Source organism: Arvicanthis niloticus, chromosome 1 (genome assembly GCF_011762505.2).
Source record: "Arvicanthis niloticus isolate mArvNil1 chromosome 1, mArvNil1.pat.X, whole genome shotgun sequence".
Classification (NCBI taxonomy): Eukaryota; Metazoa; Chordata; class Mammalia; order Rodentia; family Muridae; genus Arvicanthis; species Arvicanthis niloticus.
Window position 1 is genome coordinate 121,119,672 of NC_047658.1, and position 72,089 is coordinate 121,191,760.

Sequence of the window (72,089 nt, forward strand, 5' to 3'; positions counted from 1 at the left end):
TAATTAGGTTATTTTTGCTTATTTCCTTTGGTCCCTGGGCCTTAAATAGGCTGACTTACTTTGTGAAACAACAGATAGATAATCTGATAGCAAAATCTATTCAGATACATTATCATAAGTTAGCTATGGAGGAGCATGAGACTCTAGATGAGGATATTACTCTATCCAGGGTGCTCCCAAGTCTCATCTCCACCCAACCTAAAAGAGGGTACTTCCGCCCCTAGACCAAGCAAAGAGGGACCACCTAGAACCCTCTCTGTCTGTCGATCTGAATTCTTAGGCTGCGAGGCTAAGCACTGCAAGGGAATATAAATAAAAGTTAAAAATATGTTTCTGGGTTCCCTGAGGGACAAGCCTGATGTCATAGGGGTTGATGTCAAAAGTATCCCCTCTCTAAGAAAAAGACATTGGGATGGGTATGGCCCTCATGCCTCACTAGACAATGACAGGAGGACTGGAGCCAATACAAGGTCCCTTTTAACTACTGGAGGTCAGGCCTCTATCCCCACCTTGGCAAGATTAGAATCGCTACAGCCCTTCTATACTTGGAGAAGGGAGGAGATGTCAGGGGCAGCCCTGCTTATACACTGAAGGCCTAAAATCAGCCATAAACCTAAAATCAGCAATAGACCTGATATACATAGCTGCTAACACAAAATCTTAAGTCTTTGGAAAAACACTGAAACAGATGGCTATAAACTATTGTAAACAGGCAGCTTTTGTGGAAATCTACCAGCCTGAGTAGTCATAGATCTTGTAAATAGGCAGCCTTTGTGGATAGTGCCAAAATAGATAAGGACAAGTGAATCATAGGCAGAGTCATAGTGACCTGACCCCTGAACCTTTACCCAGCTGATACCCTGTTATGAAAGATATCTGTACTTCCCCTGAACACCTATGCTCCTGTATCATCCCCTTTCCCACATCCTGCATTTTCATGTTTATAACCCCTTTGTTAAAAAGTAAAAATTATGATTTGATAATAAAAAAAGAAAGAAAGAAAAAACCACATATCATTGTAAACCTTGATGTTTACAGTAATTTGTTAGAACAATTATAGAAGGTGAACACACACTCTCACTTGGCTTCTTCTCTGCAATAAAAACTCATAAATATTATGTATTAATTTCAGAAAATTTCCAAGTGAGTTTCCATCTGTTTCTTGGCTTTCATAGGTGAAAGTTTTGTTTACTATTAATTCAAGATATGTTGCTTTATATAATATTACATTTATTTTCTTGCTAGAGTCAACACTAGAAAGTGAAATATTTCTGTATACAAATAATGCATCAATTAGTAGATAAAAATGAAATGTAATAAAAAATTGTGCATAATAAAAATAACCAACTGATTCTCTACAGACAACTTAATTGCTTCTGCCCTATAGGATTAGGATGTTTAGATAATCTCACACAATCACTCTCCCGAGGTCTCATGTCTTTAGAATTTTCCCTGCAGATATCCCTGCATTGGCCTCTAATTGTAATCTAATTCAAATTGATGGCGATTTAGGTGAAACAGACTGTATGCTATGCTTCATTGGCCATTTGATGTTGACAGTCACTCTTAGCACCTACAGCCTTCTTGACCCTAGGATTTGCTAAGAGCCTTCAATCATAATCTAGGGAAAAATAAAATCACAATGATTGACTTTTTAATAATAATCACTTCATGACAAGTTTTGGAGGACTGTATTAGGTACAGGCCCAGTTTGTGATTGACACCAGAGATGTGGTGTTATGTTTCTAAAGTAAATTAAGAGGAAATGGGAGGTTTTTCTAGGCAACTAAGACTCAACGGAGATTTGAACTTTTATCTGTGAAAATGCTCTTTCCTTTCTCATTCTCTGCATTAGAGAATTTGGAGCCTTTTGAAAACTGCCTGAGAGGAAGCTTTGCTCATAGCTCTTGTACAGTATTCCATGGCTGATTTGTGGAGGTTGGTATATTATTCAAGTTTGGCTGTTCTCTCCTATGGAACTGGTAAGCTTCTTCTTTCTATGAAACTTTTGTGATTTTTGTATGGAAAACCAGCAAGACAACTACATTCATTATGAGATATTTTAAAGAAAAATGTGTGATTTCAGCATGCACCTGAGGTAAATGTGAAAAATTTCATCATATGAAATGTAGAAATTTGTACAACACATCATGCTTATTTCTCGATAAGACTGAAAAAAAAGCCTCCAAAAATGTATGATGTCCTATCTGATTAGGTTATAATCTTACATTAACTATGTATTTGCTTCTTATTGAAGGAAAGAAACAAGATAGCAGCTAATCCTTAAAGTGAAAAAACATTTCTTTCATGATGATTGCCTTTCTTCCATGATATCATGCTAATTAACATTAATATACCTGTACATGCTGACAATGATAGAGATAAAAATCATAGATTTAAAAAATTAGGTTGAAGATGAATTCAACTTTTGAATCTTGACTCCTTTTAAAAACTACATATATGATTTTCAGGTTATTCTGTATGTTTTAATTTTCAATTTTCTAAAAGGGAAGAATAAAAATGCTACTTGCTTCTTCCTCCAGACATAGATACAGAGACATACAGATATATATTTACATATACAGTCTTTATTACTGATCGTAGAGATAAGTGTATTCTAAGGATTTTATATATTTGTTAAAGGAGAAAGCAATGCTAAAGTCAGGCTTATAAATTCACATTTGGAGAATATGAGGTGACTGCAAAGGTGAGCAATAATAGAATTGGATGGATATTCTTCAAAAGCTTAAACTGTAATCAACATACATATTGAAATGTATGTAACATACTATTATTACATGAGAAGAGGCATAGATTTAATAGCATTCAGGATTGAACTTACCATCAGAGTAAATTTGTGAGCTGAAGACATTCCATGTATTGGTGACACTCCAATCTATGGACTCTGGTTTGGTTAAAGTATCCCATTGATGATGGATGAGATGATTATTATAAGTTAACTCTTCATATCAAAAGTAGAATACAGATTTATCTACAATTATTAAACTGTTTGCACTTTAGAAAATATAGCTATACAGTTGAAATTAGGCAGAATACTACTAGAGATGCCACAGATTCAATGGCTTGCAACCTTGTATATAATTCACAATCATTTCTTTCAACCTTATGCTTCTCTATAGAAAAACAAATTATATGTTCTTTGACAATTTGAAATTCAATTCCACTTCTTTATTTTTTTTGTAACTTTGACACTTTGATACAGATCACCCATTAATTCTCTGATAACCTTGATGGAGAACAGGACAGTAGTGGCACAATTCTTCCTGCAGGGACTTACCGATCTCCCAGGCCTACAGCTTCTACTCTTTACCATCTTTCTCCTCATCTACACCATTACCCTTGTGGGGAACCTGGCAATGATCCTGCTGATTGTTCTTGATGCTCACCTTCACAGTCCCATGTACATTTTTCTTGGTAATCTATCACTGGTGGACGTTTGTTAGTCTTCAGGTGTCACTCCAAAAGTCATGGCTGGTTTTCTAGTAGGAGATAAAGTCATGTCCTATAATGACTGTGCTGCTCAGATGTTCTTTGTTACAGGCTTTGCTACTGTGGAAAATTACTTGTTGGCCTCAATGGCTTATGATCGCTATGCAGCAGTCTGTAAGCCCCTACACTATGCTAGCACCATGACTACAAGTATGTGTGCATGGATGATTGCAGGCTGCTATGCCTGTGGCTTCCTGAGTGCCTGTATCTATACTGGGGATGCATTTAGTCTTTCCTTTTGTAAGGCTAATGTGGTCCATCATTTTTTCTGTGATATTCCAGCAGTCATGATACTCTCTTGCTCTGACAAACGTGTAAATGAACTGGTTCTTGTTTATGTAGCAAGCTTCAATATCTTTTTTGCTCTCACAATCATTTTAATATCCTACCTAATGATTTTTATCATGATTCTAAAGATGCACTCATCTGCAGGACATCAGAAGGCCATGTCCACTTGTGCATCTCATTTCACTGCTGTTTTTATTTTCTATGGGACAGTAATTTTCATGTACTTGCAGCCTAGTTCCAGTCATGCTATGGACACTGACAAAACTGTGTCTGTGTTCTATACCATGGTGATCCCTCTGCTGAACCCTTTGGTCTACAGCCTGAGGAATAAGGAAGTTAAGAGTGCATTCAGAAAGATTATTTTCAGGCCAAAATGATATTATATTGATTTTATCTGCGACATACAATACCTGGATTCATTTTTCTCACATTCTTTTCAGTGAACCAGACTTGATTTGTTATCTCTATGACCATCAACCTGTTGGTCTGTCTTTCTGTCTGTCTATCTATCTATCTATCTATCTATCTATCTATCTATCTATCTACCTATCTATTATCATCTGTCATCTATCTATTAATCCAAGCTGCATCCATTTATCAGCTGTGTATGTGTGAGTGTGTGTGTGTGTGTGAGAGAGAGACAGAGATAGAGAGAGAGAGACACAGAGAGATTTCATATCACTCATTTAATGGTTATAGGACAGCTTGTAGAGGACAATTCATTTTCTCTTTACCACATAAGTTCTAAGGATCAAACTAAGGTTCTCAACACTGAAAAACAGCACCTTTACTAACTGAGCCACCTTGTTAATCTTGCATCATATTTGAAAACTGTCAGGTTGAAAAGAACCTCCAATATTCCAAACTCCAAGGATCAGTGCATGTCTATAAATAACAGTCTAGGCTCAACCGAAGCTGCAATATAGAAGAAATTATGGCAGATGGATAAAAGTTTAATGTCAGCATTTGCCAGGAACATGAAAAAAATCGGTTTCTGTTTGACAAAAAGACACTTTCCTTGCCTATACATGTGGTTGTATACCAAAGCCCACCCTTTCCTCTAGACTTTCTTAGTCCCTACTTACACACATTTGTTATGCGTTTCAAAGTCCATTCTTGCTTCCAGGCCCTTCTTACCTGTATCATTCCTCCTCCAATATTATAGCTCCCAGGCTGTTGCAGGTCACAGGGTTTCCACTTCTCGCATTCCAGTTGCTTCTTTATAAAAGGTGAAGTTATTCCCCGTCTCCACTATTGTCCCTTTCCTCTCTTTTGTTATTCTTACAAATAGCCCTGGCTACATATAGTCTGCTTCTTTTTTTCTCTGCTGTGGACTTTTCTAGTTTCCCCTGGCTATTCTCTCTTATCTACAATAAAGCCCTTCCCCTAATCATTGAGCAGCCATTTTGGTGGTTCCTCTGCTGAACCTATCTTATAAACACCAACCCTAAATTCAGTTTTCTGAAATTATACCTTATAGTAAAAGAGATATTCAGAGTTATAATATATGAGTGATATTAATGGTGTTGGTTTTTAATCAAATAAAAATAAAAATATAGGTCTATTAAATGCATCATCTTTTATCAATTTACTTTTAACTTGTGTCAATGCAGATCTTTATAAAACAGGAATATAATACAGACTAGTCATAGAAGTTCACAGTGAGGACGCACTGAATTATATGAAGCCCAGTTTTTAGGATGAAATGCATTTTGGCTTTGTGTGGTAGTTTTATGGTTTAGTTTAGCTATATTACATATTTTTTAGTGTGAATGTATTCTTATGAAATATGGTGGTAAACCCATGGAGTCTCAGCACTTAAGAGGCTGATATTCATAGATTAATAACATTTTGATACTAATTTAAGTTCTATATCAAGACACTGTCAAAATAAAAAGATAAAGAAAAGAAAAAACAGTGGAAAAAGACAAAAAATGGCTCAACTGATGTCTTTCTGGGGGCTAGTAACAGTGATTTTGAAAGTAAATGCTCTTGGAAGCCATGGGTTCTGTAATGATTTCCCTGATTAACGTGGTGGCCATCATCCATTCTGAGAGGAGCTGGATAAAATGAGGTAGAAAATTAATCTGTTTATTTCTTTTTCTCTATCTCTCATTCCTTCCTTCCCACCGTTCTGTGTCTTTCTTTGTATGAGAGAGATATCTATCTTCTGTCACATTCAGAGCCCGAAACTACTGGATCTCAAATCCTTGATTTCGCCTTTCCCTTCTCCATTCTCACATGTGTGAACTGTGTTTTAATTAACCCACAAACCTGCCTGGTTGATCAGCTTTCACAGAAAACACAACGAATATTTTTGGCATCTATAATCACATGAACTGATGGTAAAATTTCCATACATGGGGTTTGGCACTTACTGACTGTGGAGTACTCATCCTTAAAGAGGTCATCTGTATCACCCTTTCTACCACTAAGAATCATGAAACAATATAGAAGGTGGGGGAGCAAAAAGGCTGTTAAGTGCCTGTGGTTGAGAGGACTTCTGTGAAACAATGTCTTTTGGACATGACATGGCTGTTGCACCCATGAACTTTAGTTGTGGTTATCTGCATAGAGTATGCATAAGATTGGGTGCATTAACATTTTATCTTGTAAGGGGGAAAGGCTCATGAGGGCTGACCCATCCCTGAGGACTACTGACAGTAAATGATGGATGGTGCATTACATTTTTCATTAGTAAGTTGCTTATGCTTTAAGAAATAATTTCTTCATAACATATAAATAAACTTATTTTCACTCAGTGGGCCATACATAAAAAATATGAAAGTTGGAAGGAAAGTTGTTGAAAAGAAGGGTTTTACTGGGAGAAGAAAGGGGCGAATAAGAGTACCAAGGGGTAAGAAGGACTACACTTCCTTATATACATGTATAAAATTCCTGAATAATAAATTTTGTAAATTAAGTTGTCACTTGATATTTAATTTTATAATTTAGATTTAAGCCTAATATATTCTGTTACTTCTACAACTTTAGACTTTTTCTCTGCTCATTTATATACTAGTTGTCATTCACCACATAGACTATCTCCTCACATGATCTATTCTTTTCAAAACTTTATTAACATTTACTTCATTGGCTTACTAATAGTGTTTATATTCTCTCTAATTAAACTATTAATCACACAATAGAAGTGACTCTAACTTTTAAAGAAGCCAAAAACATACAATGGAAAAAAGAAAGCATCTTCAGTAAATGGTGCTGGTCTAATTGGCAGTCTGTATGTAGAAAAATGAAAATAGATCTATGTTTGTCACCTTGCACAAAGCTCAAGTCAAAGTGGATCAAGAACTTCAACATATAACTATAAACACTGGATTTAATAAAAGAGAAAGTGGGAAAGACTTTCAAATTCATTGCCGCAGGGGAAAATTTTCTAAACAGAACCCCAATGGCTCAGGCTCTAAGATTGAGGATTAATAAATGGGACCTCATGAAATTGGAAAGCTTCTGTAAGGCAAAGGATATAGTCAATAGGACAAATCAGCAACCTACAGTTTGAGAAAAAAATCTTAACTATCTCCACATCCAAAACATATAAGGGATTCAAAAAGCTAGAGACCAAGAAACCAAACAACTGAAACAAAATGCAAATAAAGAAAATATTCAATAAAAAATGGGGTATAGAAGTAAACAGAGAATTCACAACAGAGGAATATCAAATGGCTGAGAAGCATTTAAAGAACTGTTAAAAGTCCTTAGTCATCAGTGAAATGGAAATCAAAATGACCCCTGAGATGTGGGTCCATTTTACACCAATCAGAATGGCTAAGATCAAAAAACTCAGGTGACAGCATATATTGGCAAGGATATGGAGAAAAAGGAACACTCCTCTATTGTTCGTAGGACTGTAAACTGGTACAACCACGCTGGAATTCAATCTGGAGGTTCCTCAGAAATTTGGACCAGATCTACCTATACAGCTATATACACAGCTGTATCACTCTTGGGCACATACACAAAAGATGCCCCACCATACCACAGGGGCACATATTCTACTATGTTCACAGCAGCCTTATTTGTGATAATCAGAATCTGGAAACACCCCAAATGTCCCACAACAAAAGAATGGATACTGAATGGCTCATTTACACAATGGACTACTACTCAGCTGTTAAGAATGAGGACATCCTGAGTTTTGCAGGCATATAGGTAAAACTAGAAAGTATCATCCTGAGTGAGGTAACTCAGACCTAAAAGTACATGCATGGTATGTAGTTACTTACTTAATTGGATATTAGCCAAAAAATAAAAAGTACAGAATACCCAAGATAATCCACAGAACTAAAGAATGTTAACAAGCTGAAGGGCCCAAATGAGGATGCCTCAATCCCACTTGAGAGGCAGAAGAAAGCAATCATGGAGAGAGGTGAGGGGGGGGAAGTAACTGGGTAGGAAAGGGTTCAGGGAGGGGAAGAGGGAAACATAATTAGGTTGTGTGTTGGGGAACAAGACTGAAGCCCTGAGGGCTAGCAGAAAGAATGGAAAAAGGCAACCTCTAGAGGTAGCAGGTGGGGGAACCTTCTAGAATGTACCAGAGACCTTGGAGGTAAGAGACTTTCAGGGCTCAAAGGGAGGGACTTAGATGAAATGCCCTACAGTGGGGAGAGGGAACTTTTAGAGTCCACCTCCAGCAAAAAGATAGACTCAAGTGGAAGGATGTGGTTTCAATCCCACAGTCAAAAACTCTGACCTATAATTGTTGCTCCAGGGTCAAAAATGAAGGAGAACCTGAGGGAAAGAAGGTCCAGTGATAGGCCCAAATTTGGGTCCAGGTCAAGGGGAAGCCCCAGTGTCTGACACTATTACTGTTGCTATGTTGTGTTTACAAACAAGAGCCTAGCATGGCTGCCCTCTGAAAATCCCAACAAGCAACTGAAAGAGTCAGATGCAGATATTTATACAGAACTAATGGACTAGTGACCCCTGTGATTGAATTAAGGAAAAGCTGGAAGAAGTCAAGGAGGAGGCCAACTCTATAGGAAGACCAGCAGCCTAAACTAGCCTGGCCCCCAGAGATGTCTTAGACACTGAGACACCAACCAGGCAGCATACAGCAGCTGATATGAGGCCCCCAACACATACACAGTAGGGGACTTCTGGGGCTTGACTTAGTGAGAGAAGATACACCTAACCCTCAAGAGACTTGAAACCACAGGAAGTGGGGAGGTCTGGTTGGGGTGGAGGTTGTGGATTGGGACATCACCTTGGTGACCTGGGGGGTGGGGGGGCATATGGGATGTGGAATAGTTAGAGGCCAGACCAGGAGGGAGATAAAGATTGGAGTAAAAAAATGATTAAAAAATCAAAAATTAAAAAACAAAAAACAAAACCATGGTCAGTGGTACCTGACTAGATGTCTTTGTTGTAGTAGATCTCAAAAAGATATTTTAAATGAGTAATTAGTAACCTTGTAAGTGAATTTTTCATTCTTTATGTTTTTATTTAAATATGTTTGAGATTATTCTTTTGTGGGTATTAGATAATACCCACCAGAAACATAATAAGTTCTTGGTAAGACACAAGTTTCTCATTTTTAAATGAGGGAGTATATTTGTAGTTTTGAGTTCAATGGCAACATGTGGACCTATGACTCCTTGTAAATCTTACATGTGAGGAATCTTCTGAATAAATTGTAGAACACTTTTAGAAATACAGGTCTTTAGCTTTTCTTTCTCTTCTTCCTCTTCTTCTTGTTCTGTCTCCTCCTCTTCCTCCTCTTCCTCCTCTTCCTCCTCTTCCTCCTCTTCCTCCTCTTCCTCTTCCTTCTCCTTCTCCTCCTCTTAATTATTTTCTTCTTCTTTCTTTATTTATTTTTCACTTTTTAATACTCCAGATTCTATTCCCCTCCTGGTCCACCCTCTGACTGTTCCACATCTCATACCTCCTCCCTGCCCTCTGTCTCCATGAGGATGAACCCCCCAACCCCACCAGACCTCTAAACTCCCTGGGGTTTCCAGTCTTTTAAGGGTTAGGTGCAACTTCTCTGACTGAACCCAGAGCAGCCAGTCCTCTGCTCTATATGTGTTGGGGCCTCATATCAGCTGATGTATGCTGCCTGGTTGGTGGTCCAGTGTCTGAGAGATCCTGGGGTCCAGGTTAATTGAGACTGCTGGTCCTTTTACAGGATCACCCTCTTCCTCAGCTTCTTCCAGCTTTCCTCTAATTCAAACACAGGGGTCAGCATCTTCTGTCCATTGGTTAAATGCAAATATCTGCATCTGACTCTTTCAACTGCTTGCTGGGTCTTTTGGAAGATGGAAAGGTTTCCCATGCTCATGGAATGGCAAGATTAATATAGTAAAAATGGCCATCTTGCCTAAAGCAATCAACAGATTCAATGTAATCCTCATCAAAATTCCAACTCAATTCTTCATAGGGTTAGAAAGAGCAATTTGTAAATTCATTTGGAATAACAAAACCCCAGGGTAGCGAAACTATTCTCAACAATGAAAGAACTTCTGGAGAAATCTCCATCCCTGACCTCAAGCTATGTTACAGAGCAATAGTGATAAAAACTGCATGGTATTGATACAGAGACAGGCAGGAAGATCAATGGAATAGAACTGAAGACCGAGAAATGAACTTACACATCTGTGGTCACTTGATCTTTGACATAGGTGCTAAAACCATCCAGTGGAAAAAACAGAATTTTCAACAAATGATGCTGGTTCAACTGGAGGTCAGCATGTAGAAGAATGCACATTGATCCATTCTTATCTCCTTAAAGCTCAAGTCCAAGTGGATAAAGGACCTTCACATAAAACCAGATACATTGAAACTAATAGAAGAGAAAGTGGAAAAGAGCCTCAGTTCTGAAATGGAGTGTGGAGAGTGAACTGAGCATTTTGCACACAACATTAATTTATTCTTTGCTCTTGAATGTGGATGTGATATGACAAGCTGCTTCAGGTTCCTACTACCTTGAGTTCCCTGTAATGATACATTATAACATGTAATTGTAATCCAAATTAAATACCTAATGCTTAAGTTTTAAGTTGTATTTGTTGAACATTTTAATACAAAAAAAGAAATGAAACAGAAGAAAGGAACAATGAAAAAGAAAGTGGTAGCTCAAAATCTTTGATCAGCATAGGTCAAAATATCTCAACAAGATATGTGGAGACAAATTGAGAAATACATTAGGAAATGTATTTACCATGATCAAATGGGATTTTCATGAATGATAAATAAAATAGAAATTCTAGACACAAATGCAAATATATCAATAGCCAATCAATGCTTGAAAATTTCCCAAGAGAGCACACTGGGTTGTAGTACTGTCTTCAATAAATGATATTGGAGACCAAGAAATCCACATAAAAAACAAAATGATATACTTTATAACTTTTTTAACTATAGAAAAACTTTCGAAATAAATAAGAAACTAGAATTAAAAGATACAAACTTTGAAAATACTAGAGGGAAATATACGGAAGACACTTGAAGTTATTACATTGCGATGGGTGGAGTGTTTTTTTCATCCTTGTTTTGCAGAAGATCAAAAAGAAAACAAAGCCTCCCAAAAAAACAAAATAAAAAAGTATGATTGTTTAAAGGTAGAAAGAATCTGCTTGGCAAAGTACATAGTCTATAGAATAAAAAGAAACAATTACATAATAGGGAAAAATAGCCAAAAATTTTTATTTGTAAGCTGGTTCATTCTCAGAGTATAAAATAATTACAAAACTCAATAGTAAGTAATTGATAAATTGGGTCTAGTGGGATGGCTTGGTGGGTAAAAGAGCTTGCTTACAAGATGACAATTTGTGTTCAAATCCTGGGATCCATGTGAGGGAAGGAGAGAACTGACTTTTGTAAGTTTTCTTGGACTTCTACACACTAACATAAATGAGTAAATGAAGAAAAAAATCATATATGTGTAATAAAAATTAAAAAATTAATGGTCAGACAAAATAAGTAGACATTTTTGTTAAAAGTAACACAGACAATTCTGTAGAATATTAGAAAGAACAGCTCAGAAAGAATAATCAATGATCATTAGATATTTTAGGAAGTTACATTTAGCTAGGAACAAAAAGCTCAGATGCGTTATTGGAAAAAAGGATTACTATAGATAGAAATAATGTAATATACTCTTTGAATAGACTGGAAGAAATGAAAATAAAAGGCAGGCTAGACAGAAGGATTTAAATTTTTTTAATTGAAAATAAATAGTGCTTGAGGAGAGAGGCAAACTTAATGTGATTTGAACATTTCACAATGTACATTATATATAGAAGCATTGCATGAGACCTCATTAATATGTATAACTTTTGTATTTTCATTCATCCATTAAAAATGAACTTTAACTGATAAGAAGCAAGCTTGTTCCCCAAGGACATTTGATTATGTTTTCCCTAAGAAGACAGTATGAGGATCTTCAGCTATACTCTAGAGGAATCTCAAGATCTGTCTTACTGTTTAAAATTCTCACACCTCCATGTACTAGTTTCTGAAATACCAATATGACACATTAGGGTAAATACTTCATGCTATTCTCCATCAGATGCTATTTATTTTATTAATGGTAGTCATTGTTAACACATGAAGGTCTTTGGACTCACTTGAGAATTAGCTATGAGCCTTCAAGAAAGGTGAGTAAAAACTCAAAGATAAAAAGTCACATTGATTGACTTTTATCTGGCAAGTTCTTCATAGGTTCCCTGACAGTTTCTTGTATTTTTGTATACAGACACAACTTGTGAATTATAGAAGTGATTTTGTCTTTTTTTCCTGTAGTATGTATTCTGGATAAAAAGGTACATGACTATTCCAAGGGAAGAGGAGGGCTGCATGGCACATTTAGAACTTGGACTGTGTGGAAATTCTGTCCTGACCTCTTGCCTTAGACAAGCTGGGAACACTGACCATTTCCTAATACCAAGCAACAGGAAGAAGATCTGAGAAATATTACATAGTAGATTTTTAAGATGTTAGAGTAACTAGAGTAAGTATTCTATTATAATTTGGGCATTTACAAGCCAGTGAGAAGGACAATCCCATAAATTAAATGGTCTGTGTATAACTACTGTGAGTTGTTTGAAAACAGGTATTTAAAAATGGCTTTGAAGGCTAAAACAATTTAAAGGTTAAAGGCTATTCTTCTAAAAGTAGTTTTGAGATGCTGAATCGAAGTATAAATGTCAAAACACTCCAGGATATTTTGATAATTCAAATATTAAAAAATTCTTTCAGAATAGAAAATATAAGATTGTTGATGTAATTTTATATTCAGTGTATGATTCATTTGATTGAGTAGAAGAAACAATCAGAAAAAAAACACAGACTCAGAAAATAAAATTATCTTTCTATACACTGATGAAGTCTTAGATATATATGAATACTATCTCAGTCACATTTAAAATCTTATGCCCTGAGGTCAGGTTTATGTTGTATGTAATCTGTAGCTCTGGTACCTCAGTATTTCTCATAGTATTCTTAAAAACTGAGATTCTCATCTAACTTCTTAGATTTTAAGTTATCTTATGAACAGAGTAATAAAGAATATTTCCTTTCTACTTCTTACACATGCACGCACACACATATGCATGTATGTGAACACAGAAATGCCATTTGGATATAATATAGCCAATGCAGAAAGTTGTTAAATAAGGTAAGATCTGCCAATTAAATATTTTTGAGGTATAATACAAACTAAAATAGGCAAAAGCTCAACACAAAGATAATGGCAAATAGTAGAGTAGATATCCTTCCAAATACACTAAGCCAAACAAGAAAATTTAAGCATCATTAGACTGTAACAACTACATATACCAAAGATTACAAAACTCACATGCTAGGAAATTGGGCTATCTTGGTCTCTCTTCCCACTGTTAAATGGTATCTGGAGAAAATTAAAACAAAAAATTAAGAAGGGAGAAAAGTTGTATCTAAAATTAAGGATTACAACAATCAAACTTTTGAAAAGAATGGTCCATGTGAAATAGCATGACCAGCATTCATAGTCTTAGAATGATAACAAGCTGAGGATGATAAGGCACATGTAATACCAGTGGCCCAAACAGAGAAAGGGCAATTTGGAGAAGGAATTTCAGGACTTGAACTTACCCAGCACAAAAGCCTTCTGTGTTATTATGATATAACAATGACATAATGATTGGTAGTACACACTAAGCCATGTAAACAGCTAGCATTATATTGCTGTTGGTATGCTCTTTTATTTTTGTGATAATATTACAAGGTAGGCCTCATTACTGTCTTCACTTTGCAGATGTCAAAATGATGTTTAGAGGAGGTAGGATCTTTCTAGGTAGTTAGTGGATGATCTGGTATACATCACTTCTAAGAACTTGATCTCTCTGTTTTAAATATGTTTTTATTCAAATCTGATTCTGGGGTTGAACATTCTTTCAACATAATTCTAAGTGTAAAAAACTAGTAATTTCAGTGTTGAATAATGCTGATTAAAGGTAACACCTTCTCTGACCTAGTCATACTTTAATAATTCTGAACATGTCCTTGTTAATGCATCTAGATAGGTTATACTAAAAGTATGAGAATGTATGTAGAAAAATGTTAAAGTGCAATCCAGAGCTCATTACTTCATTTATAACATTCTAGTATTCAGAAGAAAAATTTCATGGTTTGGTTTGGGATTGCTTGTTCAATTGATGTTTAATGAGAAAAATTATGTAGTCACCAAGAAGAACTTACAAGATAGTGTGCCACTCAGTTCATTGTAGTAAAACAAAAGAAACAATTATTCATTATAATTAAGTCAAATTATTTTAGACTGTTAGCTTGCAATGGATTAGTGGTTTACCAGATTCCAAAACAGAAAGTTGTAACTGTGTTATTTAAAAATGCAGAAATTTGTGTGTTTTGTGCATGACAATTTACTTGGATGTAATAATAATTTATCAAAGTCATTATCTATTGACAGAGCACAGGTTGTTTCTATACTATCTTTTGTCAGGTAAGTACAGTAGTGTTAGTTTTACACAGTCCATGAAAACTTCACAGGTACATAGGCACATAAAAAGAAACAATTATTATAGTTACTAAACTGTTTATATTTGGCTAATGAATATATACATACATATGATATATATATATATATATATATATATATATATATATATATATCTCCATTCTTGGTAGAAAATTAATTAAATATTCACAGACTCCAATTATTATCCTGTTCTTAAATAATTTTAAAAATTAATTCTATGTGTATAGGTGCCATGCCTACATGTATGAGTCATACCTGAGCAGGTCAGAAGAAGGTGTTACACAGATCCCCTTCTACTGGATTGTTGACAATTGTGAGCTGCTGTGTAGATGCTGGGTCTTTGGAATAGATATCCAGGGCTATAACCATTAAACCATCTCTCTAAACTTTTATTCTACTATTTTTTTCTTTTAAAAATTTTAAGACCTTCTGTTGATTAACTGATATCACTGATGGAGAATAGGACAGAAGTGAGATGCTTCATCCTGGTTGGACTCACCAATGACACACAACTTCAGCTTCCACTCTTCATCACCTTCCTCCTCATCTATACTATCACCCTTGTAGGAAATCTGGGGCTGATTCTGTTGATTCTCTTGGATTCTCGGCTCCACACTCCCATGTACATTTTTCTAGGTAACCTGTCCTTAGTGGACTTCTGTTACTCTTCAACAGTAACTCCAAAGGTCATAGCTGGAATTCTTACAGGAAACAAGATCATGTCTTACAATGCTTGTGCCTCTCAGATGTTTTTTTTTTGCAAACTTTGCAGATGTGGAAAACTACCTTTTAGTTGCCATGGCCTATGATCATTATGCAGCAGTGTGTAAGCCCCTACATTATACCACCACCATGACAACATGCATGTGTATGTCTCTACTCATTGGCTGTTATATCTGTGGTTTGCTGAATGCTTCCATTTATACTATGGATGTATTAAGTCTCTCTTTCTGTGAGTCCAATGTAGTTCATCATTTTTTCTGTGATGTTCTGGCAGTCATGATTACATCTTGCTCTGATAGACATGTTAATGAACTGATTCTTGTTTATGTAGCCAGCTTCAATATCTTTTTTGCCCTTATACTCATCATAATATCCTACATGTTCATTTTTACCAACATACTAAAGATGCACTCACCTGCAGGATATTGCAAAGCTCTCTCCACTTGTGCCTCACATTTTACAGCTGTCTCCATTTTTTATGGGACTATCATATTCATGTACTTACAGCCTAGCTCCAGTCACTCCATGGACACTGATAAAATTGCATCTGTGTTTTATACTATGGTCATCCCCATGCTGAACCCTCTGGTTTACAGCCTGAGGAACAAGGATGTGAAAAGTGCATTCACAAAGATTGTATTGAAGTCATTATGATATTTACAGCTTTGATTTTAGGTTTTTATAATTTGGATACATTCATCTTATCTTAATTCTATTATGAATCACATTTTCCCACCCTGTATCAAATTCAAGAATGTTTAGTGACAGCCTCACCTCTTCAATAGCATGCTGGCTTTCAGAAGGTTCTTGTCTTGTTCAGAAGACTAACAAATGAATAACATGACTATGACAACTTTAGGTCAGACTGTGAAGAGTTTAATTTACTATATTATCATACTCAGTCTTTTCCATACAATAATTTTTTTCTGTCATATCTATACAAATATAAGTAAGCAGGTGCATACAAAGTCCTTTAAATAGAAGATGCAGTTAGGTTTCTTGAAAAGACTAATAAAAATTGATGTCAGAAATTTGCAGTAATATAACAGGGATTTGTTATGTGTTTACAGTTTTGTGTTCAGTTAATTGTGCTCATTTTATAGGGACATCCAGATGAACATACCAAAAATGTATTCTTATTTAATGACTAGAATATAAATTTATATTTAAAAGTAATTCTTTAAACAAGTAGACTTAGTTTAAAAATATCAATCCTTATCGTCCAACCCACTGATGGGTCACTTTGATAGAGTCAAAAGTTATGGAAAAAAGGCTATGTCCTTCTTTATTTTTTATTTTTCTATTTTTATTTTTTATATATTTTTATTCACTTTACATTCTGATCACAGCCCCTTCCTTTCTCTCTTCCAAATACCCACCTTACTAAAACCTCTTATGTTGCCACTTCCTTTCTCCTAATAGAAGGGGAGACTTCTTTGTGTACCACCTCATCCTGGGGCATCTAAACTCAGCAGATTCCCAAAACAGACAGGTTATCACTATTTCCCTTCATCGCTCCCCAGATATGGAAGAGAAGTCAACATTGCTGAAGATAAAATACACTTCAGAAACAGTACCTATATACCTATATACCTCTTAAATGAAACTTACTTGAAGGACACCCCTCTCCCCCACATTATGACTAGTTTTATAAGTCCAGAAGACACCATAAAATCTTCCAAAGGATAAAGAAAACCAAGAATTTTACCCAGTTACTCTTATGAACCTAATCAACTACTGACATTGCACAGTAACCCTAATGGGTGACAGGTCCAAATTGGGATCCAGCCCAGGAGGAGGCCACAGGCCTAACAGTATTACTGATAGTATGGTATGCTTACAGATAGGGGCTTATCATGACTGTCTTCTAAAAGTCCTAACAAGCAGCTGAAAGAGTCAGATGCAGATATTTACACTCAACCAGTGGACTGAAGGTGGTGACCCCTGTGGTTGAATTAGGAAAAAGCTAGAAGAAACTGAGGCGACACTATAGGAAGAGCAACAGTCTTAACTAATCTGGGCCACCAGGATCTCTCAGACACTGAGTCACCAACCAGGCAACATATTCTATCTGATACGAGACCCCTGCAACACATATACAACAAAGGACTACTTGATCAGTGTTCAACCAGAAAAGATGTGCCTAACCCTTGAGACTTGGGGCCCAGTGGTGAGGTATTGTGGGGTGGGTGTGGATGGGGACATCCTCTAGGAGAAGGGGGTAGCATGTATGGGATATGGAACAGTTGGAGGGTGGACAGGGAGAGTGATAAAGTATAGACTGTGAAATAAATAAATAAATAATAAAATAAAAAATAAATAAAAAAGAAGAGAACTTAAACACCCACCCCACACACACACACACACACACACACACACACACACACACACACACACACCACAAGGACATTATGCATTTTGAAAACAGATGAAACTAGAAAATATCATACTGAGTGTGGTAACACTGACTCAAAAGGGCATGAGTGATGTATACTCACTGATAAGTGAATATTAGCCATAAAGTACAGGACACTCGTGATACACCCCACAGACCCAATGAAGCTTAACAATAAGGAAGGCCCAAGCTAAAATGCTCATGTCTCACTTAGAAGGGGGAATAAAATAGTCATAGGAAGCAAGGACTTTTTGGGAGGGTGGTCAGATGGTAGAAGGGAGACATGGTAGGATGAGCTGAGAGTAATAAAACAATATATCAGAGTGAGATTGTTAGAAAGCAAATTTAGTAAAAGTTATAAAAATAATTGGCCCAACTTGAGACATAATCCTCTGGACAAGCATCAATCCCTGACACTATAAATGTTATTTTTATATAAGTGTTAATAAGCTTGCAGAAAGGAATCCAACAAAGCTATCCTCTGAGAGGTTCTACCCAGCAGCTGTCTGGAACAGATGCAGATACCCGCACCCAATCATTGAACAGAACTCAGAGACTCTTCTGGAAGATTTGGGGGAAGGATTGAAGGCCATGAATGGGATAGGAACTCCATAGGAAGACCAACAGAGTCAACTAACCTGGACCCTTGGGGAATCCCAGAAACTGCTGAGATTGGATGTGCCTCAGGGAGGGCCCATCACTTTAGAGGAGAAAGGGAGAGAGAATAGGGTAAGGGACTTTGTGATGGGAGACTGGGAGGTGAGGGAAGTAATTGGAATGTAAAATAAATAAATAAATAAATAAATAAATAAATAAATAAATAAATTTTAAAAGAAAAATGCTATTCTCAGCCTTAGAGAGGTTTCTTTTCTTGCTATGAATGATTGTGAGTACAGACACTCATCTCATGACTGTTCAAGGTGCTAAGATTAAATGACTGATACTTCAGCTTAAAAGAGGATATTTATGCTACTGAGTCAGTAGCTGTGAGAACATCACAGAAAAGAAGGCAGAAAGTATGTGTGTACCAGAAAAAATGAAAAAGAGCTACAAAATGCTATCTTCAGAGTATGCCAGAGCCATTACAATTATAATCTTACAGCAGTTTCTACTTCTTGGACTTGATTGTACTGAACTGGGGCAGTCAAAGACAGCTACAGATGAGGGAGGGACTCACAGGACTCTATATATCCCTGAACTGTTGGCCATTGTAAGAATATGGTGGAGACACTATCATACTCTTTAGTTGTTTACTTGCTGGATAGGGGAAACACTATTATTCTTCAGTTGTCTGCATGCTGATGAGTCCACCAGGTAACAAAAGATAGTTGGAAACCTCTGGGCACATACATAGCCTTGGTTAAACCCATTGAGTCCCAAAGTCATGAGTGTGAGAAAGGGAACCATTGAAGCATGGGGCAGATTGCAGATGGGAGACATAGTAGGATGGGGTGAGAGTAATAAAACAATATGCCAGAGTGAGATTGTTAAAAAGCAAATTTAATAAAAGTTATAAAAATAAGAAAAAAAATCTCATGATTCCTCACTAATGTATATAATTTTATTTATCAGTGAAATACTTTAATATTTTAAAATGTAACAAGACTTTTAGTCCCTGAAGGCAGGTTAATTGCCTCTTTCCTAGGAAAACTGGATGACAACTCTTCAAGTATTCTCATGGGGGAAATATCCAAAGCTTACCCAGTCTCTATAATTCTCTCAAGATCTCCTTGCATGGCCTCTAAATCCAAACCAGACTCTGTTTGCAGTGTTTCTGAAAAGGACGTTTTGCAGGGCTTGACTCAGGGAAGTCATCAACCATGTGAGTAACAATCTGTGCCTTCTATGATCTTATGCCTTCTACTTACCTGAAGATTTGCTGTGAGAGTTTAGCCAGCATCAAAGAGAGTTCCACAAAGAAGATGCACATAATGCACCTGTCTACTATACATGCATATTAATTGTGCAGAATAATGAGTTTCGTTAAGACACTTTCTTTATACTGTATATTGCTCATAGTCACTGCTAATTGATTCGCTTTGAATTATTCACTTTGAATTCACTTGAATTATTGCTTCTTTATAAATCAGCTCTCTGCACTTCTTGATTTACAGAAATAAAATATGAGTTGTCTAACAAGTGATTGTAGCACATTTATTTTATTTAAGGGGAGGTAAGTGATTCTTCCAAGGACAAAGAATTTCACTGACTTCACATTGATATGAAACTTGATTTATGCTTGGGTTCTTTTTCCCAGTTTACTTTCCATTAGAGAAGACAGAGCAACTATGATAGAATTTTGGCAATATTCTATACTGGATTTTATGATACTATTTTTCAATATTGCATGTTCTTTGGATTCCCTCAAAATGTTTTGCTTCTTCTGTATATATGCACTTAATTCATAAGAGAAATACATGCCTGTATCTGATATAAATTACATAAAAACCAAATGATATGTTCAAAAGTATTTTTAAAAAACCCACAGAGTTGAGAGTGGTCCATGAATGTCATAAAGCATCTTATGGATATCTCACTGGCTTATTTTATAAATCACACTTCTTTTCCCCACTAATTACAAACAAATACTAGGAAATTGATTTGTGGATTTATGTTAAATATATCTTTTCATTGCAGGGGATTAAAGACAGATAAAAATGAAAAATTTGAAATGAAACTTTTTTTTATTTTTTAATCTTTTTTATACAGTCAGACTTTATTCCCCTCTTGGTCCACCCTCCACTTGATTCCCTGACTTTCTACTGGAGGTGGACTACAAGTTCCCTATCCCCACTGTAAAGCATTTCATCTAAGATCCTTCTTGTTGAGTACTGAGAGTCTCTTACCTCTCATGTCACCAGTACAGTCTAGAGGGTCCCCCTTTCTCCTACCTCACGAGGTTGCCTGTTTCCATTCTTTCTGCTGGCCATTAGGGCTTCAGGCCTGTTCTGTCTCCCTGTATCTATTCATGTTACCCTATCCTCCTCCCTATCCCTTTCCCACCCTGGTCTCTCCTGTTCTTACGCTCCTGTAATTGCTTTCTTCTTCCTTCCAAGTGGGATTGAGACATCCTCACTTGGGCCCTTCAGCTTGTTATTCTTCTTGAGTTCTGTGGATTGTGACTATTCTGTATATTTTTGGCTAATATCTACTCACTAGTGAGTATATACTAAGCATGTCCTTTGGGGACTTAGTTACCTCAGTATGATATATTCTAGTTCCATCAGTTTTTCTGAAAAACTCATGATGTTCTCTAAGCTGATAGGGGTCATATTTAATTATGAATTAATAAACTCCAAATTTTATTTTAAAGCTATTTTAATCTCATACTTACTCTTAGAAATTGTCTTAAATTTTAAGTATGATCCTTTCCTATAGTTCTTGTGTAACTTCTAAAACTGTATTTTTCCTTGTCAATAAAAATTAGTACTAGTGAACACAGACATAGATACAGACTCACACAGACACACACACACATGCACACACACATACACACACTCACACACTTATGTACAACTCCCTCATTACTAATTTTATCAATCGCTATGCTATTCTAACAATGCTAAAACTGGGACCATGCTGTCTTCAAGTGTAGGATGTCCTTGAACTTGCTAAAGATTGATGGGAGGGCTGGTAAACACAAGTACTTAATTTGGGGAGGATGCCCTATCAAGAAAATTTGAAATAGTATTGTTACCATACAAGACAAAATTCAAATAAAATTTAAAAATTATGAAACTTGGGAATAAACAGATCTGTGTTAAAGACAGTTTACCATTAAGGTATGATTAGCTTGTATCATAATACTAATGAGACAAAGAATGCATCATAAGAAAATGTTGCTTTATTTCTTGTTTTTATCTTGTTTATTTATTCAGTTTACATCCTGCTCACTGTTCCTCTTCCTTGTCAGCCCTCCTGCAATCATTTCTCTTTTCCCTCTCTCTTTCTCCTTTGAGAGGGTGGGACCCCCTGCCTATTTCCCTACCCTGTTACATAAAGTCTCCGAGTGGCTGGGTGCATCCTTTCCCACTGAGGTCAGAAGGCACAGCCCAGCTAGAAGTACATACCCAACCGACAGGCAACAACTCTTGGGTTAGCTCCTGCTCCAGTTGTCTGGACCCACCTGAAGACTAGTCTGCACATCTACATAATTGTGGAGCAGGCATAGATACAGCCCAGGTTTGCTCTTTTGTTGGTGGTTAAGACTGAGAGCCCCAAGAATCCAGGTTAATTGACTTTGTTGACATTCCTATGGAGTTTCTTTTTCCTACATGGCTGCAATCCTTCATCCAACTCTTTCATAAGAGTCTCCAAGCTACATGCACTATTTTGCTGTGGGTATCTTCATCTGTTTGAGACAGCTGCTCGGTGGAGCCTCTCAGAGGACAGTCATGCAAGCCTCTTGTCTGCAAGCCTAATAGAATATCATTAATAGTGTCAGAAAATACTGCTGGCCCATGTGATGGGTCTCAAGTTGGGTGGTTATTGGTTGGCCATTCCATCAGTCTCTGCTCCATAGCCTGTTCTTGCATTTCCTTAGACAGGATAAATTTTGGGTTGAAAGTTTTGTGGGTGGGTCGGCATCTCTATTGCTCCACTTGGGTTCCTGTCTGGCTATCAGAGGTGACCCCTTCAGGTTCTGTATCTCCAATGGTGTGAGTCACAATTATGCTAATCCCCATTGATTCTTGGGTGACTCCCCTATGCCAGGTCTCTGTCATGTATTGGAAATGCCCCACACCGCCCTGCTCCTGTCAGTTGCAGATTGACATTCATTATCATGGCCATCTCGCCATCTCTTCCATCCCTCCCTACACCTGATCCTGATGCATTCCCAACCATCAGCCATCCCCTCTCCTACCCAAATGCCTCTCTCCATCTGCCTCCTATGATTACTTTAATACTCCTTCTATGTGATATTCAAGCATCCTCACTCAGGCCTTCCTTCTTGTATAGCTTCTTAGGGTTTGTGGAGTATAGTGTGGGTGTCTTGTATTATATGGCAAATATTCATTTATAAGTGAGTAGATATCATGCATGTCCTTCTGGATCTGGATTACCTCACTTGGGATGATATTCTCAAGTTTCATCCATTTGCTTGCAAATTTACAATGTCTTTGTTTTTAGTAGCTGAATAGTATTCCATTATGTAGATGTATCACATTCTCTCTTTTTAAATGTATTTATTTTTTATTGGATATTTTATTTACATTTCAGATGCCATCCCCTTTCCCCATCACCCCTGCCTAGAAAACCCCTATCCCATCCCCCCTCCTCCTTTTGGCTTTTATACATTTTTAAAAATGTTGATCAAAGGCCTTATAAGTTTGGTCATGCTCAATAACAAGGTGCCCATACAACCAGAAGTGTAACCCAATACACAATCTAGATATACCAACTATCTTTGACTGGTGGAGACACCCGAACATCTGCTTCCATGTTCCTCTCTCTCTGTCCTCACTACAGACAGGCATGCATGTGTGCACCCCCCCCCCACTTCTAATTGGGGTGATATAAGTGTTAATTAATTTGATTACAGCAATCATTTCACAATGTATATTATATCATCACATCACACATATTGAATATACATTATCATAATGTGTCAATTAAATTTCAATAAAGTTAAAAAAAATCCCACCAGCATCTTGCCTCTTGCTTTACTGGGTATGAGAGTTTGGCTCTGTAGACAGCTAAGAGGATTTAGTTCTTCCAGCTTCTTCCCATCCAGAACACTTCCACAAGGACCCTTTACCCAAAAGAATGTAAGTTCTCAGTCCTCTGGGCTGTATGCCCAGCACATGTGCCAAAGCTATTGCCATAATACACCTTGTATCTTCCAAAGTCTTTTTCATTTCTTTTTTTTAAATTTATTTTTTATTGAATATTTTATTTACATTTCAGATGCCTACCTGTTTCCCCATTTCCCCTCCCTAGAAAACCCCTGTCTCATACCCCCTTCTCCTTTTTGCTTTTATACAATTTTTTAATGTCAGTCAAAGGCTTTATAAGTTTGGTAATGCTCAATATCAATCAGAAGAGTAACCTAATACCAAACCTAGATATATCAACTATCTTTGACTGGCGGAGACATGTGAACATCCGCCTCCATGTCTGGCCCCCTTCTCTCTTTCTCTCTCATCACCTAGCTCCTCCTCCCCTTCTCCTCCTCCTCTCTTTACTCCTCCTAACTGTACTCCTCCCACCTTAGCTCCTCCTATATATCACCCTTCCTGTTAAAATAAAACTTTTCTCTCAAAATACAGTTAGAGCATAACTATACTAATAGTAAGGTGCTAGATACTAATAGTAAGGTGCAAGATAGACCTAATACCCAGTCCATCATTTTGTTGATTAAGTAAAGCCTCTGTCATCTCTCCTAAATAAAAGATTTAGTTCTGAACCTGGCTTTTTTATTGGTTTTAGAATGAATGTCAGCTGAAAACCATCTTCTCAAATCTTTTCTCTCAAAGTAAATAGCAAGAATTGGCTATGAGACTATAAGTTTTCAACCCCATCAGAAATCCAGAATGGCTGAGTTAACTGAGATTATAGGAAGCACAAAGCATAGCTTCTAAAACTTAGCCAATTTATAGAGATTGCTGAATACCTGGACAGTCCCTATACTACAGAATGTTGGAGTATCCAATCTTCAGCCTTCTGGCCCAGGATCATCTGACAGACCTAGTGATGCAGAATTATTAAGGGCTGATTACTCTGTCTTGGCAGATAAAATCAGTCGACTATTCTGCAAGTGGTATCACATTCTCTTAATTCATGCTTCAGTTGAGGGACATCTAGGTTGTATCCAGTTTCTGGCTATTCTAAATAAAGCTGCTATGAACATAGCTGAGTTCATGTCTTTTGGAGATGGTAGAACATCTTTTGGGTATATGCTCAGGAGTGATATATCTTGGTTTTGAGTTAAAACTATTCCCAGTTTTCTGAGAAGCTGCCAAATTGATTCCAAATTGCTTGTACACATTTGCCTTCCACTAGCAAGGTTTATGAAGCTATAATACAGATTTCAAGGAACAAATTAATAATAGTATCTATGGATACATAAAGAGCGACAACAATCTTCATTAAATAAAGAGAGAAAACCCCAAAGGGCATAGAAATGTTAAGTGGTTGAAAAATGGGAGGAAATACAAAATGGATAGAAAAGCCTCAAGATTTCAAGACTGACCAGCAAGTGAGGCCCTACACTTTAGTGTTGACCTGGAACTGGCCAATGTAAAATCACATGACCAAGTTTGATACTAGCATCATTGCAGTTATCAGGCTGTGCTTTGAACTCAGCATGTTCTTGTCATATGTGCTTTATTTACTGAATCCCCACAGTAATAATTTAAGGTGGTTTTGATTAATGTGACTGCCTTTATTCTGTGGATAAAAAGATGATATTCAGGGGAATGTGCTTACAGTGCCTCCTAACTATTAAGCAATAGCTACAAATGGATTTTCCCAGTACTTTAAATTCTTTCCCTGCCACAACACATAACTCACTCACTCAGCAAATTGTATTTTCTGGTTGAACCTATTCCCACAACTCTAAGTATGCCTCCAAAACTACTTGCCCAAGAGTTGAACAACTCAGTCAGTTCAGGATGTTTTTGTTTAACTATGCATTTTCATCATGTACATATGTTAGCTCTGGTAAAATTAGTTTGAGATGATTAAGGTGAGATGTTATCATAAAATTAAGAGCTTTTTGTTTGTTTATTGTTATGAGACAGGATTTTATGTATTCCGGGCTTGCCTAAGAGTTTTGCTTTTAATTCATTAAGGACAATTTTATCTTTAAGAAAAGGATTATTTTCATCAGGAGTAAACATTATGGTGAAAAATATGAAATTATTACTCAGTCACTCACTATATTATTTGACTGTGAAAACATAAATACTGAGTTTTATGAAAGGTGACATACAAATAATTAAAAATTTAGGTTACTGGATTTTATTTAAATTCATTACAAACAGGATTTACAGACACTTGAAATCATTAGAGGTTGGCATGACTCTAAAGCAGATAATGCCAATTATACTAGCAAGAATAAATTACTCAAGTTTTGTGTGTTTGAATTTCCACAAACATGATCATCAATCAAGTTTATATGTTCCTAAGAAAAGACAGTAAACACACCATGAAAATGTCCATATTAATGCCTAGGCAAGTGAACAATATATAAGTGTCAACTGTTCAGGAGTGATTACTTGTCATAAGATTCAGTCAGAGAATAATTTCTATTAAATTATTAAATGTCAACATTATTATTTATAAAGTTTCAAAATTCAGTACATTGCCTATTATTCCTCACTTCATAATATAAACACCATATAATTAGTGTATTCCTCTTGCTTATAAAGCCTTCACATTTTTTGCTTTTATTTATTTTTATTGGATATTTTATTTACATTTCAGATGCCATCCCCTTTCCCCATTTTCCCCCCAGAAAACCCCTATCCCATGCCCCCCTTTTCTTTTTGCTTTTCTACACTTTTTAAAAATGTTAATCAAAGGCTTTATAGCTCAGCTGGTAGAGCGGAGGCCTTCACTTTCTTTGAAGAAGCTCAGGATACAAATCCTTGTTCAGTTCTTCTTACACATAAATTTCCAGTTTTCAAGGTATTTTTTCATTGTTTTTCTTCTCTTCTTCTCATGGACACAGAGCAGCCAGAGATCTCCAGTAACCAAGATGAACAGGACAGAAGTGACACAGTTCCTTCTGATAGGACTCACTGATGACCCAGGCCTGCAGCTTCCCCTCTTCATCACCTTCCTCCTCATCTACACCATCACTGTGGTGGGGAACCTTGGGATGATCTTGTTGATTGTCCTGGACTCTAGGCTCCATAGTCCCATGTACATTTTCCTTGGTAATCTATCACTGGTGGACTTTTGTTATTCTTCAGCTGTTACTCCAACAGTGATGTCTGGGCTTCTTATTGGTAACAATGTCATGTCCTACAATGACTGTGCTGTGCAGATGTTCTGTTTCACTACTTTTGCCAGTGTGGAAAATTACCTGTTAGCCTCGATGGCATATGATCGCTATGTAGCAGTGTGTAAGCCTCTATACTACACCACCACCATGACTATGGGTGTGTGCCTCTGGCTAGTCATAGGCTGCTATGTCCTAGGCTTTTTAAATGCCTCCATCTATACTGGAGATGCATTCAGTCTATCTTTCTGTGAGTCCAATGTGGTCCATCATTTCTTTTGTGATATTCCTGCAGTCATGGTTCTTTCTTGTTCTGATAGGCATATTAATGAGATGATTCTGGTTTATGTAGTGAGTTTCAATATATTTTTTGCTATCATAATCATATTGTTATCTTACATGTTCATTTTTCTTACTATCCTAAGAATACACACAGCTTCGGGACATCGGAAGGCTGTTTCCACCTGTGCCTCCCACTTCACTGCAGTTTCCATTTTCTATGGGACTGTCATTTTCATGTATTTGCAACCCAGCTCCAGTCACTCCATGGACAAAGCCAAAATTGCATCCGTGTTCTACACTATGGTAATCCCCATGCTGAACCCTATGGTCTACAGTCTGAGGAACAAGGAAGTCAAGAATGCATTATTAAAGTTAAAGAATGCATTCACATTTTAAAGAGAAAATAATCTGTAGGAATTTTTCATGTCTACTTGTGTTATTCAATAATGGATTTATTCTTCTCAGATCTCCTTTATGTATTGAATTACATTTGACATTCACTCTAAAGTTCTTGAGGTAGTTTCTTCATACATGCATTGTTTGATGTCTCCTAAAATAGTAATGATAAACCCAGAAAGTCATACCTAATTTGAATTAGAATTAGAATAGCTATCATTTCTGGAGGTCAATATTCCAAAACCCTTATTCAGGACACTGATGTATTGAGGTCAATGAAAATGTGAGTAAAACAAGTAGTTGAAGTCCATGAAATGAATAAATGTCCAGAGGTCTTCTACTATGATGGATTCACAGGGATATGTTGTGGGGAGTGGACAGAAGGCGGCTATCATCCTTGTAGCCATCTTGAGCCATATACCCTGACAAGAGACTTGATTACATCAGCCTACAACAGCTGAGCACACTCCGGTAACATCTTGTTTTAGATACCCAGGATCTTCCCTTGGGTGTGTGAGACTTAAAGGTGTGTGAGACTTAAAGGTGTGTGATTTAAGGGCGTGACTTAGAGATCAGATTTAGAGACAAGACCTAAGGGCATGATTAAAGGCATGGCTTAAAGGCGTGGCTTAGAAGTGAGACATAATAAAAGTAGAGAAGCAGACAGAAGCAACAGATTATTAGGCACTCGGGAGTACAACTTGGAACTAGGAATTAGGTTAGAGAGTACAACTTGGAGTACAACTTGGAGTAGGAATTAGGCATTGAGGAAGAAGACTTATTAGGTATTAGGCACTTGGCACTTGGAGGAAGAACTTGGAATTAGACATTAGGCACTTAGCACTTGGAAGAAGGAACTTGGAACTTGGAGGCACAAGGCACTAGGGACTAGGAACTAGGGACTGGGAACTCAAGACTTGGGACTTGGAGAGAAGAGAGACTGAAGAATAAACGGGATTGAATCACACTCTGTCTGGTCTCCATTCCTCATCTGTCCTCACTCTCTCTCTTGCTGAACCCCGACCTGAGCAGCTTGGGGCAGTGTAGGCTCTAACAGTTTAGCCCCCAAGGCTTTTGGCAATGCGGGTTCTAACACTGACAGAGTGGCCCGCAACATTTCTGGCCCTCAAATGTGGGGCAGCTCGGGCTACGACAATATGCTAACCTTGTTGGAGTTAAATATAATATGGCTAATGTTGTGGTTATTTCATGTGTTGATTTGACTCCATTACTAGATGCCCAGTTAGATATCATGATCTTTCCTGTGAGATTATCTCCCAAATAGTCTAATATTTATAAAGTAAATAATTAAAATCTACCCTCATTTAGATGAGTGTCCTTAATCTAATCCAATGAGGTCTCAACTGAATAGAAACTAATTGCAGAAAGAAAAACAAACTACCTTTATTTCTCTTTCCTCCTCCTTTCTTTCCTTCACTCAGTTCACTCTCTCTCCTTTGCTCCTTATTTCCATCATTGAACCTGGATACCAGATATTCCTATTTTTGGCTATCGACATATTGATCCAAGCTAAAGCATTGGATCTGCATTGTTCAAAACTCACATTTCCTCTTCTCTTAATTAGGCAGTTTTACTCATATTTAACCAATCACCTTAATTTGTTTCTCTCCAGCTTACAGATGAGTTATTAAAAGACTTTCATTCTCCAAATTTACACACCAAATATAACTCAAAACTACTCTTAAATGTCCTCTCTTATATACATAAAATAAATATACATATGAAATCCTGTCAATACTTGGTTTATTAAAGACCATCTATGAATAAAATAAGCTGGTAATTATAACAATATTTGAACTAGTTTTGTGGACAAAATTGTATTCTTATAAGTTTATTGTTACTTGAATATTTCTGTTTAAGCAAATGTGATATGCTGCTATTAAACTAAAGTGTCTTTAGAGGGTATTTTTGATGAGATACATAAATTTACAATATCACAAAACCAGAAAAAGTGCATTTATATGTTATTTAAAAAGGATAATTTATAAGTACATGATGAATAATAAAATATATTTTAATTATTTCAGAATAGAACTATAAACTTCTGCTTAGATCAACCATGATCACATAAATGGTTTATATGGTCAATTCTAAGTGTTTCATAATAGCTTCTCAGTAAATGTGGTTAAATGGGTAAATAAAACAAGTAAATTTAGAATAAATTGTACAGATATGCTAAACCTTTGAATAACAAGCTATGATGATTAATTGTGCAGAATATGATCTTCTACATCAACATGCTGTTTGTGTGTGCATGTACATGAGTCTGTTTGTGTTCTGCTCTTTTCAGCATTTTTATTCAATATTCTTATTTGATTTCCATTCTTCATGTAGCAGTGAATTTTGGCTCCACCTCTTTGTGCTCCCAGCAGTTTGCATGGGTGTACCTGCCCTCCAAATGAAACACACACACACACACACACACACACACACACACACTAACTTATTTTTAAAAATGCCTTGGCTCTCTCAAAGGCAGAACACTCCTAAACCTTACCTTGCTACACCAGGCCCAATGAGGAAGTGGCCAGTGATCAGTTACCTGAAATCTCACATGGCTGGTTGGCTTTATCTTTTGCTTCTACTATGTCCTATCCTTCTTTCCCAAGTCATGGTGATTCTCTCTTTGTTCTTTTTATCCTAGTCTGTGCAACTTTAAGGGTCCCACCCTGTGCCCAGCCACAGGGTGGCTTTATTGAAAGTTTACTGTGGGAAACTTTATTGAATGATTGATCAAAAAACAATTGGGAACCAGAAACTTTAGTGACATGCAGATTTACAATTGAATCAACATATTAGAACTAATAGATTAGATCATTTAAAATCCCATGTTTGCTAGTAATGTCTCATTAATTGGCAAGACTCACCTTGAAAAAGAATCACTTTATAATGCATAAAAACACATTAAATATGAACTTTTAAAAGATTTAAAAGATTTATATGTTGTTATATTTAACCAAATATTTTTTGTTTATAAACAATACAATTAACTAGACGATTTCTACATTTTCACACAGAATACATATACTACCTTATTCATCAAAGAAAGCAGAGCAATCCAATATGCTAATATTAAGATAATGGTCATGCCTGTAAAGGTAGCTCATCAGTTAAAGAGTGTAAAGACTAGTTTGGCTCCTGGAATGAAAACTGGGCAGTTCACCACTTCCTGCAACTTCAGTTCTAGAGGAAATGTTACTCTTTTTTGGTATTCATAGGTATCTGAACATATGTGATAAAGTCATGCACAGATACACACTTATATACATAATTTCAAATGAAGAAAACATTAAGAAATATAATATTTAAATAAGATATAGTAGGTTCAGTCTGGTAAGACTCAGACATAATTCTACATATCTTATTTTTGATAAAACACCAGAAATAGACAGTAGAAAAACAAAGCAGCTTTTACCAATGTGCTGGACTAACTGGATCCTAGCTTGTAGAAGAATAAAAATAGTTCCATATCCACCATCATGCACAAAACTCAACTCCAAATGGATTAAGAACCTCATTATAAAACCTGAAACCTGATAGAAGAGAAAATGGATGGGGAGGTAGCCTTAAACACAGTAGCACAGAAGACAACTTTCTAAACAGAATACTCATACTTAAGCACTAAGATAAAACAATTAACAAGCAGGATCTTATGAAACTGAAAAGTTCTGGAAGTGAGAGGACACTTTCAATATGACAAAATGGCAGCTCATAGGACAGGAAAAGATATTTCCCAACTCCATTTCTGGAAGAGGGATAATATCCAAAATATATATAGAACCCAAGAAACTAGACATCAACAAGACCAATAATTTAAACAATATTAACCAACTGGACCATCCAAAGCTTCCAGGTAATAAGCCACCAACCAAAGAGTATACATGGAAGGAGCCAGGATTCGAGATACATATTTAGCAAGAGATGGCCTTATCTGACATCAATGGGAGTGGAGGGAGGCTTGATGTCCCAGTGTAAGGGGATGTTACAGGGGTGAGGCAAGAATGGGTGAATGGCTGGAGAAGCACCCTCATATAGGCAAAAGGGAAAGGGAGAGAGAAAGTTGGTGGGGAGTTAATGAAGGGGTAACTGAAAGGGAGAAATCATTTGAAATGTAAATGAATAAAGTGACTAATAAAGAAAAAAATAGAGTACAGATATAAACAAGGAATTCTCAAGAGAAGACTTCCAAATAGCCAAGAAACACAGAAAGAAATGTTTAACATTTTTAGCCACCAGGGAAAGGGAAATCAAAACAAATTTGAGATTCCATTTTATAACTCTAAGATCAAAAACACAAGTGAGAGCTAATTCTAGTGAAGATGTGGAACAAGGAGAACACTCCCTTACTGCTGGTGTTTTGCTGAGGGCAAACATGCATGGCCACTTCAAAAATAAATATGGCCATTTTCTAAGAAAATTTGTTATTTACTAACTCAAGAGCTAGCTATGCCACTCCTAGCTATACAAAGAATGCTCCATCCTACCAGAAGGGTACTTGTTTAACTATGTTTTTAGTTGCTTTATTCATAATAACCAGAAAGTGGAAACAAACAAGATGCTCTTCAACTGAAATATGGGTAAAGAAAATGATACATTTACACAATGGAATATTACTCAGCTGTTAAAAAATTGCATCATTGGATATGCACCTGCAAATGGATGATACTAGGAAAAAATCATGTCCAGTGAGGTAACTTTGACACAGAACACAAACATGGTATATAATCACTTATACGTAGACATCAGGTTAAAGTAAAGGATAATTATGTCACAATACATAGACCAAGAGAGGCTAAGTAACAAGCAGTTTCATGGAAGGATGCAAGGTTTTCCATGGCAAGGGGAAATAAATTTCATAGGTGGTATGGTGCTGTATGTGTGAATGGGAACAGGAGGGATTAGGTGGAAATAGGATGGAAGACAAGAGTCACTTTGTAAGCAAGGTAGAAATCTAGTGCAATGGAAACTCCTTGCAATCAATAAGGGTGACCGTAGTAAAGACTCCTCATAATAGCGGATATGGAGCCTGAACCAGACATCTTCTGTAACCTGCAAAGGCTTCTAGTGGAGTGATTTGGACACCAACTCTGCCACAAAGCCTTTGAACTCCCTTTGTCCTTTCTATAAGATGTGCTTTGGTACAGGTGGCACAGACATTGGGGAGTGGCTGACTAATGATTGATCCAACTTGAGGCTTATGCAATTAGAGGAAGTCACTGCCTGGAGGTCTAGAAGCATATTGAGTAGCTTAGAGACTAAGGCTAGAACAAAAAACTACTGGCACAAAATATAAAACAACAATAAAAACTAACAAACAACACAAAAGTCAATGAAAAAATTCCTAATGATAATCTGCTATACTCATAGACCAGAGTAGATTATAGTCATCATCATAGAGGATTCATTCAGCTCCTGATTGGAGCAGAGGCAGATCCCTACAGCCAAACATTCAGCAGATCTCTGGGAATCCTGTAGAAAAGGGGAGGGATGCAAAAGAATTCTAGGAGCCAGAGGAATCAAGGACACAATAAGACAGAATCAACTGAACATGTCTCAGTTGGGCTCATGGAGACTGAACCTACGACCGGGATGACTGTATAGGTCTGTCCTAGGTACACTGTAAATATGTTATGGCTACGTAGCTGATATTCTTTGGGGATCCTAAAAGCGAAAGAGGGGGGTGTCTCTGTATGCTTTGCTTCCTTCAGGGGTATCTTTTCCCTCCTTTTTTATATGAGGATATGTGGCTAGATCTATTGTAACTTGTTATGCCATGTTTAGTTGATATTCCTTAGAGATACCCTATTTTCTGAAGGAAAATTGAGAAGGATTGTATCTAGCAGATTTTGTTTTCTTGTGTTATTTGTCATTTTCTCTAATAAATAATAAGTGTAGACATTCTTGGATGTTATTTGTACCTGTTAGGTTTGGGCACCCCATATTAGCATAAACTTAATTTAAACTAGTTGTAATATGTGAATCTCTGTAGTAGCCACTATCCTATTCAAGAGTAAGCTTTGTTGATGAGGGTTAAGAAATAGTTATATTTTGATATATGGATAATTATTTAGAATTGTCTTGGAAGCTATATTGTTTTAGAAAATAGGAATAGTAAGTTCTCGTATAAGCCTATGATCTCTTTAGCCACAATTTCTTGACTGGATTTAGTATCAGTCCTAAGTTCCCTTCTAATGAGTATGACTTATGTCTACTTAGACATTGTTGGTTGTTCCTAAGATATTAATGTCTCTATAAAAATATTACAGAAATCTTCCTGTTGTTCTCCATTTTCAGCTTCTGATACTATGAAGGCTTGTCCTTGGTGGGGAGGCTTTCAGGTCACTATCACCGTCATTCTTCCAAGTCTTTTGTCTTTATCAATAAGGCCTTACTCTCACATTCTATGAGACAACACTAGCCTATATTGTTTCGGAATCTCTTAGAATCCTTATTCCATAACTGAAAGAGAGGTTATCTATGTCTGACAGTGGAGTTTTTATTAAATAATTCATCTTGAGGGGAACATTATTACTCAATATGATGTAACTCCATTTAAAATGCATGTACTGTATTTTATCGCTAATATTGACTTATAAGAGAGTACAGATCATGCATATCCTTTGGGGACTGGGTTACTCACTCAGGATGATATTCTAAAGTTCCAACCATTTGCATGCAAAATTTATAATGTCTTTGTTTTTAAAGAGCTGAACACTTTCATTGTGTTGATATACTCACATTTTCTTTATCTATATCTGAAGGACATCTAGGTTGTGTTTAGTTTCTGGCTATTATGAATAAAGCTTCTATAAAGATAGTTGAGCATATATCTTTGTGGGATGTTGGAACCTATTTGGGTACATGCCCAGAAGTGGTGTATCTGGGTCTTGAGGCAGAATTATTCTCAGCTTTCTTTTTTAAAAGTTTTTCGAGACAGGGTTTCTCTGTGTAGCCCTGGCTGTCCTGGAACTCACTTTGTAGACCAGGCTGGCCTTGAACTCAGAAATCCGCCTGCCTTTGCCTCCCAAGTGCTGGGATTAAAGGTGTGTGCCACCACTGCCCTGCTATTCTCAGTTTTCTAAGAAATTGACAAATTGATTTCCAAAGTGGCTGTACAAGTTTGCACTCCCATTAGCCATGGAGGAGTGTATCTCTTACTCCACATCCTTGTCAGTATGCTCTATCACTTGAAATTTTGATCTTAGTCATTCTTTCTGTTGTAAGATGGAATCTCAGAGTTGTTTTGATTTGCATTTCCATGATGAATAAGGACTTTGAACTCTTCTCTGTGTGCTTCTCAGCCATTTGAGATTCCTCTGTTAAGAATTCTCTGCTTAGCTTTGTACCTGATTTTTTAATTGGGTTATTTGTGTTGTTGGTGTTTCAAACCTAAAGAAGCCAAATAAGAAAGAAGGCATAAATAAATATTTGTGAACTTGACTTAGAAGTGGGAATGAAATACTCATAAAAGGAAGATGGAGGGAGGAATTGTGTGGGAAAGGGGAATGGGTAGGTTCAGGATCAGGTGTGGGAAGAGACAGAAGGGGTGTTCAGATAGTCATGAGAATGAATAAAAATCTGCAACTGACTGGGGTAGAGAGGTATGGAGTATCTCTAGGAAGTGAAGGAGACCCGGGATAAGATAGGCATCCAAAATCAATGTTGGTATCTTCAGCTGTGACTCACAGTATTAGGGATATGAAACCTGAGGAGACCACCTTCTGTAGCAAGGCAGGAATACCAATGAAGTGATACAGAAATGAAGCCACCCACAAAATTTTTAACCCCAAATTTACCCTGTCTACAAAAAAAATACCAGGTTTGGAAATGCAACAGAGATTGAGGGAATGGTCAACCAATAACAGGTTCAACTTGATATTTATCTCATAGGCAAGCGCCAATCCCTGACACTATTAAAGATATTCTTTTATGCTTGCAGACAGGATTCTAGCATTGCTGTCATCTGAGATGCTCCTCCCAGAATTTGTCTCTGACAGATATAGACACTTAAATCCCAATATTGAATTGAGCTTGGGAACTCTTTAGAAAGAAAAAGAAGAAGAAGAAGAAGAAGAAGAAGAAGAAGAAGAAGAAGAAGAAGAAGAAGAAGAAGAAGAAGAAGAGGAGGAGGAGGAGGAGGAGGAGGAGGAGGAGGAGGAGGAGGAGGAGGAGGAGGAGGAGGAGGAGGAGGAAGAGGAAGAGGAAGAGGAAGGAAGAAAGAAGAAGAAGAAAGAAGGAAGAAGGAAGAAGGAAGGAAGGAAGAAAAGAAGGAAGGAAGGAAGGAAGGAAAGAAGGAAGGAAGGAAGGATGATGAGGAGGAAGGATTTCAGAACCTAAGTCGATAGGAACTTGACAGGAAGACCCACAGAGTCAACTAACCTGAAGTGTTGGGGCTCTCAGAGACTGAACCACAAACCAAAAAACATAAAAAGGCCGACCACGTCCTTCCTTCATATATCTGACAGAAATGCAGTTTGGTCTTCATGTGGGTCCCTAAGAAATTGAGCGGGGCTATCCGAAGTGCTATTGACTATCTGTGGGACATGTTCTTCTAGCTGGGGTGCCTTGTCTGGTTTCAGTGGGCGAGAATGTACCTAGTTTTGCAGAGACTTGATATATCAAGATTAGGGGGTACCCAGGGGACCCCACACGCTCAGAGGAGAAGAGGAAGGGATGAGAGAATGGGTTGTGGGAGGAGGTGACCTATAAGGGGCAATGAGGGGGATGTAAAGTGAATAAGTAAAGAGAAAATATAATAAAAATGTATGTGAGAAATGGATCTATAGGAAATGGAGGGTAGTCCAGATTAATTGAGACTGCTGATTCTCCTACAGGGTCACCCTCAGCTTCTTTTAGCCTTTCCATAATTTAACCACAGGGGTTAGTAGCTTCTGTCCAGTGGTTGGGTGCAAATATCTGCATCTGACTCTTTCAGTTGCTTTTTAGGTCTTCTGGAGGGCAGTCAGGATAGGTCCCTTTTTGTGAGCACTCTATAGCCTCAGTTATAGTGTCAGGCTTCATGCCCTCTGATTAAGCTGGTTCCCACACTGGGCCTGTGGCTGGACCTTCTTTTTCTCATGTTCCTTGTGGGACGGTGAAAAGATGGCTTGGTTTCTGGTAGAGCACTAGCTAGAAATAGCTGGAGACCCTACAAAGGGCTGAATACATTTCACCATGCTCCCAGAGTTCAGACTCCTGACATATGGATCCCCATTGACCCACATCTTTCAGTCTCTTAGGGTAATATGGCCCCTCCCAAAGAGAGGTTTGTGCCCCTCCACAGGTAGAGGGCATGACTACAGGCCTCAGCCTCAAGAGATTTCTATATTAATGATATACCTAAAGTCCAGACGATGTAGCTAATTAAGTATTCTTTCCCAGACCCTCCTCCTTACAAAGGTATTTAACCAAAGGCCCACCCTCAGAGTGAGGGAGGTGCAGCAAGATCCATCTAAATCTGCCATGGCAATAAACCTTGTAAAACCATGAACTCCCTCATGTTTTTGGGGCTGTCATGGAGAATCATTGAGAGGTCCTTTGATTACTGAGCTGCTGCTTAATCTCCTGCCTAGAAGACTTCACTGCATTCTCGCCGTGGAGGCCGCCTCTTCAAGCAAGCAAGCTGAGCAGTCAGCAGTCTAGCCAAGTGAATACAGCTCGACCCGTGGGGTGCTATCAGGGTTTCTCTCTCCCTATTTCTCTCATCTATGGGCTGGTCGTGCCTGCACACCCACAGTTTCTGTTCTTCCAGGGCACCCAACAGCATCTGGGAGCCCAAAGAATGGAGCCCACCAGCTTGTTTCTCTTGGCTGCAGGCCGGTCCCGCCCACACACTCACAGTCTCTGTTCTTCTGTGGAACCCAGTAGTGTCTGGGAGCCCAAAGAATGGAGACCACCAGCCTCCTGGTCCACTCAAGAGTCCTGACAACCCCCCCACCCCCACAGAACTTCAGACTGAGTTAGATTTTCCTGTTCTGGGTGGGGCCCTACAGCACCTGCCTAGTGGCATGTGGAGTGAACTCAGTCAAAATTCCCTTGCACTTTTGCCTCTCTGATCAGTGTCAGACACTCAAAATCCAAAACTCAGCTCAACAGAACTCATGCTTGCCCACACGTGGGCACATCAGCCCCACAGTTTCTCTCCATTTCCATCCCTGTAGTTCTTTCAGACAGTAACAATTATGGGTCAGAATTTTGACTGTGGGATGGCAGCCCCCTCCCTCAATTGATGCTCTGTCCTGCTGGAGGGCTCTATAAGTTCCCTCTTCCTATTATCAGCCATTTCATCTAAGATCCCTCCCTTTGACTCTTGAGTGATTCTTACCTCCCAGGTCTCTGGTGCATTCTTGAGGGTTCCCCCCCAGCCCCAACCTCTTAACTCTCTTAAGTTGCCTGTTTCCGTTCTTTCTGCTGGCCCTCAGGGCTTCAGTCCTTTACCATCACCCAATACAAGATCAGGTTCACCTCTCCCTCCCACCTCTTTCCACTTTCTTTCCCAGGTTCCTCTCTCCCTCCCCACTTGTGCTTGCTTTCCTCTTCCTCCCAACTTGGACTGAAGCATCCTCACTTGGGCCCTTCAGCTTGTTGACGTTTCTCCCAAAATCTCTCAACAATGATCCACTAAAAAGGAAGCATACACCAGATGATAGGAGGCCCCCAGCTATGAGAAAATAATCTGTTTTAATTTTAATTTCACGGGCTTGTGATAGTTTATTGCAATGAAAAGAAAATAAAGTCTGTGTATTAAACACTTACTTTGCAGATTGATATGTAGCTGTAGCATGAATTGATACATTTCTGTCCTTTTAATGTCTGTGCTGTATGCATCTATTAATGGATAATATAGATAGAGTCTAGGCAAAGAATTGTCTTTAAAGGTCTTACTTTTAAAGTAGGATAATCTGAGTTTTATTCTGTCTACCAATGAAATTAATTCTACATCATGTAGAATTACATGTAGAAATTAATCCCTACATCATGTAAATTTAACTTTGAAATAAATGTAGAACATTAAATAAAATCACAATGAACAGTTATTCAGAGTTGTGGAGCACATAATCACAAAAGAAAGAGGCCATGAATTTGAAAGAAATATATGTGGGTGGAAAGGGGTAGAGGTTAGAGAAACAATACGGAAGATGTAAATGATTTAGTTATACAATAATCTCAAAAAAAGCAAAAAAAAAAAAAAAAAACTAGCCAGAGAAATAGATATAGGTTGATTTTTGAGGCTTTTTGGTCAAAGACACTGTCACACTCCATGTTTGTGTACACAATCATGTGTGTGCATGCACGTGCATACATACACACATTATGCCTAAGCACATATGTACTCATCTGCACACAAAAACTTGTTTACACACTAATACAACAATTTATGGGCACACAATTACAAAAGATACAGATTAGTTTAAGATTCAGTTTAGTTTCCATTGTTGTTCATGTGATCATTTATCTAATTATTAGTTTCTAGTTTATAAATGCTACTAAGAATGTAAAGAATAGCCTCTAAAAAGGAAATATAACGTTCCTTCTGGAAACTGTAGGCCATTCTTTTAATCCCACTGTAGAGCTTTGAACTCTAGTTCAGATAATGTGTAGGGAATGTGTTTCAAAGAACTACTAAGTAATAATTTACAAAAGCCATCTAATATCAACATAATTGAAACAAGACATATCTTTAGAATCTTTTTGTCTTAAAGTTTAGAACTGCTTGAAATTGAATTGCATGTAGCAGAAAAATGATAAATATTATTTACCATACAACATTAAAAATAAATCATTACAGGCTATTTTGCCACCTGCAAAAGTTTTGTGAATGCATTCTTGACTTCTTTGTTCCGCATGCTGTAGACCAGAGGGTTCAGCATAGGGATGATCATGGTGTAGAACACAGAGGCAATTTGGTCAGTGTCCATGGAGTGACTGGAGCTGGGCTGCAAATATATGAATATGATTGTCCCATAGAAAATAGACACTGCAGTGAAGTGTGAAGCACAAGTGGATACAGCCTTTCGATATCCAACACTTGAGTGCATTTGAAAGATTGTGATAAAAATGAATACATAGGATATACAAATAACTGAGAGAGCAAAAAATATATGAAAGCTAGCCACATAAACAAGAACCAGGTCACTGACATGTTTGTCAGAGCAAGAGAGAACCATGAGTGCTGGAATATCACAAAAAAAGTGATGGACTACATGAGACCTACAGAAGGAAAGACTGAAAGTGTTCCCAGTGTGAATGGAGGCATTCAGGAAACCACAGGCATAGGAACCTACAGAAAGACAGGCACACACACTTTTAGTCATAGTGGTGGCATAGTGCAAGGGCTTGCACACTGCTACATATCTATCATAGGCCATTGATGCCAAGAGGTAATTTTCCACAGTAGCAAAGGCTACAAAAAAGAACATCTGGGCAGCACAGTCATTATAGGAAATGACCGTGTTTCCTATTAGGAGCCCAGTCATGACTGTGGGTGTGACAGCTGAGGAGTAACAAAAATCAACAAAGGACAGGTTACCTAGAAAATAATACATAGGTGTGTGGAGATGAAAGTCTAGGACAATCAGCAGGATCATCCCCAGATTTCCCACCAGTGTGATGGTGTAGATGAGGAAAAATGTCATGAAGAGTGGCATCTGTAATCCTGGGTCATCAGTGAGTCCCAGCAGGAGAAACTCTGCTACTTCTGTACTGTTCTCCATCAGAGTCATGTTTCAATCTTTAGAATGTCCACAGTCATTGGAAAAGAGAAACATGATAATAAAAGAAGTTGAATTAAAATAGAAATGCTTAAGTGTAAACATATGACTTAACTGAGCAATAATTGGTACTTTGAAATTGTACATAAGATAGAATTTTCCCCAAACCAAATCTGATGTATTAGGTATATAGAGGGTTACATATGCCAAAATTTACAAATTATTAATGGATTTCCTAGCTAACTTTAATTTTTTGCAGTTCAAGCACAGAAATTGAGATTATTTAATAATTTGATAAAAATGATGTGTAAATGATTTCTAATTCAGTTCTGAACTCAGTAAAAACTTTCTTTCTCTGTTGTTTTGTTTCCAATGACTTCTGTAGAGTGGAACTTTATATGTTCATTCTTTGTTTCCTCTTAATTATGTTAGAATTTGGGTGGTGGTGGCACAAGCCTTTAATCCCAGCACTTGGGAGGCAGAGGCAGGCGAATTTCTGAGTTTGAGGACAGCCTGGTCTACAGAGTGAGTTCCAGGATAGCCAGGGCTACACAGAGAAACCCTGTCTTGAAAAACCAAAAAAAAAAAAAAAAAAAAAAAAAAAGAATTTGGTGATTGTTTTCACTTTAGTTATGAAGCACAAGAGACTGAGTAACTTATTAATAGTTTCAAGTATAAAATGCTAGTCTTTACTTTGGGTCCTTGATTTTATTTTACCCATGCTCATTCCCAAGTATGAGACTCCAAACATAATTTTAGATAAATTGAAGATAAGATAAAATATAATTACATGTGTGCTCTTGCAAGAACTCAGCATTACTAGAATTCTAGTGTTCTGCTTCTATTTCTAAGTATATGTTCATTGTTCAATCTTTGTCCTAAGAAACAAAAGCCTAGAAAAGGGTGCCTTCTAAAATATGTACTGTGGCTTGGAATTCCACAGAAGGAGAAAGAGAATGGGGGCAATGTTTGTTGTAAGGGGTGGCTGAGAGGAGGGACAGTGAGTGCAATATAAGTGAATAAATAAAAAAAAAAAAGCTATAAAGCCATGCCTTCTTAAAATCCATTCTTTGTCTCATAAATATTGTGATATAGGCTTTTCACAGATTAGTGACAAGCTGTCTTCAGCATAAATCTCTTTCCAAGTTTTATAATTTATAAATTTTATTTGAATTTGGTCTTGTACAGCAGTAATTCTATTTCAAAATTTCTTTCTCTTAGGAAAACCTTGGTATGACATCCTCCCCTAGTTAAGCACTTCTGATTAGCATTCCTCCCATCAGTTTTTAGCAAGTTCAACTGCTGCATGCTTTTGAGATAACAGGTTGCCAATTTTAAAACACATGGCCAATTTTAGCATTTGATTCAATTAATGATGAAGAAGTTGTGTAAATGTCTCTCTGTCTCTGTATCTCTCTGTCTCTCTGTCTCTCTCTCTATGTCTCTCTCTCTCTCTCTCTCTCTCTCTCTCTCTCTCTCTCTCTCTCTCTCTCTCTCTCTGTGTGTGTGTGTGTGTGTGTCTCTCTGTCTCTGTGTGTGTGTGTTAGGAATGGATGCAGATTTAAAAGCTTAAGTCACTCATAGAAGCAGGGGGAGTGGTGATGGGATTGTGGGTTTCCAGGCAGAAAAACTGGGAAAGGGGATAACGTTTGAAATGTAAATAAAGAAAATATCCAATAAAAAAGCCACTTCCTTAAAGTAAGCATGAGATTAAAATAGCATTAAAATGAAGTTTGGAGCTTATTAATTCTTAATTCAATATGACTTCTTTCAACATGACATGGTCACATTCCTCATTTTGCATTTTAACTATTTTAACTCATTTAACTATTTTAACTCATCTGCAAAGAAAACATAAACCACAAATCTGTCTGCTTGTATTTGTCAGTATTTAGTGGAACATAGAACCATGATTTACAAAATAAACTAATGAAATTTCCATGATATACATTATAGCATTCATGGACCACTCTCACCTTAGTGCATTTTTTTAAAAAGTACTTTTTGATCAGGCTTTGTGTGAATTTCTATTCTCAATCAAATGCATGCATAATGTAGAAGCAAAGCATTTTTGAGAGAATCCAAGGAACATGCAATACTGAAAAGTATTAAAATTCACTACAGTGTATTGCCAAAATTATATTATAGGAGCTCTGCCTTCTCTAATGAAAAGAAAACTGGAAGACGAACACAGCATGGATCAAATTTCAAATGAACACGAAGGCTGCGGAATTCTTTTTCTTGGGAAGAATCACTTAATAAGTTAAAAAATATAGTGCAATCCCTTCTTATACTACTTATATGTCATTTCTGCAAATAAAAAGTGCAGTTAGTTAGCTGTCTGATAAAGAAGCAGCAATTTAAAGTCAATCAATCAGCAGTGGCTATGAGAATCATACATCATTTACAGGTAGAAAACATCATAATGAAACTCACTCTTTTGCACTGTTAATATACACTAATAGTAGACAAGTACATCCTGTTTGTCTTCTATGTGGAAAATCTGATTCTGGCTAAAGGTTCACAGCAAGTCTTCAGGTAAGTAGAGGGATTTTGTACTTACAATGATCATCACTCACATGGTTAATGATGTCTACTGAGTCATGCTCTGAAGGATGTTGTTCAAAACACTGTGACCACAGTCAAATTGGGATTTAGAATATCTTGAGAGAATTATACAGACTGGGCAAGCTATGAAGGATTACCCTATGAGAATACTTGAGGAGTTGCCATCCAGGTTTCCTAGAGAACCAAATCACCTGCCTTCAGGGACCTAAAGTGTTATTGCATTTTTCAAAATTAAAGAGTTTTATTGATAACTTAAATTATGAAAATTAGTGATAAATAATGTTTGTCCAGTTTTTTATAACTTTACTCAGTTTGCTCCTAGACAATCTCATGCTGGCACATTATGTCTCTATTATTATCACTCCATTCAAGCTTATATCCCTTCCTCCTGACTTTCACTCCTGACTTTGGAGACTCATGGTGTTTAATCAGGACTATGCATGTGGCCAGAGGTTTGCAACTGCCCCTCAATACTGTGATACTGTGATACACAACTGAAGAATTTGATTGTGTCTCACCCATATTCTAGTCATGGCCAACAGGTCAGTGATGCTTAGTGTCCCATGAGCCCTATGTATACATGACTTTGACTGTCCTAGTTCAGGACAAACAAGTCCAGGAAGCACAAGCTATTGTAAGCTCATAACTGCGATGGCTGTGTCATACTCAGAAAACACCATTTTCAGCCCTTTTCCATGTTTTCTGACACTTATGCACCTTATGTTTCCTCCTCTGTGATGCTCTCTCAGCTATTGAGGAGTTAGTATACATGGTCTCTGGAGCAAAAAAAAAAACCAATGTTACTTGGTTTTAGTACCTTGAGCAGCCATGATTGGTATCTGTACACATCAGTCTTCACAGGAAATAAGAAACTTCTCTGTTAAGCCTGAGAGTAGGATTCATTCTCTCTCTCTCTCTCTCTCTCTCTCTCTCTCTCTCTCTCTCTCTCTCTCTCTCTCTCTCTCTCTTTCTCCCCTCCCTTCCCCTCTTCTTCCCTCCCTCTCTTCCTTCCCTCCTTTTTTCCTTCCTTCCTTCCTTCCTTCCTTCCTTCCTTCCTTCCTTTTTTTTATCAGAGAGTCACATTTTTCTATTCATAAGACTGATATGTAGTGTTTTTCTAATGATATAAACATAAATATATAGAAAGCAGTTTGGCATCATGTCAATTTAGCTATATAAAATTAGTAGGTGTGCCTCCATCCCCCATTTCAGGATATAATACTTCCACGGTCATATTTTTCATTCGTTTGGTTTTTTGTTGTTTGTTTTTTTGCTAGTACTACCAACCTTAACTTCCCTCATATAGACTAGGCTTCAAATAAAGAGGATTCTTAGTTGCCCTCATAACAACCAATCATCTGTTGCACTAATGAGTCTATATTACCTCGGAGGTTAGCATTTTAGATCACAGTGCTCACAGCTGGGGAAGACAATTGAAAACTTTTTTCTCACAACAGCCTTTGCACAAAATTCTGTCTCATTCTGGAACCGTGAAAACTCACTTCTAGGGTAATTTCTTTATATTTTGCAACAAAATTTTAATGCTGCTTTTGGCTATAAAATCTTATCAACTGTACTATAATTCAGAGGAATGATGAGAATCTGTTTTTCTTTAAAGGACTTTCACAGATGCCCTGACTATCAATTCATAAGGCAATATCAGACAATGAGTACTGGGCTTTTGGTACCTCAACCACTTTCAGGACACACAATATTTCACTCTTAAGTATCTTACTTTCATTTATGTGTTCTCATTTGCTTAGAAACAAATAGTTTTCTTCGTTCACATGTGGGCATAAAAGCAAATGTTTGTATTATTGTTAGATATTGTACTAATTTAGTAAATTGGGGGTAGTAGGTTTTCTTCCAATGGCAATAATTTAACTGGAACTAATTAGTTATTAAGGTTTGGAGTACTAGGCATGGTCTTTTTAAGTTGACCTTGAGTCAAATGAGAAAACTCTTTGTTACTGCCAGTGTATTCTTGCCACTGTTGTATCCTTGGTGTTATTATGCCATGTTGGTGGTTAATGTGATTCCTAGAATTTAAACCTGGTTAAAACACACAGTTGTCTCCATGTTTTCAAGGTTAGTATAGTATTTCTGTCACCATGAAATCTAGATCTGATGAAGAGGACACTCAAGTCAGTTTCAGCTCAGGAGTTTATAGTTTCTGGTTCTGAAGTGCACAGTATCTTCAGCAATAGTGACTTACCTTCCATCTCTAGGAAGGGATGGAGGGCAATAGCAATAAGCTGCTTATTTTGGGAAGCTCTTGGAATCCCTGTCCAACAACTCAAAAGAAAGCTTTTCATGTCAGGTATTAATGTGTTTGTTATGTGGTCTTTTTCTCTTGGAGGAAATATTGCCAGCCCACAGGAGAAAAAAATTAAAACTAAATATGTGTATTTATATACTGAATAATTTGTGCTATTCAACTTTTTAGGTCAATAGTTAATAGTATTATTCCTTGTGACTTTCTCAGAGTTTTAAACTGTTATTTAATCCACATTCTTCTTTTTTTCAGGATTGTTCCCTTACCTCTCTTTTCCATAAAGAGCCTCCCTTAAACTATCATTTACATGATATCACTTATATCCTGAGATTTATCTTCATTCTTTTCCCATGGAAAGCAAAATCCATAACCAATCAAAATTCAGATTTGTAAAGGCTAGTCATAATAGATATGTCTACAAAATGTACATGCATCTAATTCTCAGGGAACATTGCTGAAAAGGATGTGACATCATTGTAAGAGCCAGAGGAACAGGGAGTTTGCTATGAGATTTTTGTCTCCTAGTAACATCAAAAGCTACACCCATAAATTTTAACCAACATTACTGGGCAAACATGAACAATGACACATCTTTACATGACAATGTACACATGGAAAATATCATAAGGAATGAAGCCACCACAAATTTCTATAGGCAACTGAGAAAAACTGGGAACAGAAGTACTTTTCCCACGGAAAGGCATATCAATTAAGTTTCAAGATTATATTTAGGAATATATACATATAGATGAACATTTATTTCTGTCAAAACAATTAGTGAAAAAAACAGGCTATAAATTTGAAATTGATATGTCAAATTTAAGTGTGTGGAGTGGAAATATTGGAGTGTTAGAAGAGAGGAAATGTGAGTGATAAATAATGTAGTGATGTAATCTCACAAAGAAACGTATCAAAAGACTAAAAACAGTACACTTTCATGTGACTTTCTTATACAACTTTCATTTAGGTAAGACTCTGTTTCTGTTAAATCATTCCCCATTCCTGATTAAATCTTAATGATCTCTAGTACATTCAGGTTGCTATAAATAGATATTTGTATATATCATTAGTATACATTGATATAAGTTATTTGAGTACTGTATTCTCTTTATTAGCAATCAGCTGAGAACATTTAGTTTTTCATTCCATTCACTGAGTATTGTGAATACCACTGCAGGGACTGTGTACTGACATGGTTTGTTGCTTTTCTTCTTTCCAAACTGAAAAAATTTTTCAAAAAAATTTTTACTCAGTACCAGGGTATAGGATGCTCTCTATAATTCTGTAGGGTGTTATGTTAATCTATATTTTTACTAGAAATACACAACTGATATCTTTCTCCAAGTTTTTGATAGAGTACTTTCTGTATTGAGGTGACAGCCACTTGTAGTGGAGACTATAGCAGTATCAGGACTATAGACACATGATACTGTGCTTAGATTTTACATAAGTTCAGGAGATCTAACTCATGACCTTATGCTTGTACAGTAAGCACTTTACCCACTGACTCATCTTCCAAGCTTCACTGATTCATTTTTATTATAAATTCTTGAGATTCAGGAAGCTAGGTAGTGAATCATTTCTAAGATGAGGAGCCAAGAAGGGTAGGGAAATGAGTCATCTTGAACTCAAATACCTGATAATGGGGAGGGGAAAGTGTAATTACTCTATGTCTTTGAGGCTGAGAAAATGAGAGGGTAGGGGATGTTGGGGGCTGACTTTTAGCAGAAAGCGGCTATCAGCTTTGCAGCCATCTTTAGCCATATACTCTGACATGAGACTTGGATTACAACAGCCTACAACAGCTGAGCACACTCTGATAATCTTGGTTTAGATACCTTGGGTGTGTGAGATTAAAGGTGTGTGAGATTAAAGGTGTGTGAGATTAAAGGTGTGTAACTTAAGAGTGTGACTTAGAAGTGTAGAGAGCAGATTTAGAGACAAGACCTAAGGGCACGATTAAAGGTATGACCAAAAGGCATGGCTTAGAAGTGAGATATATAAAAGGCAGAGACAGAACAGATCAGAGAGTCAGACATAGCAGAGAGGAGACAGAGAAGCAGGCACTTGGAAGAGAACTTGGAAGAAGTAACTTGGAACTTGGAGGCACTAGGAACTAGGAACTCAAGACTTGGGACATGGACTAGGAAGAGAGACTGAAGAATAAACGGGATTGGAACACACTCTGTCTGGTCTCCATTCTTCAAGTCGGTCCTCACTCTTTCTCTTGCTGAACCCTGACCCGCGGACCAGAGCAGCAGCTTGGGCCGGAATACAGTGGCCGCCAAACCCGGGGCAGCCTGGGCCTCAACATTTTGCTTGGGCTGCGACAAGGGGGAAAGAAATGGGTGATAAACCTTACCTAATAACTCTTTTAAAGGAGGTAGCTCTTTTGTCCATGATTTTGGCTCTAATCAGATGAGGACTAAATTTGGAGCATGATAAGAATTGACATTTTTAACAAAGTATACTTAAGTTTTAAGTATCAGTTGTATATACAGCCTCATAGTCCTAGTCATGAAACAAGCATTAAATGTTTGCTATGTTCATCTGGATACACCTATAAAATGAGCAAAACTAACTGAACATAAGGTAGACCTGTAAAAAAAAATCCCACGTTATATTTCATTGTAAAGTTTCTGATAGCCATATGTATAAGTATTCAGAAGAAGAACATGAGTGTATTTTCTTTAATGAGCTTTTTATTCACATGATTACATAGGTTTGTATTGATGTGACAGAAACATATTTGAGTGGAAAAGGAATGAGTATGATAATATATTCAATAATTACTTTCATAAGCTGACCTGAAGTTATCATAGTCATTAGATCTGTGCTTTACTCTTCTGAACAAGATATTACCTTTTTGAAAGCTGACATACTATTGAAAAGGAGAAGAAGTCACATTAATTTTTGAATTCGTTGTAGGGTGGAAAATGTGATTCAATATATATTTAAGATTAAATCAATGAATCTAGCAGATTTATATTCCCAAAAGATAAAATCAAAGCTGTAAATATTATCTTGACTTCAATACAATCTTTGTGAATGCTTTCCTCACATCCTTGTTTCTCAGGCTATAAACCAGTGGATTCAACATGGGGATGACCATGGTGTAGAACACAGATGCAATTTTGTCAGTGTCCATTGAGTGATGGAACCTGGGCTGCAAGTACATGAATATGATTGTCCCGTAGAAAATTGAGACAGCTGTGAAGTGTGAGGCACAAGTGGAGAGAGCTTTGCGATATTCTGAATTAGAGTGCATCTTTTGTATGTTGGTAAAAATGAACGTGTAGGATATTAAGATGAGTATAAGGGCGAAAAAGATATTGAAGCTGGCTACAAACATAAGAACCAGGTCATTAACATGTATATGAGAACAAGATACAATCATGGCTGCTGGAATGTCGCAGAAAAAATGATGGATCACGTTCAACTTACAAAAGGTGAGACTTAAGGCATTCACAGTATAGATGGAAACATTCAGGAAACCACAGCTATAACAGCTAATGACTAGACATGCACAGGCACATGTTTTCATTGTGGTGTCATAATGTAGAGGCTTATATACTGCTGCATAGCATTCATAGTTCACTGAAGCCAAAAGATAGTTTTCCACATTGGCAAAGTTTGCAAAAAAGAACACCTGAGAGGCACAAGAATTGTAGGACATGACCTTGTCTCCTGTAAGGAATCCAGCCATGACTTTTGGAGTGATTGTTGAAGAATAACAGAAGTCCACTAAGGACAGGTTACTTAGGAAAATGTACATGGGGGTGTGGAGCTGAGAGTTCAAGGGAATCAAAAGGACCAGCATCAGGTTCCATACAAGGGTGATGATGTAGATGAGAAGAAATATGGTGAAGAGGGGAAGCTGTTGATCTGGATCATCATTGAGTCTCATCAGGATGAACCATGTTATTTCTGTCCTGTTCTCCATTAGTGATATCAGTTAATTAACAGAAGGCCTTAAATTTTTTTAAAGAAGAGTAGAATGAGTGTTTGAGAGATTTTAGTGGTTAGAAGCCCTGGCTTTCTCTCTCAAAGGACCCAGCACCCACATGGTAGCTCCCAACTGTCTCTAGCACAGTATCAGAGGATCTGTCTAACTTCTGGCCTGCTCAAGCATGAGTCACACATTGTACATAGAGGTACACGTAGGCAAAGCACCTAGATACATACTTTAGTATTTTAAAAAATTTAAGTAATGGCTTATAAAAGAATTATTATCTTTGGAATTTTAATATATCTACCAAAACTCAATATGCATGTGTGTGTGTGTGTGTGTGTATGTGTGTGTATATGTTAGCTACTTGTAGACAGTTTAGTAACTGTAAATATTGTGTATTCTAATGTGTCTATGTACCTGCTCACTTTTCCTTGGCCATGAAAATCTATGGTTACTTCACTTACCTGTCAAAAGCTGGTACAGAAACAGCATGGTCTCTGTCATCCCATAATGACCTGGATATATTATTTACTCCAAGAAAATTGTCAAGCATAGAAGATATAGATTTTCTGTATTTTTAAGTATCATAATTAGCCATTTCTGTTCTTGACCCTGGATAATTTTTCACCCATTGTAAGCTAGAATTCCAAAACAATTAAAATTAATTATAATGAATAACTCTTTGGTTTTACCACAGTCAACTGAGTGGAATACTATTTGGTAATGTCTTTTTGGTCACCATATAATTGTTTTTATTATATATCAAGCAAGCAAGTGATCCTCTAATCCAAATATAAAATGTTTCTTGTGAATACTAGAAAGTTATGAATGAAGTAATTAGCTTCAAATTGTATTTTAACTTTTTTCTACACAAAATCTCATGCTTTAAATATAGCATAACCAGATAACACTAAGGCAATCTTCAGAAGCATGTTGGCATGATTAGGTCACAGGAGGCTTTAACTTGAATCATTATTGCTCACTGTTGTAATTACTAGTATTGTTGTGCTGACAGGTATGTTGGGAGAATGTTCAAGGTCAGATCATTTTAGAATAAAGTTATATCTTTCATTAAAATACAAAGAGCTCAACTTCTTGAAATAGCTATATACCAGATCAGAGAGCATCTACCTCATCTACATACCATATTGGCATCTGAAAAATGAAGATAATAATGAGGCCTATGTTGGGATATTACTGCGTATCTAAAATAGTATATCACAGGCAATAAAATGCTCGCCTTTAAGCACAGCTTAGTGAGTACCACTAATCATGTTCTTATTCCTATATGATAATAACATAGAGTGCTGTAGTTCTGGGTAAGATTAAGTCAGTCTCGAAAATTTTCTCTAAAAATTGCTTTTTCTGCCACTGATGTTGCCTACGCCTTCTCATGATCTTTGCTTTGTTTTTACTCTAGAATACTGGTTATGGTCATAGAGACGTACATGGACCAATATTTTAAAAAAATCATTAATCTAATTCATAATTTTAGAGAAAACATTCCTCTTTTCTCCATTTTTAGTTTTATTTTTTCTCAGGATATTTTCCCACAGTAATAACAAAGATCGAGGAGAACAAGTTCCCAAGTTGTGTATTTTATTTATCTCAAATATATATTGTTTTTAAAGTCTAATGATATTTTCTTTTTTGGCTTGGAATATTTGGAAGGATATTCATTCTAACTAATTACTGCTTCTATTATCCTCTCCTTGAGCTTTTTCCATATTAATTATGTGTCTATATCTTGAAAATATTTAGTGGCCAACCTTACATCATATGATAACATTCGTCATAGCTACATCAGTTACAAATAAAATGTTTGAAAGAGTATTCACTTATTTCTAAGCCTTTATCAGTATACAGAAAAATAATTTTATCTTCTGTGTTGTGGTTTTTCTAAATTGTTTTATCTCCAACAAAGTCAAATATGTAGTGAACTAAATAAAGTTACATCAATCAAATTATATTTTATATTCCTTTTGAGAAGAATGATTTGTTAGATGATACTGATATTTATGTATCAACTCAGCATTTCAAAACAACTTTTAGAAAAATAAATTTTAGCCTTTAAACTCTTTTAGCCTTCAAACATATTTTAAATCAACTGTTTTCAAGTAACTCATAATAGGCAAACATAGCCCATTATTTTATGTGAATTGTTATCCTTACTAATATGCTTATGAAATATAAGTAGCCAGTTTTTAGTAAGAAAATATTTTACTCTGAATCGTTACTCTAAAATCTTAAAAATTTACTATTTGATATTTCACAAATTCTCTTCAAGTGGCTTGTTCTAAAAATGGTAAATATTTATAGGTGGTCTAGAGCAAACAGTGTTGGGGGAACAGAACTTCTACATAGACCAAGTACTTAATTCACCTTCCATTTCTTCTCTTCCCTTGGAAGAGTTACTCCATATCAGGAATACATATTACAGGAAAGAATACAAGGTTACTTCTCTCTCATAGTTCACAGGTTGTGTCTGTATACAAAAAACTGGAGTATATAAGTATTTCCTTGAAGAGCTTGCCAAATAAAAGTTAATTTATGTAATTTCTATCCTTGAGTGTTTTTAATCACCTTTCTTGAAGGCTCCTAGTTAACCTTCAGGTTAGTCCAATGACCTGCATGTATTAACAATGACTGGCATTCATAAAGTAAATAGCATGTAATGGAGAGTGGCATGCTCTTTGGGATACTGTTTCCCATCCTTTGTTTCTCTGGGATGTCAGATGCTAGTGCATGCTTTCTGGGGAGAATTATGGACACTCAGAGAGCTTTCCAGAGTCCCCCAGAGTATAGCTGAAGATCCTCATACTGTCCTTTTAGGGAAAACAATGAACTCACCTTAAGGACCAAACTTGTTTCTGTATCTTGGAGGGTAAATACCCTGTCTAATGGGTATTTGAAAACATAGAAATCATACATATTAACTAAGTACTATGCATTTTTTATAAATGATGCACATTATAAAATGTTCATATTAGTTTATGAATGTCTATCATTAAAGCACAATTTATTTATAATAAAAACTTTCAAAATTCTTCCATCTAGCTTGTTCTTTTCATTTACAGCACTTCTAAAACAGAATACATTATTTTTATCTATAGTGTCCCTTCTTTCCAATAGTATATCTTATCTTCATTTTTCTAGCTAACTATAACTTACTATCGTATTTAATGATCATCAGCCATCCTTTTATGAGCTGTCCCTTAAAGGACTTTTTACAGAATGTTTTGTGTCAGTTTTTTACAAAAAGAAGTCTACTTATTTCTTTTGACCACTAATTAATTTGCAATACAATAGATGCATATAGTCAAGGAACACGCAAGACAATAAACACAAATCATAAAAAAAAAGCAAGGCATTTAACCCAATTATATGAACACTCCCGTGATCACTGTTTCTAATGGCTTATAAGGGTGACCAAAGTATCTGAGCCTACATACTACAGCTTCCATGACAAGATGTTTCCTATGCATTGTTTTGTTTTGTTGATTTTTATTTGTTTGCTTTATATTTTCCTTTGCTGGGAGTTTCTTTTTTTTTTTTTTTTCACATTCTGCTTCCTCACTCTAGATGACCAGTCACCAATGTACACTGAGTAGAAAAGGATGAAGTGGAGACTGGAATGTGTGGGTAATAAGGATCTCAGTTCAGCTATGAATGCAGGAGGATAAGAAAGCTTTCTCCAAGGATTTTAGTGTTATAGCTCTTTTAGACAGTATTCAATGAAACAGCTCTTTGAGACTATATTCAGTGAATCAGCTTCATTCTTTTTAAATTTGAGGTGAACAAGGGCTGTATGAACCATAGAGAGTGGGAAGGGATTTTCAGGCTAGTGTGCACTGGCTGGTGTTTAAAATACTGGGGTGTGGGGGTCAGGTCTCATTTACTTAGACAGTCATTTACTTAGACAAGTCATGTGCTTTACAGGTAGGTTCTTACAAGGAGAAAAGGATTTGAACCTGTAATTTCACCATGAGCTACAAGGCATTCCTTGGGAGTAGAATATGGGCATCAAGCTCCACAGATGATTTCAGGCAGAGACGAGGAAGCCCCAGTTACTTGAAAGAAAAACATATTGGAACAATTGTTTACCAGTAAGGAGTCACTGTGTCCTCATTTCTCTGAATATCATTTTTCTATCCACAGAATCAAGACTCACAATCTCAAAACTTACCTTGAGGTATTACTGTGGAAAATCAGTGAATGAAGCATATATAACAGAAATATGCTGGATGCAGAGGACAGACTGACAACTTCAGTCACAACAGTATTAGGCTGGGTCAAGTTACTTCACATAGGATAGATCAAGGTGCATACTACATTGCAATACTTCACTTACATGTCAGTTTTGAAATATTGAAGTTTCCCTTTCCATTTTTCTTTTTTTCCCACATACCAGCCAATAATCATTCCTATGCTCTCTAATTTTTTTTATTTTTACTCAAAAAATTGTTGTCTCACTATCTGTTCATACAGTCTATTGTTAATATTTTCCTTGCTATCTTCTATCTGTTTTTTTACATTTTATTTTATATTTTATTTACATTTAAGATGCCATCCCCTTTCCACATTTCCCCTCCGTAGAACACCCCTGTCCCATGCCCTCCTTTCCTTTTTGCTTTTATACGATTTTTTAAAAATGTTAATCAAAGGATTTCTAAGTTTGGTAATGTTCAATCAGAAGTGTAACTCAATAACCAACCTAGATATAAAAACTATCTTTGACTGGTGGAGACATGTGAACATCTGTCTCCATGCCCCCTCTCTTTTTCTCTCTCTCATCACCTAGCTTCTCCTCTTCTTCATCTTCTCTCCTTGCTCCATCTCTTCCTCTCAGTACTCCTTCCCACTTAGTTCCTCCTACATATCACTCTTCCTGTTAAAGTAAAACTTTTCTCTCAAAATACAATTAGAGCATACTTATTCCTAATTGTACAAGTGAGGTACAAGATAGTCCTAATACCCAGTCTATCATTCTGTTGACTAACCAGAACCTCTGTCATCTCTTCTAACTAAAACACTTACTTTTGATCCTGGCTTTTTTGCTTTAGAATGAATGTCAGCTGAAAACCATCTACTCAGATCTTTTCTCTCAAAGTAAATATCCAGGATTGGCTATGAGACTATAGGTCTTCAACCCCATCAGAAATCCAGAATGACTAAGTTAACTGAAGTTATGGGAAGCACTAAACATAACTTCTAAAACTTAGCCAATTTATAGAGACCGCTGAACACCTGAAAAGCCCCTATACTACCAAACTTTGGAGCATCAAATCTTCAGCCTTCTGCCAAGAATCATCTGACAGACCTTAGTGATGCAGGATTATTAAGGGCTGATTACTCTGTCTAGGCAGATATGATCAGTTGACTATTCTGCATGTGTGTCCTTTTCTGGACAGTAATTTGTCTGTAGATAGAGAGAGGCAATTCTTGCCTAGTGGCTGTCACCACACAACTGGAGTAACTCCAAGGATGCTCAATTTCTTCTTAGAATCCACGACAGGAAGCTGTCAGGAGCAGACAGGTCTCTAATCAAAATGAACATTAATATATAAATATTTGTAGCATCAGTTCTATGGACTTCTGATGTTATGAAAACCAACTATCCATGTAAGGAAACCTGGACTCTTGTCTGTTCACTCCTCTCAGCTATTTCTAAATAAAATATGGAAAACGCCCTAACAATAAACTCAAAACCATGCATTTGCTATAGTTCCTTAACTCATAGGTTAACCATCCCAAATCAGTTAAAAAAGTTAAAAAAAGGGCTGGGTCTAGGCCTTGTATTCCTAAATGTGTTATACAGGCACAATGCCCATGGGAGTATCAATATTCATCTCATTTTTATATTAATAAGAGGCTTGTACCAATGAAAACCTTAAATTTGAAATCAAAGTAAATTTTGTACCATTTAAGAAATTATAACTTTATCTTGATAATAATTATACAGATTTCTACCAATAGGTTATGGCTATGCAATAAGTCCTAGCTAATCCCCCCTGATCCAACAAAACCACTACTTTTCCCTAGAAAGACAGACCATTATTAACCACATTAGTCCCCAAGCTCAGTGAATAGGGGTGCTGACTCTTCTTTAGCTTCTTCAAGCTGATTATGGGTGTTGAGATTTTAGAAGAGGGGTGGGGGGAAGAGTATGTTGATAAGCCTTTGATACTGTGTCTTCACTCAATCCAGATGGAATTCCAGGATATCGGAGGTTTGGGCAGGTCTGCTCAGTATGCTTGATGAGTAGATACACCAAGGCTGTGTATTCTGCAATATACAATTCTCAGAACAAGTTTTAGTATCAAGAAAAGAAAAATTCCCCTCCCCCCCCAGGGGGCTGACATTTATTTTAAAGATGTTGGTTCTGACAACTTTTTTTTCGCTTGTTAAAATTGGTTGTAGTATTTACGTTTCAGATTTTATCCCCTTACCCTACTTCCTCCCACCACCCAGAAACCTCCTATCCCATCCCCCTCATCATGCTTCTATGAGGCAGTGACCGCACCTACCCCCCTCACTATCCCCTCCCCACCCTCACATTCCCCCCCCACTCTGTGTTCATTTTTTTATGGGACCAAGAAACTCCTCTCCCACCTATGTCCGACAAGGCCATCCTCCCCTACATATACCTCTGGAGTCTTGGGTCCCTCCCTATGTGTTCCCAGGCTGGTGGTTTAGACCCTGAGGGTCTCTGGTTGTTTGGTATTATTGCTTTCCACCTGGGGTCACTAAGCCTTTCTGCTCCTTCAGTCCTCTCACTAAGTTCTCCATTGGGAAACCCCTGATCATATCAGTGGTTAACTGTGAGCATCATCCTCTGAGTGTGTTAGTCTTTGCAGACCTCTAAGGAGACAGCTATATCATGTTCCTCACATTATGCACTTCCAGCCATCCACAACAGTGTTTAGCTTAGGTGGCTGTACATGAGATGAATACCCAGGTGGAATGGTCTCCTGATGGCCCCTCTCCTTCAGTTTCTGTTCCACGTTTTGTTTCCCTATTTGCTCCCTTGAGCATTTTTGTTTCTCGTTCTAAGTAGACCTGAGGCACACCCTCTTGGTCTTCCTGCTTCATGAGCTTCATGTAGTCTGCGGGTTGAGTCTTCTGCTAATCCAAGCTTTTGGGCTAACATCCGTGGAGATATGTTTGTGTAGCTACCTTCTTTTACGGTCTTTGGAAGATTACTTCCTTGCTTTTTCTAGGTTGTAGTTTCCCTTCTTGTGTTGGAGTTTTCCACCTATTATCCTTTGAAGTGCTGGATTTGTGTTGAGATACTGTGTAAATTTGGATTTGTCATGGAATATTTTGGTTTCTCCATCAATAATGATTGAGAGTTTTGCTGGGTATAGTAGTCTGGGCTGGCATTTGTGTTCTCTTAGGGTCTGTATGATATTGGTCCAGGATCTTCTGGCTTTTATGGTCTCCGGTGAGAAGTCTGGTGTAATTCTTATAGGTCTGCCTTTATATGTTTCTTTGCCTTTTTCCCTTACTGCTTTTAGTATTTTTTCTTTGTTTTGTACATTTGTTGTTTTTACTATTATATGGCGGGAAGTATTTCTTTTCTGGTCTAAACTATTTGGAGTTCTGTAGGCTTCTTGTATATTTATGGACATCTCTTTCTTTAGGTTAGGAAAGTTTTCCTCTATAATTTTGTTGAGGATATTTACTGGTCCTTTAAGTTGGGAGTCTTCCCCCTCATCTATACCTATTATCCTTAGGTTTGGCCTTCTCATTGTGTCTTGGATTTCTTGTATACTTTGGGTTAGTAGCTTTTTGTAGTTTGCATTTTCTTTGACAGTTGTGTCAATGTTTTCCATGGTATCTTCTGCACATGAGATTCTCTCTTCCATCTCTTGTATTCTGTTGGTGATACTTGTGTCTATGACTCCTGATCTTTTTTTTAGGTTTTCTATCTCCAGGGTATTGTCCCTTTGTGATTTCTTTATTGTTTCTACTTCCATTTTTAGATCCTGCATGGTTCTGTTTAATTCCTTCTCCCGTTTGGTTGCATTTTCTTGAAATTCCTTAAGGGATTTTTGTGTTTCCTCTTTAAGGGTTTCTATCTGTGTACCAGTGCTCTCCTTAAGTTCTTTGAGAGTGTTATTTATGTCTTTCTTAAAGCCCTCTATCATCATCATGAGAAGTGATTTTAATTCTGAATCCACCTTTTCTGGTGTGATGGGGTGTTCAGGGCTTGCTCTGATGGGGGAGCTGGGTTCTGATGATGCCATGTAACTTTGGTTTCTGTTGCTTACGTTCTTGCACCTGCCTTTTGCCATGTGGTTAACTCTAGTGCAGCCTGTACTTGCTGTCTCTGACTGAAGCCTGCCTTTCCAGTTATCTAGCTTGTGTCTGATCTCCTAGGGGTCCAGATGTCTCTGTGATCTTTTCCAGCTACACTGATTACAGTGGTACCTCTAGGATGCCTCAGGATATGGTGGCTCCAAGGTAGCCATCCAGCTAGGTGTCTACTGTTCTGGCTGCAGTGTCTCCTCTAGAATATCTCAGGATATGTTGTCTGATGCTCTGAGTTCAGTTGTTCCTCTGTGGCTCTGGGTTGAGTGGACCTTCCAGTATGTCTCAGGTGGAATCCGGTGTCCACACAACAGCAGACCTGGCAGAGGTCTGGTTCAGGCCTCAGATCCGAGAACTAGTTTCTAAGACACTGTCCAAGTTAGAGCACCTGGAATCCCTGCTTCCTCTGGGTTCTTGGAGTTTGGGGACAGAGCTGCCACCCAAGATCTGCTCAGTGCTCTGGCCCAGACCGGAAGGAACCAGTGTTCCGGGCCGGGAGTGACTTTTTGGGTCCTTGTGGGTCCCAGTTACTCCCTGTTTAGTGTGGGCCTTGCTGTCTCTGCTTACTTAAGACACTGCCAGAGTTAGAGCGCCTGGGATCCCCACTTCTTCTGGGTTCTTGGAGGTTGGGGGCAGAGCTGCCACCCAAGATCTGCTCAGTGCTCTGGCCCAGACCGGAAGGCTCTTCTATCTGTTTGATGAAAGTCATACCTTCTATTTTTGTGCATGAGCACAAAAGCAATGAAATAAAGCTTTATTGGTTTCTGCTTAAACAATATTTGTAAACAGAAGACTCACATTGTAAGTTAGCAATTAAAAGCAGCTCACCAGATATGGGAAAACTTTTCACATGCTTTTCTCCATTCATGCTGGTATTTTTGTTGGCTTAATCTTGTACATGTATTACACACACAGTGCCATCTTCTATGAGTCCCTGTGTGAAATATACCCATTATTTCTGACAAATATCATTTTGTTCTACTCAACCACTATGTCTGTATTATTTCCATATTTTGAAATTTCATATAATATCTAATATAGCCAGAAATAATTATTGCATTTGGGTTATTTCATTTTGGACTTCTTTGTCAACTATCTTGTCTCCATAAGTGTATGGTTTTATTTCTGAGTCATTAATTCTATTTCATTTATCAACCTGTTTGTCTCTGCATCAATACCATGCAGATTTTAATGAGAAATGCTCTGTACTCAGCTGTAACTCAAATGACAGTTTTAATCACTAATGCTCTGTAATAGAGCTTGAGGTCAAGGAAGTTGATTCCCCCAGCTGTTGTTTTATTGTTAAGTATTGTTTTCACTATCCTTGGCTTTTTGTTTTTCCATATGAAATTGAGAATTGTTCTTTTCACGTCTTTGAAGAATTGTGTTGGAATTTTGATGGGGATTGCATTGAATCTGTAGATTCCTTTTGGTAGAATGACCATTTTTACTATGTTAATTCTGCCAATCCATGAGCATGAGAGTTCTCTCCATTTTCTGAAATCTTTGATTTCTTTCTTGGGATACTTGTAGTTCTTGCCATAGTGATATTTCACATCTTTGTTTAGTGTTACCCCAATGTATTTTTTATTATTATTGGCTCTTATGAAGTGTATTTTTCCTATTTTTTCTCAGTGTATTTATCACTTATGTAAAGGAAGGCTACTTATTTTTTTTGAGTTAACGTTATATCCAAATACGTTGCTGAAGTTACTTATCAGGTATGAAAGTTGTCTCGTATAATTTTTTAGTTTGATTATATATACTATCATATGATCTGCAAATAGTGATATCTTCACTTCTTCTTTGCCAATTTGTATCCCCTTGATCTACTTTTGTTTTTGTATTGCTATAGCTAGACCTTTGTGTACTATATTGAATAAATTTGCAGAGAGTGGCCATTCTTTTCTTTTTCCTGATTTTAGTTTTATTCCTTCAAGTATTTTAGATTCTTTCTCTGTGCCCTTTAGTTAGTTTGGCTAGGAGTTTATTTATCTTGTTGATTTTGTCAAAGAACCACCTTTAGGTTCTGTTCATTCTTTATACAGTTCTTTTTATTTCTACTTGGTTGATTTTGACCCTGAGTTTGACTGTTTTCTGACCCCTGTGGTTGAATTAGAAAAAAGCTAGAAGAAGCTGAGGAGGAGGGCGACCCTGTAGGAGGACCAGCAGTCTCAATTGACCTGTATCCCTGAGATCTCTCAGAAACTGGACCACCAATTTGGCAAGCATTCACCAGCAGATATGAGTCCCCCAACAAATATACACCTGAGGATTGCCAGGTCTGCGTTCAGTTAGAGAAGATGCACCTAACTTTTAAGAGACTGGAGGCTCTAGGGAATTTAGAGTTCTGGTGGAGTTGGTGCTGTGGTGGGTGGTAGGGACATCCTTGTGGAGACAAGGGCATGGGAGGAGTTATGGGATGGGCAACAGTCAGAGGGTGGACTGGGAGAGGAATAAAATCTATGAAGTGGAAATAAATAAATAAAAGATTAAAAAAGAATAAAATCTTTGTCTTATTAGCAAGAAAAATATAAAAATATTTTAAGTGTCTTTAAGAAATACATGCATTATATGTCAATGTTTATGTTTAAATTTATGTCCTTAAATATAATCAGCAATTAGGAAGAAATTTGCAGGAGAACTTAAAGGATGTAGTCAAATAAATCAAGTCCCAAGAGATACCTATGCAGTGTGTAGCACAGGAAAGAAGAGATATTTTGTAAGAACTTCCTGATTGTGGAAATTAATGTCAAGAACAAGTTATAATGGCAAATATATATTTGTCAAATAAAAATCTGAGTAATATGTAAAATGAAACAGGCTAAAATTTTTGAATCAGTACAATGACTTGATATTTTGCTTAATTTCAGTTTAGAGACAACAACTGGATCTTCAAAACTTTGTATAATTTGCAAACCCACTTATGTAATTACCAATGCTAAAAAGAAACAGTGCTCTTGGTAACAACTGTATGTCACACAAACCTCTGGGTACTGACGACTCCTGTATTCTCTTCAATGATACTAAAGTGTTCCCTAACACTAAAGTGTTCCCTGTGATTCAACAGACTGTGGACTCATTTCCAGGTCTATACTGCTGTAGTGATATATACCCTTGAGCTCAAGAGGCTCCATGGACTGGACTATCAACACCAATGAATACTATTTGCTATTTTTATTCTCATTCCCAGGCAGATATCATTGTTTTATCATGGTCTCAGAACTAGATGATGGTGGTTGATCTCTTCTATGTATTATCTTACCACTTATTAATTTATAAATTATATAACTATTTCAAGAAAAGCCTCACTAGAATAATGAGAACTTGAGATCAGGAGTTATCATTCACACAATTGTGCTTTGCAAAACTTTATATGTGTTTTATTTTATGTTGTAAACATAAATAATAAAAGAAATATTCTCCCAGAGGTCTGGTTTAAGACAAGATATACATTATGTGTATTGTGGCTGAGAAGACATAACTGTATGAAATTAAGAAACAGTGTTTGCATTTAGAAGGAACAAAGGTGAGTTCTTGGACTCACCCAAATTCAACTTTTCATGTGTGGTTAAATAACTGCTCATTGGATGATAAACATTATAGTCATGATGGTCTTTATCTTTCAGCTAAAAGTTCTATAAATAACTTCACAGATATACTGAAGGAGTGTTTCTATAGTGGATGTATATCCATTCAGGTTACTCATAAAATTTACCTATCATAATGTCATTAAAAAGTGCAAATAAAATGATTAAATATAGAAATATTGGTAATGTTAATTTTAAAGAAAAAGAGACTAAAATATCCAAAGTATTTTAAATTAAACACTCTATTTCTTATTAAGTTTTTCATAGGGAAAAAAAGAAACAAACAGCAAATACCTGGGAGTAGTATAGCTGGGATGAGAGGTAGATCAATCCCCAATTTTCTGAGAAATAACCATAATTATTTTCAAAGTGACTTTAAAAGTTTTCACTCCCACGAGCAATGAAGCAGTATTCTGTTTGCTACACATTCTCACAAGCATGAGCTGCCACTTTTTAATCTTAGACATTCTTACAGGTGTAAAATGGAATCTCAAAATTGTTTTGATTTGCTATCAGGGAAAGGATAAGAATGTTGAACATTTTCTAAAGTGTTTCTTAGCAACTTGAGAGTCCTCTGTAGAGTATTCTCTGTTTAAATTTGTACCTCAATTTTAATTAAATTATTGTCTTGTTGATGTTTTGTTTCGTGAGTCCTTTGTATATTTTGGATATTAGCCCTCCCCTAGATATGAAAGTGGTGAAAAAATCTTTTCTCATTTTAGAGGCTGCTATTTTGTCCCAGTGAAGGTGTTCTTTAACTTACAGAAGCTTTTCAGTTTAATGAGGTCCCATTTGTTAATTGTCTATCTTATCACCTGCACTATTGGTGTTCTGGTCAGTAAGTTATCTCCTGTGCCAATGCATTCAAGAATATTCTCTGCTTTCTCCTCTATCAGGTGCAGAGTATTCAGTTTTAAGCTGAGGTATCTGTTGTGTTCGATTTGAGTATTGTGCAGGGTTGTATATATAGATCTATGTTTATTTTTTGCATAGTGACCTGCAGTTATTCCAGTATCATTTGTGGAAAATGCTTTCTATTGTATATTTCTGATTTTTTAAAAATCCAATCTCTATAGGTATATAGAGATATACATCTGGGAATTACTAGCCTGAACATCTCATCTAAATATTACATTTCTTAAAGTTTTCTTCATTTTTAAGTACACAAATTTAAGTGTATATTGATATGAGAGAGGGTTGAGAATAAGAAAGAAAATTGATATGAATAGGCATCTGTCATGATTAGCTGAAGGCCTGTGATGGGGAGGGGTAGGATACAAAGAGCAGGATATCAATTTACCCACAAAACCTTCAACCTCAAATTTGTCTTGCCTACAAGATGTGTAGGAATAAAGATGGAGCAGAAAATGAGGGAATAGCCAATCAATGACTGCCCCAACTTGAGACCCATCCATGTGAATGATGCAACCCCTAACACTATTAATGCTATACTTGAAGGTAGGAACCTAGAATAACTCTCTCCTCAGAGGCTTCACACAGTACTGTATGGAGGCAGATGCAGAGACCCACAGCCAAACATTAAGCTGAGCTCATGGGGGTCCTATAGAAGTGTGTGGGGGGACAAAAGAGCAAGCTGAAGAATTCAAAGCCACCACAAGAAGACCACGAGAGTCAAATAATCTGGACCATGGGGAGTTACAGCACCTGGGCCATGGAGCATCCAGGAACTCGATCTAGACCTCTAATACATTTATAGCAAATATGCAGCTTGTGTTCATGTGTCATGAGTCCCCAAACACTGGAACCAGGGCTGTCTCAATCTATGTTCCCTACCATTGGATTCTTTTACTCACTACTTGGACTGCCTGGTTGGGCCTCAGTGGGAGAGGATGTGCTTAGTCCTGTAGAGTAGTCCTCCAGGGTAGGGTAGTACCCACTGGAAGCTCCACTTCTCTGAGAAGAAGGGGAGGAGGCAATGGGAGTAGTATTTGGAAGGGTGGTACTGGGAAGAGAGTAGGTACAGGAAATGTGATTGGGATATAAAGTGAATAAAATATTTAAATAAGTAAATAAGAAAATAAAATACAAAAGGAGAGAGTTTGTGTTTCCTTACTTTTGATTCTACCCAGTTGAACCCTCAATGGGTTGTAAGATTATAGAGATTGACATTTTGTTTTTATACCCAGCTGTTGTTTATTGAGCCCCCACTAAGAACCAGGTATCATACAAGTATGAATGGTGATCCTCACCACATTATAAAGTTGATTTTATACAGGTTTAAAGTAGAAAGCTCAAGTTCAAATAGGGCAATTAGCATGTCTATGAAAAAAAGAATTCAAGGATTAACTGTTCTTATATCTCATTTCCTTGTTTGTTTCCCTTTATTGTTGTTTTTATTGTTAAGATGTCTTGTGTTGCCCAGACTGATTTTGAAACATTCAGCTTAAGTGATACTCAGCCACAGCCGCCTAAGCGCTGAGAGAACAAGCGAGTGCCACTGTGCTTAACTTAATGACATTTGGTAGAAATAAAATGTGTAGCTCCCTTTCCAGTGACTTTTGGTTCTATTCAGGTGAGCCCTTCATAGGTTGGAGGATGATAATGATTAACATTCTTAATTAAGTCTACTTGTTTAAAGTATCACTTTTACATATGACCTCATATTCTAGTCATTAAATAAGAATTAGATTTTTGCTATGTTCATTTGGACATCCTTATACATAAATGAGCACAATTAACTGAACACAAAAATATAAACACTTAACAAATCCATGTCATACTACTGGAAGTTTCTAACATTCATTTATAATAGTCTTCTTATAAAACCTATGAGTATATCTTCAGTTTAAGGGACTTTGTATGCCAATTCTTGCATATATTTGTAATGGTATGACAAAAAATATTGTGTGGAAAAAGATTGAATGTGATAATATAGTAAATTAAGGTTTTCAGAGTCTGACCTATAGTTATCAATAATAATATCATTCATGTCTTACTCTTCTGAAGAAGATGACAGCATTCTGAAAACCAACACACTCTTGCAAAGATAAAGATGTCACTTCACATTCTTGAATTTGGTATAAGATGGGAAAAAGTGATTTATTATAAAGTTAGGTTGAGATGAATGTATCAAAGTGTTATTCATTTTTGTTTATATTAAAATTTTATTTGGTAACTAAAGAAACACACAGACACTGTCATTCTATAAGAATCTCAATGAACACACAGGTACAGAAAATTTGGATCATATATTTTTAATTTTTTTAAATCTCATTTTATATGATTTTAAATACTTGCAAGTATTAAGGTCAGTTCTAGGTTGAGGAACTAGCAATACAATAGATGCAAATAGTCTAGGAACAAGCAAGACAATAAACACAAATAGTCAAAGAACAAGCAAGGCAATAAACAAAGTTCTCTAATCACACCCGTGATCCTATTTATAAGGGAGTATAAGGATGACCAAAATATCTGAGCCTACTTCCCTGTCCTAGCCCAAAGTCATTTTTATGCCCGAAGCTACTTCTTTGTTCTAGCCAAATATGTAGATTCCTGCCAGAAATTACTTCTTTGTTTTAGCCTAATGTTTGATTCCTACTTAAACTTCATTTCCTTGTCCTTGGCCAATGCCAGGTTCCTGTTGCAGTTGAACATTTGAGACTTTTTGTCAATAATTTAATATTACCCACATTACAGTGATTTCTTAGACTCCTCAAGGACAATGTATTGTGGAATGGACCTAACTTTTTTTCATTCTAAATACTAAAAATCAAAGTAGTAAATATCATCTTGACCTCAATATAATCTTTGAGAATGCACTTTTCACATCCTTGTTCCTCAGGCTGTAAACAAGAGGGTTCAACATAGGAATGATTATGGTGTAGAACACAGATGCAATTTTGTCAGTATCCATGGAGTGACTGGAGCTGGGTTGCAAGTACATGAATATGATAGTCCCATAAAAAATGGAGACAGCTGTTAAGTGTGAGGCACAAGTGGAGAGAGCTTTGCGATATCCTGCAGCTGAATGCATCTTTAGTATGTTGGTGAAAATGAACACATAGGATATCAAGATGAGTATAATTGCAAAAAATACATTGAAACTGGCTACATAAACAAGAATCAGTTCATTAACATGTCTATCAGAGCAAGATAAAATCATGACTGCCAAAACATCACAGAAAAAATGATGAACCATATTGGACTCACAGAAGGAGAGACTTAATGCATCCATAGTACAGATGGAAGCATTCAGCAAACCACAGATATAACAGCCAATGACTAAAGAGGCACACACATGTGTTGTCATGGTGGTGGTATAATGTAGGGGCTTACACACTGCTGCATAGCGATCATAGGCCATGGCAACTAAAAGATAGTTTTCCACATTGGCAAAGTTTGCAAAAAAGAACATCTGAGAGGCACAAGCATTATAAGACATGATCTTGTTTCCTGTAGCAATTCCAGCTATGACCTTTGGAGTGACTGTTGAAGAGTAACAGAAGTCCACTAAGGACAGGTTACTTAGGAAAATGTACATGGGAGTGTGAAGCCGAGAATCCAAGAGAATCAACAGGATCAGCCCCAGGTTTCCTACAAAGGTGATGGTATAGATGAGGAGGAAGGTGATGAAGAGGGGAAGCTGCAGTTGTGGGTCATTGGTGAGCCCGACCAGGATGAACCATGTCATTTCTGTTTCATTCTTCATTAATGAAATAGTTAATCAACAGAAGACCTTAAAATTTTCAAAATCAAAATAAATACAATAAGGAGGTAGAGGTGGTTTAGTGGTTACAGCTCTGGCTGTCTAGTCAAAAGGACCCAGCAACTTCATGGCAGCTCACAACTGTCTGTATTCTAGTACCATGGGATCTGTCTGACATCTTCTTTGTTATAGACATACATGTAGGCAAAGCACCTGTATACATAGAGTTAATTTTGAAAATGTTTAAGAATGGGGTAATAAGGGAATAGGAATCTCTGAGATTTCAGTTGACTTTCTACCAAAAATATAAATGATATAAGTTTGTTAGCCACATGTAGGCAATTTAGTAACTGTAAAAATTGTTTCTTTAGTGTGCTTATTTACCTGTCATATTTTCCTGGCCTGTGTAAAACTAACACTACTTTCCTTACCTGCCAAAAAACTGTATAGAAACAGCCTGTTTTCAGTCAGTAGAGAGATGACTTTGATAAATTGTTACCTTCAAGGAAACTGTCAAGCACAACAGATATAAATTCTCTGCATTTTAAAATAATACAACCAAACCTTTAACCCATTGAAAGGTATGCATCAAAATAATTTGACTTGATTGAATAATTTTTCTTTCATTTATCCACAACTCTCTGAGTGGTAGTCTATATGGAAAGTTTTTCTTGGTCACTGTATAAGGTTTTTCATTAAACATCAGTAGAGAAGCTAATCTCTAACCTAACCATGAAATGTTTGTTCTGTATACTAGAGAGTTATGAAGGAAGTAATGAGCTCTGAATTGCATTTAACATTTTTCTACACAAATTCTCATGCTTTAAACATAGCATTTCTAAATATATTGATAAATTATATCCAGAAGCATGAAGGGATTAGGTCACAGAAAGTTCTAATGTGAATCAGTATTGTTCAACACTGTAATTACTATTTTTGTTGAGCATGCAATTATGTTGGGAGAATGTTCAGCCTTAGAATCTATTTGGATAAAGACATATGATTTAAAATATAGAGGGTTCAAATTCTTATAAGAGATATATACTAAATCATCTACTAACTACCCTGAAAGCACCTGTCTTCTCTAAACACCATTTTGCCATCTGCATTTGAAGACAGTAATGAAGCCTACCTTGTTTTATTATTGCAAAAATAAAAGAGCATACCAAAGGCAAAATAATTCTTGCTGTTAATATGGCATAGTACATGTTAATGATCATGATGTTATTGCTGTGTAATAATGACATAGAAGGCTTTTATTCTGGGTAAGTTTAAGTCCTGAGTTATTTCTCCAAATTGCCCTTTGTGTGTTTAGGCCACTGGTATTTCCTGTGCCTCCTCATGATTCTCCCCTTGGTTTTGCTCTAATACTATGTATGCTGGTCATGCTATTTCACATGGCCCATTTTTATTTTTTTTTCTTTTTTTATTAGATATTTTATTTACACTTCAGATGGCATCCCCTATCCCCATTCCACCCCCCACCCCCCTTAGGAAACCCCTATCCCATGCCCCCTTTTCCTTTTTGCATTTACACATTTTTTAAAAAGAATGTTAATCATAGGCTTTATAAGTTTGGAAGTGTTCAATCAGAGGTGTAACCCACTGACTGACTTAGATATAACAACTATCTTTGACTGGTGGAGATACATGAATATCTGCCTCCCTGTCTCCCCCCTCTTTCTCTCTTTCATCACCTAGCTTCTCCTCTCCTTCTTCTTCTCTTCTTACTCCTTTTCTTCCTCTCAGTACTCCTCCTATCTTAGCTCCTCCTACACATCACCCTTCCTGTTAAAATGAAACTTTTCTCTCAAAATACAATTAGAGCATAATTATGCCAATTTGTACCAGTGAGGTACAGGATAGTCCTAACACCCAGTCCGTCCTTTTGTTGACTAACCAGCTCCTCTGTCATCTATTCTAACTAGAACATTTAGTTCTGAACCTGGCTTTAGGATGAATGTCAGCTGACGACCATCCACTCAAATCTTTTCTCTTAAGGTCAATAGCTATATGTTTTCAACCCCATCAGAAATCCAGAATTGCTGAGTTAACTATAACTGTGGGAAGCACAAATCGTAGTTTCTACAACTTAGCCAATTTATAGAGACCTCTGACCACCTGGACACTCGCTCTACTTCAAAACGTTGGAACATCTGTTCTTCTGCCTTCTGGTCCAGGATCTTCTGACAGACCTTAGTGCTGCAGAATTATTAAGGGCTGATTACTCTGTCTAGGCAGATATAATCAGTCGACTATTCTGCAAATGTGTCCTTTTCTGGACAGTAATTTGTCTGTAGAAGGAAAGTGGCAATTCTTGCCTAGTGGCTGTCTCACCACAACTGGAGTAACTCCAAGGATGCTCAATTTCTTCTTAGAATTTAACATAGGAAGCTGTCCGGAGCAGACAGGTCTCTAATGAAAATGAACATTAATACTGAAATGTTTGTCATGTCAATTCTAAGGATTTCTGATGTTTTGAAAGCCAGCTATCCATGTAAGGTAATTTGGACTGTTGCCTGTTAACTCCACTCAGCTATTTCTACATAAAACATAGAGAATACCCTTAAAAAAGCTATCTTGATACTAAAATTTGTTTTGAGAATTTTATATTGCAGAATGATCAGCCTTGGTGTATCTACTCAACAAGCAAGCTGGGCAGACCTGCTCAAACCTCTGAGGTCCGGGAATTCCATCTGGAGGCAGCGAAGACACAGCATCAGAGGATTGTCAACATGGCCCATTTTTAAAATATGATTCATTATTGCAATCTTTAATTTTAGATAAAAATTATCTTTTCTTATTTTTAGGTGTATTTATCTCAGAATATCAACTGACAGTAAGAACAGAAACCAATACAGCTGAAGTTCCTAGGTTATTGTTTTTATTTAGTCCCAGATATATGTAGTTTTTGCAGTCTCATGATACTTAAACTTTCTTGTCAGGCTTAGCATATTTGGAAGTATATTTTCTCTGAAATAACTATTATTTGCTATCATCACTGTGTTGAGCTTTTGCTAACTTTAGTTATTTAATATATCTTGAAAACATTTAAATAGCCAGTCTTGTCTTATATAATTACTTTCAACATTGGCTACAAATGGATTGTGTGTGTTTGTGTGTATGTGTGTGTGTGAGAGAGAGAGGGAGAGAGAAGGAGAGAGAGAGAGAGAGAGAGAGAGAGAGAGAGAGAGAGAGAGAGAGAGAGAGAGTAATCTTTCTTCCTTCATTTGTAGGAAAAATGTAAGATCTAAGAAATTACATGAAAGTCTCATTTTTGAAAATACATGAGAATCACTCAGGTACAAGGGTTACAGATCCTATCCAACAAAGCCTGACCTGAGGGTTTATGTTTTTAAATGTGGTTGAGAGCGAATTCATTTATATCTTAGCATTCATCAACATTTACATTGAACAACATAAAGTTACATCAACCAAATTATATTTTTTATTCTTTTTGAGAAGAAATTTTTAATATTTGAATCATCAAAACTCCTGCACTGTTTTGACACTTAGACTCGGCATCTCAAAACTAGTTTTAAAAGCATAACCTTTAGCCTTTAAACTGTTTTAGTCCTCAAAGCTATTTTTAGATAACTCTTTTCAAGTAACTCACTGTAGCTATGGTAAGCCCATTTATTTTATGGAATTGTACTTCTACTGGTTTATACATAGGCAGTTTAAAGTGGGGGTATTATTTAACCAATAGTAGTTACTGTAATATCTTAAAATTCTATTATGTGATATTTCTCAAAACTTCTTCCAGCTGGTTGCTCTTAAGAAATGGCCATGTTTTACAGCTTGTCTAAATCAAGAGGTGTTCAGATCTTCCACAGAGACAAACTTCAGAATTCACCAAGCATTTTCTTTCTTCCATTGGATGATTTACTTACCTCATTACTAGGAATGCACACTACATGAATAAAGGCAAGATTGTTTCTATCCCATAGTTCACAAGTTATGTCTGTATATAAAAACAGGAATCTGTAAGAAAACCCATGAAGTGACTGCCAGACAAAAGTCAATCAATGTGTCATTTTATCTTTGTTTTTTCTCACCTTTCTTGAAGGCTCAGATCTAATATTCATGTTAGTCCAAAGCCCAGCATATGATAACACTGATTACAATTAATAAAGTAACTGACATCTAATGGAGAATGGCATGCACTGTGTCTCAGAGGCTAGTACATGGAGGTGTGAGGAGAATTATAGACACTCAGAGAGCTCTGGAGAATCCCTCAGAGTATAGCTGAAGATCTGCATACTGTCTTCCTAGGGGAAATAAATTAACCAGCCATGGGGACCAACCTTCCTTTTGAATGATAGAAGTTAAATTTAATTTTCAATAAATCCACAAAAGTCATATATATTAATAAGGTTCCCTACAATGTTTTTACACATAATGTACATTGTAAAATGTTAAAATGTTCAAATTTTATTAAGTATACATGTCTTCACAAGCACTATTTATTTGTGATAAAACTTACTTTTAAAAAAAGTTTTATTGGATATATTAATTACATTTCAGATGCCATCCCCTTTCCCATTTCCCCTCCTTAGAAAACCCCTATCCCATTCTCCCTTCTCCTTTTTGCTTTTATACAATTTTTAAAAATTTTAATCAAAGGCTTTATAAGTTTGGTAATGCTCAACAACCAGATGCCCATACAATCAGAAGTGTAACCCAAAATCCCAAACTACTTATATCAACTATCTTTGACTAGTGGAGACACTCGAACATCTGCCTCCATGTTCCCCCATCTCTCTCATCACCTAGCTCCTCCACTCCTCCTCCTCTTCTCCTTACTCCTCTTCTTCCTCTCTTTAATCCTCCCACCTTAGCTCCTCCTACATATCACCCTTCTTGTTAAAATAAAAGTTTTCTCTTAAAATACAATTAGAGCATAACTATACCAATTTGTGTCAGTAAGGTAAAAGATAAACCTAATACTCAGTCCATCATTTTGTTGACTAACCAGAAACTCTGTCATACCTCCTAACTAAAAGACTTAGTTCTAAACCTGGCTTTTATCTTGGCTTTAGAATGAATGTCAGCTGAAAACCATCCTCTCAAATCTTTTCTCTCAAAGTAAATAGCCAGGATTGGATATGAGACTATAAGTCTTCAACCTCATCAGAAATCCAGAATGACTGAATTAACTTGAAATTATGGGAATCACAAAGCATGGCTTCTAAAACTTAGCCAATTTATAGAGACCACTGAACACCTGGACAGTCCCTATGCTACAAAAGGTAGGAGCATCCGATCTTTAGCCTTCTGGCCCAGGATCATCTGACAGACCAAGTGATGCAGAATTATTAAGGGCTGATTACTCTGTCTTGGCATATATAATCAGTTGACTATTCTGCAAGTGTATGCTTTTCTGGATGGTGATTTGTCTGTAGATAAAAAGAGGCAATTCTTGCCTAGTAGCTGTCTCACCACAACTGGAGTAACTCCAAAGATCCTCAGTTTCTTCTTAGAATCCAAGACAAGAAGCGGTCAAGAGCAGACAGGTCTCTAATCAAAATGAACATTAATGCAGAAATGTTTTTAATGTCAATTCTGTGGACTTCTGACATTTTGAAAACCAACTCTCCATGCAAGGTAACCTGGACTGTTGTCTGTTAACTCCTCTCAGCTATTTCTAAATAAAATATAGAAAACACGCTAACAATAAACTCAGAGCCATAAATTTGCTATAGGCCCATAACTCACATGCTAACCATCTCAAATCAGTTAGAAAAGTTAAAGAAGGACTGGATCTAAGCCTTGTATTCCTAAATGTGTTATACTGGTACAATGCCTATGAGAGTAACAATATTAATCTCATTTTTATATTAATAAGAAGCTCATACCAATGAGAACCTTAAATTTGAAATCAAAGTAAGTTTTGTACCATTTAAGAAATTATAACTTCATTTTAACAACAATTATACTTATTTCTGCCTATAGGTTATGGCTATGCAATAAATTCTAGCTAATCCTCCCTGGTCAAACAAAACCACTACTTTTCCCTAAAAAAACAGCCCAATATTAACCACCTCAGTCCCCAAGCCTCAAGAATAGGGGCACCGACTCTTCATTAAATTCTTCAAGCTGATTATGGGTGTTGAGATGTTGGAAGAGGGGCGGGGGAGGAGTAAATTGATAAGCCTCTGATGCTGTGTCTTCACTGCATCCAGCTGAAATTCTAGGTCATCAGAGATTTGAGCAGGTCTGCTCAGCTTGCTTGATGAGTAGATACACTGAGACTGTGTATTCTGCAATATACAATTCTCAAACCAAATTTCAGTATCAGGATAATTTTTTGTTTGAATTCTGGAGTCTAGTCTTCTGGCAGCCTGCCTCTGTCATGTCTAATCCATATAATTCTGGGAGTCTCTATGCAGGTGTGCTCCCTCCATCCTCCCATTCCCGCCTCCCTGCTCTCGAATTCCCTAGCACTAGGAAATCCAAA

General features: G+C 36.9%; 4 protein-coding genes and 2 pseudogenes across 9 annotated transcripts; 3 read left to right on the plus strand and 3 right to left on the minus strand.

Annotated features, from left to right (window-relative positions):
- The first annotated feature begins 1,551 nt into the window (after positions 1-1,551).
- Positions 1,552-6,630, plus strand: LOC143439100 (olfactory receptor 5B3-like; annotated as a pseudogene). The gene is made up of 2 exons (XR_013107522.1): positions 1,552-1,982; positions 3,224-6,630. The product of XR_013107522.1 is annotated as an olfactory receptor 5B3-like (transcript).
- Positions 6,631-12,282: 5,652 nt separating this feature from the next.
- On the plus strand, positions 12,283-18,672 carry LOC143435441 (olfactory receptor 5B3-like; annotated as a pseudogene). The gene is made up of 2 exons (XR_013105761.1): positions 12,283-12,413; positions 15,216-18,672. The product of XR_013105761.1 is annotated as an olfactory receptor 5B3-like (transcript).
- Positions 18,673-19,613: 941 nt separating this feature from the next.
- Positions 19,614-29,503, plus strand: LOC117723920 (olfactory receptor 5B3-like). Its single transcript, XM_076925091.1, has 2 exons — positions 19,614-19,731; positions 26,584-29,503. The coding sequence occupies exon 2, from the start codon at positions 26,611-26,613 to the stop codon at positions 27,532-27,534; it is 924 nt and encodes a 307-aa protein (XP_076781206.1). The 5' UTR covers positions 19,614-19,731; positions 26,584-26,610; the 3' UTR covers positions 27,535-29,503.
- An 8,730-nt stretch (positions 29,504-38,233) lies between these two features.
- On the minus strand, positions 38,234-42,902 carry LOC117716917 (olfactory receptor 5B3-like). Of its 2 annotated transcripts, none has more exons than XM_076925303.1 (2): positions 42,829-42,902; positions 38,234-40,285 (listed from the first exon to the last, which is right to left on the minus strand). In XM_076925303.1, the coding sequence occupies exon 2, from the start codon at positions 40,275-40,277 to the stop codon at positions 39,345-39,347; it is 933 nt and encodes a 310-aa protein (XP_076781418.1). In that variant the 5' UTR covers positions 40,278-40,285; positions 42,829-42,902; the 3' UTR covers positions 38,234-39,344. The 2 variants fall into 2 exon arrangements, with proteins under 2 accessions (XP_076781418.1, XP_034369932.1); XM_034514041.2 differs by lacking the exon at positions 42,829-42,902 and adding an exon at positions 42,702-42,821.
- A 5,225-nt stretch (positions 42,903-48,127) lies between these two features.
- Positions 48,128-49,051, minus strand: LOC117722792 (olfactory receptor 5B3-like). The gene has a single exon (XM_034522087.2). It carries the CDS (start codon positions 49,049-49,051, stop codon positions 48,128-48,130), a length of 924 nt encoding a protein of 307 aa, XP_034377978.1.
- A 14,825-nt stretch (positions 49,052-63,876) lies between these two features.
- On the minus strand, positions 63,877-69,806 carry LOC117716904 (olfactory receptor 5B3-like). Of its 3 annotated transcripts, none has more exons than XM_034514017.2 (3): positions 69,688-69,806; positions 69,523-69,593; positions 63,877-65,659 (listed from the first exon to the last, which is right to left on the minus strand). In XM_034514017.2, exon 3 carries the CDS (start codon positions 65,630-65,632, stop codon positions 64,709-64,711), a length of 924 nt encoding a protein of 307 aa, XP_034369908.1. In that variant the 5' UTR covers positions 65,633-65,659; positions 69,523-69,593; positions 69,688-69,806; the 3' UTR covers positions 63,877-64,708. The 3 variants fall into 3 exon arrangements, with proteins under 3 accessions (XP_034369908.1, XP_076781663.1, XP_076781749.1); XM_076925548.1 differs by having other exon boundaries at positions 63,878-65,842; XM_076925634.1 differs by lacking the exon at positions 69,523-69,593 and having other exon boundaries at positions 63,878-65,842; positions 69,688-69,804.
- Positions 69,807-72,089: the final 2,283 nt, after the last annotated feature.

Bases quoted from the DNA above. Each gene is read 5' to 3' on its own strand.
- LOC117722792 (XM_034522087.2), bottom strand. From the start codon at position 49,051: ATGGAGAACAGGACAGAAATAACATGGTTCATCCTGATGAGACTCAAT.
- LOC117716917 (XM_076925303.1), bottom strand. From the start codon at position 40,277: ATGACTCTGATGGAGAACAGTACAGAAGTAGCAGAGTTTCTCCTGCTG.
- LOC117716904 (XM_034514017.2), bottom strand. From the start codon at position 65,632: ATGAAGAATGAAACAGAAATGACATGGTTCATCCTGGTCGGGCTCACC.
- LOC117723920 (XM_076925091.1), top strand. From the start codon at position 26,611: ATGAACAGGACAGAAGTGACACAGTTCCTTCTGATAGGACTCACTGAT.